The sequence below is a fragment of the Phalangium opilio genome, unplaced genomic scaffold (assembly GCF_054372755.1).
Source record: "Phalangium opilio isolate 3A_F unplaced genomic scaffold, DU_Popi_V2 ptg000085l_1, whole genome shotgun sequence".
Classification (NCBI taxonomy): Eukaryota; Metazoa; Arthropoda; class Arachnida; order Opiliones; family Phalangiidae; genus Phalangium; species Phalangium opilio.
In genome coordinates, this window is record NW_028324190.1 from 753,792 (window position 1) to 825,880 (window position 72,089).

The window sequence follows — 72,089 nt, forward strand, 5'->3', positions numbered from 1 at the left end:
CAACCCCCCATCATGCCGTGCCAAGTTTTCGCGGGGTGTATATGGTCGCCAATTTTTAAGAGATAGATAAATTTAGGAGCTTGGGGTCCTTTGAAAAATATGGTAAAATTATTCGCAGCATCAACTATTACGATCCTATAATGGGGAGCTAAGTAATTTTGAAATTTTTGAATATCCTCTAGAGTAACGAAACCTTCGGGGACGCCGGCTTTTCGGTGCAAGATTTTCGCAATATTACCCACGAGGGTGCTATTGCGTTTCAGTTTGTCAAAATTGTTCTTGTTAAAGGGCGGACCTTGCTTATTTTGTTGGTAAAAATTGCGATCGGCCATCTCTTTACCCAGAACTAAACTTCGAGCGAAACAGAGGTTATCATTATTCTCCATAAAAATAAATTGGTTATTTTGTTTAACGAAATAATCCAAATTAACCAAAGTTCTATTTTTAATGGATTTATACAATGTCCCTATATTCGCATCGAGGTTTAAAAAAATTATGTCAAACTGAAAATCTTCACCATTAAAGACAAAGTCCCGACTAGATTGCGTCACTCTATAGATGGTGCGCATAATTCGCTTACTGGTGAATTTGTCAATTTTTATAAATTTAATATTAACGGGAGTCGTCAATCCGGGGAAACTTAAAACAAATCGAACCCGATTATACCCGGGATTCTCGGTTACTAATTTACGTATAACTTCGTCGAGAATTTTTCGAAAAATTCGAAAAAAATCTCGCGTTGGGATGTCATCCAAATTTTTGAAAGCTATACGCAAATCGATTTGTTTACAATGCCATTTGCGACTCGTTTTGTCAATCTGCCGCTCAATTGTGTAGTACCGGTTTACCTGCGCGTGTTCTTCTCCCTCACTACCCTCCGAGTCGCTGCCGCTGCTGCTGCTCGAACTCATTTTTTGAATTTCTATCAGAAATAAAACAATTAGAAAAAACTTGGCTTGCAGATTCATTGTTAAATAGATACGTACTTTACTGGGAGGCTGCTGTTTAGCCTCCTCGTCCTGTTTGACGGTCTCCACCAGCTTCTTGAAGGCGTTAAGGAATTTAACGCCTTCTTTGTTGTTTTTTTTAAAACTATTTTCAGTCTTTTGTGGTTACACTCCCAGACCTTATCAGGCTGGGAATTTCTAATATCGAAAAATTTATAGACTGCCGCGTCTATAAAGTAATCCCCCTGGCGTGGGGGGACTTTAGTTTCGTAGTACTGCCCTTCCTTTCTAACGCGAAAGGAACCCTCAATACCACTGGACCCGACAATATTTTTCTGCAGGACGTCCTGCACAAAGCTTTCGTCGTCCGAGTCCAGCAGTATTTCGATGGGTTCTGGCTTCAGGAACTGGGTGATGGTTCTTTTTCCACTGCTGGTAGAAGGGGCTGGAAAATCTTCTTGCGACGACGGCGGTGAATTAAGGAGCGATTGTGATAGAGACTGCGATTCTTGATACTTGTTCATGGTGGCAAGTTAGATTGTGAAAATACAATGCCGATGCTCCAGCTTTTATACCAAAATCTCAGGGCCATTTTTTTAGAATACAGGCCCAGATATGGTTTTTTTTATAAAACCACCTTATTTTACTTTTATTAAGTGTATTAACAAGCGATTTGTTAATTTAACCTTAAATGCATTTTTTATTGACGAGTTGATACTGGAGATTATGAAGGATATTAGCGTAGATACGCATATAAAAAACACCTCTATAGTTTAATATTAATATACGTTTATTCATATTTAAATCATGTTAAAAATAATTTCACTTCCTCCCAAAATAATTACTTTTAACCTTCATCAAAAAATTTTCCTATAAGGAAATCTTATACATATTATTCAAAATATATTATTCAAATCACGCCCAGACAGGCTCAAACAAACTTTGCAGACCCATAAAAAAACCTGCCCCCCCTCGGCCTTCTGTCAAGGTAACTCCTTCTTAACCTTCGCGCATAAATTTTTAATATCACACGATCTTATTTGAATTATTTAAATCGTGACTAGACAAGTTTTGCATATAGAAAAATAAACCTAGACCTTGGAGAGATTTCTCATTCTATGAATATATACCTAATTAACTTTTTCCTTATTATCGAAAAAATAGTTTCTTAAGACTCTTGAAAGCTAGACACTATTAGATTTAACCTCCATAATTTACTATATAAGCCCCGTGTTTCAAGGTGAAAGTTATCAGTTGTTTAACTTCTGTTACTTAATCACCAATCCCAACCAAGATGTCTTTCTCTACCGCTCCTCGATTACCCGCCCTGTCGTTTGTCAAAATTCATCCGGCAGCGCTTACTCCTCGTCGTGCCACATGGGCTTATGGCGGGAAATTCAAACAGGGATCTGGCAAAATAACACAAGTCTGGGTTGATCCATTAAAAGGATCATAAAGGAGGCAAAGCATGCTGGAAGGCAGGGTATGTCAGGTAAGATAAAATAGGCTAATCTTGGTTTGGTTTGAGTTTGAGTTGGTTGGATGGCGGCCATCTTGGGGTGGCGGCCATCTTGGATCTCTGCGCAACTAGGTGGCTATCACTACTGAAGAAGCTCTTCACTGGCTGTTGAAACGCAGGCAAGTTATTAGCGATAAATAAACTGCACGCTATTTATAGGCTATATGTAATGAATTTTAAATATTCGTTTAGGTTCTGATAGGATTGTCATTCATGGCAAGTGGTAGTTATCAGGGTGTAGCTGGTCGAGATTTGCATCACAAAGTATCACAACCAACTATATCGCGGGTTATTTCACGTTTCCTCAATGCCATGTTCGAATTAACTCCTCGATACATATTTCCCACAACCGAAGAGGAGAAACAAAAGTGTTAAAATGGAATGTGGTTGGAGTAGTGGATGCCACACATATTTATATCCAAAAGCCAAGTAGGGAGGACGCCCATGTTTATCGCAATAGAAATGGACGAAACTCCGTTAACGTACAAATAGTAAGATAAACAAGTTGGGAAAACAAAAAATTACCTCTCCGAGTCAAGAGGACTACTTACAAACCTGTTTACCAAGATATGGAGTTATTTATCTTTTTTGATGAGCAATTGCAGAAGTTAAAATTTGTGAGTTATTGTAGCAGTATTCAAAGCTTTGCAAATATACATTAAAGCATACGATATTCTACATCCAATAAGTTTACACATGGAAATCAGTCAATGTGGAAAAACAGGAATTGAAGAGTATTAATTTTGGAGAGATATAACCTTTATGTGTTTGTAAAGTCCCAATTGTCTACGCCTCAACTGTATACACTCTATGGCCACCATGATGCTTTCTTCTAATATAAATACTAAACCCGATTATTTAATTGTGTATTTAACTTTCGGCTCACTCCGAACCGTTAATGTCTCCTCTTTCCTTCCAATTTGCTTGCCTTTCTTTTAAAGAAACTTCGACCGGCGCCATTCTCGGTTTTAAAAAGTAGGCTTAACTTAAAAAAGGAGCGCTTGCTTTTAATTGGTGGAAATGAAATTGCGCAGTTTGCGTTACATAAATAGTTGCGAAACGCAACTTTCTCTTCGTGAATACGAACCAAACGCAAATTTTTTTTCAGACGCAAAATTTGCGCAACTTAACGCAACTTGCGATCGCTTTCATGAATTTGGCTCTAAATCTTTTAGTAACTTTACTGTTACAGTACCTACTTCAGATTCGCCATTCTTTTGTAAGTTCATTTCGACTTGAAGTAAAATGCATCTTTCATCCCGACACTTTCCGGAACAAGTTTATCTTTAGGTTTTGTTTCACAATGATAAGAAGATATTTGTCCAACGGTGGAAATTTCTTAAAATGATCACTGAAAATAGTTTTCTCATTGATTTCATGCACTTTAGTTTCTTCCAGCGGTGTGGGTTCTAGTTTTTGTGACCCTTGAAGATGGTTTTCACTCACGACCACTTTGACGCAAGACGCTAGATTCGTATTCGCATGGCGGTTTATATCCGTTATAGCAGTGGTAACTGGCGCAACCACGAGTTCATTATCGGGGACTGTGACGGATTTACGTTATTATTGTTGTTGTTTTCTTCTAAATAACGCCACTAGGTACAAAAACCTGTGCCGCCCCCGAGTTTGATTGAAGTTCAGGACGGGCACTGGATAAGGACTCGGAAGGTGGTCTGTCTATCATGGGGCGACCAGGAGATAACATGTCAGTGCAAAGCGAATCCAAAGATTCTCTCATTAACCTATGTTTTTTAAAGGAGTTACGTAATCTGTAGGGCAAATTTATTAGGGAAAACCTTTAATTAAAGAGATCGTTGCGTACGGTTTAATTTCGACAAAATACCAAAAAAGAAGATATAATAGGGTTGTCACGAAACTTTCAAATTCCTCGAGTTTAACAGGTTTTCCCTTACTTTTAAGGTTCAATTGTCATTTTTCGAAACATAACTAAACAATTAATAAGTAATGTAAAACACTACTGCCATCTTGGATTGTAATCCTTCATCCCGACACTTTCCGGAGCAAGTTTTTCCTTAGTTTTTGTTTCATAATTGTTAATGTATATGCAGCAATCCAAGTGGTCGCGTTGGTTTACGTTACTATTTTTTTACCTATATTTTACTAAATGACAATTGAACCTTATTATTCTAGCATGATTTTCTAAATCATTTAATGAGCAATCTTAAATGTATTTTACTGGGAAATTTTTACACGATTTGGGCCATTCATAGGTTTTGAGGTCTCATACTAACTAATTTTCTGACAACGCTAGTGTGAGAAAATAGCGTTTTTTGACATTTTACACATATCTCTTTCAAACACACCTCTGTTCAACTCCAGTTTTCTTTGCCTCGGGAAAATTACAACCTTTTAATTTATCTTTAAAAAGTCCCACAAAAATTAAATGTTTTAATGGCAAGAGTTAATTTTATCTACATCTAGAGTGACTTATCTATTTGTATGTTTGGGCGATTTAAAAATCCGCGGTCTTTAATATTGTTGCTTTTGTTAGTTCAAGGAATTGTTAAAATAACACGAATATTTTAATATAGTCTCTTTGATCAAACTTGAATAACTTTGTCACTCTCCTCACTTCTTTTAAAAATGAACACAAAAGTACAATCTCTTTACTGGATCTCTATTTTACTAAATTCGTGGCTCATAGCATTTTCTCTATTATTTACCATGTATAACCATCTTAACTCCAAAATCAAATTAAATTTACAATTAGTCATTAATTTATAACGAAATACCTTAATTTAACATTATAAAGATGATACTAGCCCTTTAAACTGAACCTTATCCCTTTAAAATAAACTGGAAAGAAATTCACGGCTAATAACCGTTTTAATTTTTTTCAACTATGATAGCAAAATTTTTGAAACTTTTCAAAATAATAATAAAAATTATTTTGCACGTCTCTTTAAAATTTCATGTAATTTTAACAAGTATTTTAACAATTTAGGTTAAAAAATTTGGTTTCTCCCTCAGCACATTATGTTAAAAGCTGATCGATTTGATTTTTCGAACGAAAATCCACGATACGCTCTTTTATATAGCAAAATAATTCTTTGAACGGTCGTCTATGCTGCGAGCAGCAGACTTGGTCCGTGAGTAGCGTGATCTAGTAGGCTATGCTTAAACCTAATACAAGGTTTAGACATGGAGCAAGTCAGGAGGTTAACTGTTTGGTAACACTGCCAACGCAAAACTAAAATTCTGACACTAGCGCCCTCTAGGTATTTTACGGAAAGAAATGGCGCCTTTGTTTACAAGTTTTTACAATTGACAGATGCATCATGACACAAGCGCTTTTGACAAATGATTTTGAAGTTTAGACAGTTTAGTTTCATATACTAAGATGGCTTCGCGAGGTAGACCTAAATCAGAATGGAAATCATACGCAGGTTCTTCTTGCACATTTTTAAATTGCAAGAACGCGCTAGGTAGAAAAATACCTGGTATATCTTTCTTTTCTACCCAAAAGATAAAGAAAGGCAAGTGTGGTATTTAAGGTAGTTGCTTATATTTGCTTAATCTTTGACTGAATGGTCATGTTTCTTAGGTGTAAAATATGGATAGAAAGATCTGGCAGGGCAGATTTTATAGGCAAAGAAGAGCATGTATATAAGAAGAATTATAAAGTTTCCAATGATCATTTTAAATACGACCAATTTATGAACCCTAAAACTCGGTAAATGTCAAAGCATGCTAAAATCAAGTATTATTCAATCGAAAAACCATTGCAGAAATAAAATCAAAAGAATATATCAATAATTGGTTTTGCTTCATTATTTAGAAACAGATTAACGTGGCTCACAATGTCTCTTAGTTACAAAGAGAAATCCAAAAATAGTGGTAACATTCACGAATGTACTGCTAGTAAGATGTAATTTTTGAAAATAAATGTTTTTCAGTCACAAATACTAGTCAGGAAATGCAAGAAACTTTGCCAAGGGTTAATCCTAATCTAGTCAGTCCTATATTAGGAACTAGTCTTATTGGTGAAACTGGTAGTAAACTAAGAGTACTGGCATGGTACTTCAGACTATGCGTCCCGTGTATAATAATTTCGTTTAAGTCCAATATTAAGTCATACCCCTATGCAGTCAAGTATTAGCTCAATAAAAAGAATCCTGATCTCGTGGCAGGAAAAATTCCAACTAGTGGTAAACAAACTGAAGACAACATACTAATTTAGTGCATGTTACTAATAACTATAACTAGGTTCAGATAATAATAAAAAAACAATTACATCGGGCTTGCAAGATGTAGTTCCTATACAAACTACACCTAAAAGAGTGAAATCTAGGTCTTTAGTAACTGAAGCAAAAAACCGAATATCCGGTTCAAAGAGAAAAGCCACTTCTGAAAGTTTAGAGGAATTACAGCAAACTACTCCGAAAAGAATGAAATTAACTAGACGGTCTTTATTCACCACGCCAGAAATTAAACACGGATCCAAAAGCAAGTTGGTGCAAACAGTCAATCAAGAAACCCCAAAGAAAAACAGACTTAGGAAACTGTTGCTCAAGAAATGCTAGATTGAAAAACGAATTCCATCTAAACGCAAAATCACAAAAGAAGAACTGACCAATGAAATGAGGAAATATCTTCCTAAAGCAGGAGTGGATTTTTTTAAATGCAACTAAGGCTTTCCGCTAAAAAATCTAAAGGACGACGTTGGACTCCGCGGAAAAAGCAACTTTACCATGGCCCTAAATCGTACTACATTTTGAAGAAAAGTTTGCATTTACCAAGCCCAAGTTCGTTGCGATCGTGGCTAAAATGTATTCCCACCAGGCCAGGAATAATAAATGATTTATGCAACATCTTTGAAAAAAACTGATGTTTATGAATGCTAGTGAGCAAATTGGCAATATTAACATTCGATGAAATTTCGCTAAAAGAAGGTCTCCTATATGACGAGGGACAAGATCTGATAGAAGGATACACTGATCTGGGAGATGGGAAATGCGAAAAAGAATTTGGAAACAATTCCATGGTCTTTATGATTGCTGGTCTACAATCTCATTGGAAGCAAATTGTTGCTGATTATATTACAAGAGGCCCAATGACTAAAGACATACTACGCGATATTTTAATTGATTTAATTCAACGTCTACTGAAGATTGGGTTAAAACTGAAAGTTGTTGTTTGCGATCAGGGATCAAATAACCAAATCATTTACAAAAGACTCAACATAAACGAGCAAACTCCTTCCATATTTGGGGATGACCGAAACATTTTCTTCATGCACGACCTGTCCCATCTTATTAAAGGTCTCAGAAATAATTTGAAGAGCCATGATGCATTGATTCGCCACGCACGAGCACCATGGGCCCACATAGAGAGACCTTTCTATTTAGATTGAAAAGAAACTCTGAAGCTGGTCCCCAAGTAGACTGCAATACATTAAAAAGTTACATCTTTCACAAAAATGAAAGTGAAGTTAGCAACGCAAATTTTAAGTCACAGTGTATCGATGGGACTTCAGTTTTACATTTTAAGGGGCGACCTACCAATCGAAGCTCAAAACACTGCTAACTTCATTAAAGAATTTGACGATATTTTTGACTGCCTCAATTCTAAGTCCGAAAAAAGATGTTAAAGAATATAGATGTGCTATATCAAAAAATTCAAATCACATAAACTTCCTTAAAAAAATTAAACTGGCTTGAAACAATGAAATTTGACTGTGTTAGGCAACCTCCAAACATTCAAGGATGGAAAACTGCAATTTCATGTGTTATTCAACTTTCGGAAGATCTTCTACAAAATGTGGGTTTAGATTACGTCTTAGCAGCCAGAATGAGTCAAAATCGTTTGGAAAATACTTTCGCAAAGATACGTCGGATTGGTGGATGCTCATAGAACCCAACACCACATTCTTTCAGGCTTAGGGTTAGAAAAATTTCAGTGTCCGCCTTGTTCCAAGTTCCAGTATCAGCTAACTGCAGCGAAAACGATAATACAGATGATTTTCTAGTGGAATTCCTAAGCGCAGGTCAATTAGGAAGAACAGAAAATTCTTTTACGGAAAAATCACTTTCAATTTTTCAAACAAAATTATGAAGCAATTAGTGACGCCAAAATTCCTGAAATAGATTCCAGCAAGAATGCCAATGTCATAACTTACTTCGGCAAATAAAAGTGTTAAAACTACATGCAAATTGAGTGTTTGTATTAAAACGCTGATTAAATCTTCCAAAAGAATTACGAGAACTAGGGAATCCTTTACAGTTTTTAAACCTTACTGCCCTGAAGAAGATAGCGCTGTTGGCAAATTAATATTGATCACCGGAAGTTTCTATAACACTGTAGAAAGATTAGAATTTGCCTATAAAGAAAATTTTAAAAATATAATATGTATGAAGGGCGTTGGACAAGCTTTATACCAAAATCTTATAGCTACAACCTTTCCCGACGTTCGTCAAAGCACAAAAGAAACAATTTTTAAATTTTTTATAAGAATGCGAATACATCATTCAGTAAGACTGTTAAATGGACAATTGTTTGAAGAAAAAGAGAAGAAAAGAAAAGAGAAAGAAAAAAGGAAGGAAAAAGAGCTAAAGAAGTGCTTGAATCTAATGATGGTTTTAGGAAAGAGGCAGGAGATAGAAAATTGTCTAAACTTAGAAATGACTAATTATCATTCAAAAACTGCACTCACGAAATAAAACACGTTAAAAATATTATTAACCAATTTAATTTTTAGTATTCTAACGTAAAATCTGTAAACTCTACCTCAAATATGCTTAAGCCTTGTTCAGTGAAAAATCAATCAGGCTATCTGTTATAGAGCAGACGCAATTTTTTTCCGTAAGGTTTCAAAGGGGAGCTTCCATCAACCCTCAAAAATCGGTTACCACAGCGATGTTATACAGTCGACTTGCTCCATGGTTTATCGGCAGACGCTGCGATTCTATAGTCTGATAATAATGTAGTATGGAATGATTGTTACTTAACTAGTCGTTAACTACTAAATTACATAATAGAAGATTTGTTTCAAATAAAGTGAAGCCTTTTAAGAAGTTGGGTGAGACGTTGGTTGGAAACTTGAGGTACGTAAAACATTACATTAATCTCACTGTCGGGAGGCTTATATAACCTCAGAGGACTTGATCTTGCACCCTCGTTCGCGCTCTTGATAATCTCACCACGCTTTAGAGGATGCTATCTTTAATCTCTCAGACATAATTTTCTAAGGTTTTTGTCTTTGAATCCTCACATAATATAGTTTCAACTGTAAATAGGAAAACGTTTTTAATATGATTCGTTATGAAAATATATACGGCAAAGGAGCTGAAATAATAGAAAGAGATGTAGACATGGAAGATGTTGAGATTGAAGACCAGGATATTGAAGATGTTGAAATTGAGGACCAGGGCTCAGAAAATGTTGAAATTGAAGACCGGGATTCTAAAGATGTTGAAGTGGATGTAATTGGACATAAGGACAAAATGAACACTAACATTTTTTATCTAGTTCGTCATGAATACTTGGATCTATGTGAGGTAGAACGCATTTTGAAAACCGAGGAAATACGTGTTAAAGCCGATTCCATTGTGACTTGATTCCCTGTTAAACCAAAGGGTGGTCAAGCTTTTTTATATAACTGTAAAAGCGTCAAGGACTTTGATTTATTATATGACCAGTATGCAGAATTTTTATATTATGGGAAAAACAAAAAATGTTAGAGCAGCCATCCGTTTTGAAAATCTAATGCAAATTTAAAGCCAATGGAAAGGTTTTAAATTTCCAAATGCACATTTATCGGTTGACAATATCATCTTCGACTGACAATCCTGTAGTTTTAATACATTATCTGGGAAAGGAAACACTGTGCCAACGAAAGCCGCATGGAAATTCGAAAATTAAGACCTAGTATTTTTGTCGAAACACCAAGACTTTCAAAACCAAAGCCAAAGGTCAAATAAAAACCACTAGGGCGGAGCCAAAATCTATTAACTGTAATATTCAGATATTCGGATGATTAGACCCTTCGCGAAAAAGGTACGAAAAATGGCGTTCAACCATTCCCATTGACACTAGGCCTAGTTGTTTAAAACATTTTTTCTAAATTCTAATCCACCGTCATTTTAAGTTTTTGTTCGGAATAATGTGGATTATTATGAATTATCATACAAAGGCATAATTATAAATTATTATACAGGGTGTTTCTGGAACGTCTGGCACAAATTAATTGGGTCAAAAGGAGTCCGAAAGGTCCTATGACGTTTTGAGGTAAAGCGCTCCGTTGCGACGTTATGGGCTCTCAAAAGTAGGCCGAAAAACAAGGAGATTTTGCAGAATTATAGCACTAATATTGTGGTTTTGACCCAATTGTTTTCGATTATTGAGCATAAGGCAATGATCGAAATAAGTTAAAACCTAGTGGAAGACCGTGAACGTGTTAAACGGCCAAAAGCGTTAATCCCTTTGTTTTTATTAATGATTGTAATTAAAGGTAAGGATAGTAGCTCAGATATCGGTTACTTGTTTGTTCAGATGTACTGGTAACTGACCAGTCTTTTATTCTTTATTTCAATTAGACACATTTTTTTTACAATAATTCGAATGAACCCCTTTACTTTTACGATAAATCGAATGAACCCCTTAAATTTTACAATAATTCGAATCGAACAAATTAATTTTACAATAATTCGAATGAACCCCATTACATTTACTTTAATTCGAATGAACCCCATTACATTTACAATAATTCGAATGAACCCCATTACTTTTACAATAATTCTAATGAACCCCATTACTTTTACAATAATTCGAATGAAACCCAATTACATTGTTCTACAAAAATTGTTCAAAATGGGCACCATCAACGTTTAAGCAAACTTGCGCGCGTCGTTTGAAAGACTCACGAACACGTTCGAAGATTTCTGGCGTGTTACGGATGCTATCACATCCATCAATTATCCTTTCTCGTAAGTCTTCGACATCGCGAACTTCACTTCGGTATACCAAGTCCTTGAGATGGCCCCAAAGAAAAAATCACATGGGTTGAGATCGGGAGATCTTGCTGGCCACGCAACAGTTCCGCCTCGACCTATCCACCTCCGGGGAAACGTGGCATAAAGATATGCTCTAACTTGAAGACTGAAATGGGGCGGTGCGCCATCGTGCATGAACCACATTATTTGTCGCAGTCATAACGGTACGTCCTCTAAAAGCTCCGGTAAATTGTCTCGCAAAAAGGTCAAGTACGCCTCCCCATTTAGCCTCGGTTGCAAAAAATAAGGTCCAGTTAAATTATCTCCTACAATTCCGCACCAGACGATCAAACTAAACTGAACTTGATGTTTCATGACAGTGGTTTTGTTGCTTCCACTCGTGATAGTTATGTAAATTAAGTATCCCGTCACGCGAGAAATTGGCCTCGTCGGAAACTAGCAAGGTACGCGGAAAGTCTAAGTCATTTACCCGTGCCACAAACCACTGGCAGAAATCGACCGTCTCGGATAATCAGCTTCGTTTAAAGCTTGTACCTCTTGCAAATGGTATGGGTGGAACTGATGTCCTCGAAGGATTTTCCAGACGAGTACATGGTTAAGGCCCAATTGCCGCCCGACGTTCCTGGTACTGGTTGTTGGATCATCTTCGAAAATTGTCAAAACAGTGTCCTCTAAATCCTCGGGAACAATCGCCGCACGAGGTTCAGGTCCCGACGGTTGAAGTTTCTCGGTTTCTCTCAAGCGTCTATCGACTGCCGTAAATGTTTGTCTATTGGTAACTTGTCGTTGAGGAAAGTGCTCCTGGTACAAGCGCCGAACTTCCACCGCATTTCCCCTAGCCAGTCCATAAATAAATGCATATCTGAGTACTCTGCATTCGTGAAGTAGACCATGATTAGTTTCAGAGAAGCTTCCAAATGTGAACGTACGCCATGAAGCACGTTAAGGTACACACATTTAAGCCGTCTGTAAAAAACCTACAACTTCTAGCAAGATCTCCCGGTCTCAACCCATGCGATTTTTTTCTTTGGGGCCATCTCAAGGACTTGGTATACCGAAGTGAAGTTCGCGATGTCCAACACTTACGACAAAGGATAATTGATGGATGTGATAGCATCCGTAACACGCCAGGGATCTTCGAACGTGTTCGTGAATCTTTCAAACGACGCGCGCAAGTTTGCTTAAACGTTGATGGTGCCTATTTTAAACAATTTTTGTAGAACAATGTAATTGGGTTTCATTCGAATTATTGTAAAAGTAATGGGGTTCGATTCGAATTAATGTAAAAGTAATGGGGTTCGATTCGAATTATTGTAAATGTTATGGGGTTCAATTCGAATTATTGTAAATGTTATGGGTTCAATTCGAATTATTGTAAATGTAATGGGTTCAATTCGAATTATTGTAAATGTAATGGGTTCAATTCGAATTATTGTAAATGTAATGGGTTCAATTCGAATTATTGTAAAATTAATGGGTTCGATTCAAATTATTGTAAAATTTAAGGGGTTCATTCGATTTATTGTAAAATTTAAGGGGTTCATTCGAATTATTGTAAAAGTAATGTGTCTAATTGAAATAAAGAATGAAAGACTGGTCAGTTACCAGTACATCTGAACAAACAAGTAACCGATATCTGAGCTACTTTCCTTACCTTTAATTACAATCATTAATAAAAACAAAGGGATTAAGGCTTTTGGCCGTTTAACACGTTCACGGTGTTCCACTAGGTTTAAACTTATTTCGATCATTGCCTTATGCTTAATAATCGAAAACAATTGGGTCAAAACCACAATACTAGTGCTATAATTCTGCAACATCTCCTTGTTTTTCGGCCTACTTTTGAGAGCCCATAACGTCGCAACGGAGCGCTTTACCCCAAAACGTCATAGGACCTTTCGGACTCCTTTTGACCCAAGGAACATGCCTGTTAATTTGTGCCAGACTTTCCAGAAACACCCTGTATAAAGGTATTATTAGGCCTATGAAATAATGTATTCTTCAATAACTTGTTGAGAAGGCTCCAAAAATTTCTGCCAACCCAGTTTAGCAGGAAAGCACCTCATATCAAGCTTTTCTTTTAGATGGCCTAGAACTTTTACCTTTGCTGTGTAGTATTTTGCGAGCGCTATTAGGTGGTTGGTTATACACCCTTTCGACGAGTCTTAGAGGGAAAGGCGCGGGGGTAAAACTCTGTCTTCACTCTCGCTTTTAACGCCTGCGCTGTAGGCGTTTTGGATCTGAGAGTGCGCAAACAAGGCACTGGAGCAACCTTGTATCTCCTCACACTAAGGGTTGCCTACCCCCCTTTTCCCGTCGAAAGGGTGTATTGGTGGCGTATATCTACCGGACTGAAACAGTAGTTTGCACGTACTTATTTCCCGACCAGCTATTTAGTTTTGATTAAATGAATTGACTAGACTTATTATCTTAAAATTTTATGTTATACAAAGGACATGGCTAGTCCCAAGACAATTAGAACGGAAGGCGAAATTGGATAGCGATCTTATCTAAATTTATGGCTTCTGCCAGTCGTGGGCAAGATGGGTTGAAACGTCAAATTGAAAAGGGTAAGAGAGAGAGAGAGAGAGATAGAAAAAGCTGTAGGTACCGCTTCCATTATTCCTCGTCCCTTCTTCACACTTTATCTTTTCGGCTTAGGAAAGTTGTTTATGGGATTCTCACGTTTTAGGCCTACTTTTGGTTTGAAATTTCTAAAGGAAACAGACTTAATGATAGGGTTACAATTTTGGATGGTAAGTTCTACGCGTATTTTACAACATCAAATAATCAACATGCTGGTGATACCTTGCGAATTTATGCTGTGTTCATCTCGCATAAAATGTATATACAGGGTGTTCCCGAAGGGGTGGTAGGAACCTCTCACGCGACAATTAAAACCAATTTAAATTATAAATATAGTTTAAAATATGTTGACGATTTACTCTGAAAATCCACTACATTAGGCCAAATAGGCCAAAAATTAAGGGGGTAGCTTCCATGGTTTCGTGTTCGACCTTCAAGTTGTAATCTTCTTCCACTATTTTACGACCCCGCTCGCATGAGCTGATCGTGAGAAAAAATATACTCTTACCACGCTGGCTTGGAAGAGTTTTTGTTATGACGAAATGAAGTTTTTTAGCGTCTATTCGTAAAGTTGTTAAACTATGCGGCGGTGGGTTTTAAACGAAGGGTCATAGCCATCCTAAACGGGGGTGGGAGCCGGTCCGCGACAAAGATGGTGTGTTAATTAAATTATCAGGTTTGGCTTTAGATTAATTTCTAAGAAAACATGTGTTTTGAATATGTACATATGCTGTATTTGGTCCGCCTGACGGTATCAATAAATAACAAATATTCTCAAACTACTCAATTTGATATAGGCCTAATAGCAAATCACACCAAGTTTTCACACTTCGAGGATGGTACCATTTATTCACACGTTGGTAAAAGCAATCTTTTAAATATTTCAGGGATGATATTGAGTAAAAGTCACTTCATGAAACTTAGTATTTGCTTGTCTTTAGATGTTATTTACCTTCTCGACCCTAACTTCAAACATTATTATATTTCAATGGCCTACCTAGATGACGTTTAAAACCCAATATTAACGAAGTGACGTTCCTTATATATGTATGCAACCTTATCTATACGCATATTTCTCTGTAAGAAGTTTCGTCGTTTCCCAGTTATGCCAAATCATTTTAAAATCATAAAACAAAAACTTGCAGTTAAGACTTTTTATTTTAATCGTATTTATTTAATTATATTTAAGAAAAAAATTTAAGTTTACTAAAAATATACCATGGAACTAACTAACGCTAGGGACGGTCCGCACCGATAGAACTCGCATTAGTCTCTCTGAAAAACATTCGTTGATAAACCCTCCCGCTTTTAACTCCCCCTCCTGAAATTTGGGGATTCAAAACGGAAATGGGCTAGATTCTTAACGCCACCTATAATTTAGTTTTCGTACTTATATACGGGATCTGCTGTAGAAGTTGTCTGCTATGTTGTTTTTAAAATAATTATAAATATGGTGAGACCTAAGATTTGTGTGTATCACGGTTGTAGAAGTGACAATCGCCAAGCTCATAAACAGTACATGAAAGATGTAGATTTTATCCCTTTTCCTAAACCTAAGCGTAATTATGAAATTTGTAAGCAATGGATAGAATGGTTAGGTAGGAAAGACTACTAGGAACGTGTCAATAGAAACACATATTTATGCACAAAGCATTTTGTTGGTGGAAATGGTCCGACTGCGCAATATCCAAACCCAATTCACAATGCTAAAGTAACTGTAATATATTAAATTAAAATGAAAAGGTTATTTAGTATTTACTATATAAATCAATGTATTATTCAGGAGTATGTTTCAATCCTTAAACCAATTGGGGTTGCTCCACCTCCAGATGTCGAATTGTTGGATGATCTTAATATCGAAGCCAACGATGATGCATCCCCAGGGACACATATTCAAGCTCCACCAACTCAATTGAGGGATATTCAAGCTCCACTAACTCAATTGATGGATATTCAAGCTCAAACAACGGAAGCTGGCATTCAATCAACAGGTGACAACTCAACTGCAAAAGATGTAATCCCATCTTCTTATCAAAAGGAAGGTTACGACGACAATGTCTCGACTAGAGACTTAGAAAATATCTTCAGCATGTGTTCCTCCCCTTAGTCATTAACTTTTCTAGATAGCTGTTTGAAAGTTAGAATGGTAGATGAAGAAGTTGGATATGTTGTCATGTGCATAGTTATTGATGAATCCTTCAAAGCAAGCTTTGAAATATTAGGCAAATCCATCACAGAAAGCTCCATTTTGAGTAAATTACCTCAACAAATTGATAATCAAAATTCGTTAGAACAATGTCTCAAAAACTTAAAGGATAATTTTCAGGTTTGCAAAGGGAATCCTGATAAAGATTACGTGAAAATATATTCAAACCATCAGCTTAAGACTGGTTTTCAAGATTCGAGTTTAATGGCAGTCCATAGTCAAAAGTGTTGTTTACTAATTCCGGCTAGTAATGTAAAGCTACGCTGTTTTTACTGCATCAAACAGAGGGCTAGTTTTCGCAATATATTGTACAAAGAAAGAAAAAAAGCTGTGTCTAACATTTCTCATTTCAAAAACTTAAGTTAAAGTTTACTTTTTGAAAACCTCAGAAATAGCAAAAAAAAGGAACCTATGATTAAAACTAAAGCGAAACGTCTAGAGAAAAGACTTCAAAAAGAAATCAAGAAGGAGGGAAAAGACCTGGAGGATGATGATCATGAAGAACTGATGGATATTTTGGAAAAAAGGTTAAATCGGATATTGATAATAAGATAGATTTCCCAGCCCTGTTCTTAAAAATGCAGTTGAAAATGCTCCAAAACAAGCACGCAAACAGAATTAGGTGGCACCCAGTTATAGCTCAGTGGTGCCTCTATATGCATGGAAAGTCGGGGGCCTTGTATGATGTCTTACAAAAGTCAAAAATATTGCAGTTGCCTTCAAAATCAACACTAAAACGTCATTCTGCAAACATTGGAACGAGCTCAGGATTTCATAGAAGCCAATTTATTAAAATGCAAAATGAATTCAATAAAGTGAAGAAAACAGCTCAATCACAGATTGAGCCAGAGCATTTTGCGCTCCTATTAGACGAAATTGAAATTGAAGAAGACCTGGTGTATAGAGTGGAAACTGGGAACATTATTGGCTACACACGATTAAATAACTACAATGAAAAAATTGAACAAATTAGAAATAAAACATACCAAGAAAAGCCTATCGCCACTCACGCGCTGCAGTTCATGATCAGAGGCCTGACAACTGGATTTAAATATTCATTCGCGCACTTCGGGACAGCGTCACTCACAGCTGAAACACTAGACTCTTTAATTTTTGAAGCTTTTTCAAAAGTAGAGGCTTGTGGATTCAAAATTCTTGCTGTAGTAGGAGGCGGCGCAGCAACAAACCGCAAATGTTTTAAGATGAATACAGGAGACGGTGGATACAAGCGAGATAATCCTTACAGCTCGGATAAAACGCCACTTTATTTTATTAGCGATGTACCACATTTAATAAAGACCACCCGAAATTGTCTCGCTAATTTTACAGAAACTTGTAAATATCGCTTGCTACAAATTCATGGAAAAACAATAACGTGGAATACAATACGCGCGGTTTACAAAAGAGACATAGAAAAGTCAACCAACTTGCGAAAATTGCATAAACTGACCTCTGATCACATCAATTTGGAGAATCGGATGAAAGTCAAACTAGCTACGCAAGTACTCAGTCAATCAGTTGCAAATGCCATAAAGGTGGAGTTTCCTGGCCAACACACCGAGACTGTTCGATTTGTTGAATCATTTAAAAAGTGGTTCGACATAATGAATGTAGGACATCTCTTAAAGGGTTACCGTGTCAGCAATCCAAACGTCAATCCTTTCAGAGACGTTACTAACACAAGATTACAATGGTTAAAAGACACTTTTCTCCCCTAACGTGATGAATGGGAAGAGTATGTAGAAAGTCAAGAAGCCAGTAGGGCAATAAAGAAGAAAATGCTAGGTTCAATAGCTAAATGTGTTTTGGAAATAGTTCCACTGCTACTTGAAAAAGGAGCTCAGTTTGTTTTAACGGCACACTTGAATCAAGACCCACTGGAGCAGATGTTCAGCAAGGTTCGGCAATTGTGCAAAGCAAGACGAAGCCCTAACTTGTATCAATTCTCAAGAAGTTCCCAAACACTACAAACGCTAAAAGAAGGAAAATCAATTCTCAAATCAATGAGTGGGGCAAACACTGAAGAAAGTGAGGCGTTCCCAGATGTTACATTTTAAAAAGTATCACAATTGAGGGTTTGTACGAACCCTGCAATTATTTTATTGACTTGCACTTAAAAAATATTCACAGTAGCTTACTCTAACAATGTATTAATTAATACTGTATTAATGTTAAATCACAATGCTATGTTTTTTATAAACTTCATATTTTACGTCTGATTTGGCTTTATTTGTCAATTTAGATTTTAATTTTTCCTGAGTTCGGGCTTTTGTGTCCAATCTCTTTTTTCTCACATGAGCTTTACGCTGATTTTTCAAGGCATTGGTATGCCCATTTCCAATGGTGTTGATAAAGGTCTTGGCGATAAGGCTCAAAATTCCTTTTGCCTCCTTAACATTTACTCCTGCCTGTTCACATATGCCTGCCCATTTTGCTTGAAAAATTTCATCTTCAACTACAGCATCGTATGCTAAGTTGCCCTTATCCTCTACGAATGAGTCATTGTAAAAGCTCTATAATTTGGTTCATATGCTGAAACATTTCAAATGCTTCTTCTGTAACGTATTTGAGGTTTTTTCTGTTTTGTTTATCAACCCATTCCCTCCATTCTTTACGAACGTTTTCAATCATTCTTTCCTGCATTACTTCTCCAATTATCCTCCAAATTTTAACTTTAGCGGTTTCGAACTTCCTTTTTTTGACTAGTTTGTTAATTATCACTCCAGTAACGAAATACAAGGCTGTAACACTGCCTTTTGATGGAGAGCCAGATGCGGTAGTGCTTGTATTAGTGTCCTTGTTTAATAATCTTCCAGCTTGGTAGACAAAATCCATAAAATTAGACGTCACTGCCTCTTTTTCCCCAATCGTAAGTTCACAATTGTCCTATAAATTCAAATAGATGGTTCAGTTTTAAAATAATCATATTACATTAAATAATGTAAAAATACTAACATCTTCACTTCCCAAATAAAACTGAGGCCGCCCATTTGTATCATGTAACTTTTTGAACCTGGTGCTTATCTCGTCAGTTTTGGTTTTTGTAAATAATTCTTGAAAATGAGATTTCATGTTCATGTAAAATGTAGATTCAACCGCACTGATTTTCAATACCCAATCCAAAGCTAAATTTTTCATCGCTGTTGTAGGCAATTCATCTTGAAAGGATTTCAAATTTTTCTTCGCATTATTCCAAATTAAATGAAACTTTCAATTGTAATCATCTACTGTAATACACCAAAAAGGGGTTAGAAAAATTTCCTCCACTCTGTCTTAGCTTTAATTTCACTACAGTGTTGTCAGATTTCCAGTAAGTCAGTTATCTGAAGTACTGAATTTGTCTGTAACTACTAGGCTTTCTCTTTGATTGAAAGTGCCTCACTAATGTGCTGGCAACACTGGGGGAACGTTAAAGCTCCTTTAGTGAAAACTCTTGTAACCTTTACTTACATGTTATCAAATAGTGATCTTCTGATCTTTTTTTTTTATATAATTTGGATGTCTTCCTACTGAAAACAAATACATATAAGATTTAAGCTGACATTAATCCTTAACAAAGATACATACACTTCATTTGTGGTATCCTTATTTGTAACGTCCAATAATGCAATTGCACCTTCATCATTTTGCGCATAGATTAAATTCCCAAACCTAGCGTAGTCGTCATCTTCATCTGCTATGTTAGCATTTGACATTGAGATTGAGATTAATATTTTTAGTTAATTTAACTTAATTATAATCTTGAATGGAACTAACAGCCATGTAACAGCTGCTAGAGTTGGTTCCATACAAATTACAGAATAGAACAGAATGTATACAAAGGTAAACAAACCTGAAAAAGTGATTTCATTATCAGTTATCTCCCTTTTGTTTTTCGTGGGAGCTAAAATTCCTAGCGTTTCGCATGTGTTCGCGTTAAACATTGTTTAGTTTCATCGAGCTTTGGTTCCATGCGTCAAGAAAGGCGATGGTTATTGGTGAAACAGGTAAACTAAACTAAATAGACGGTAGACCCAAAATAAGCCTTAGTCAGTCTCAATTGGAACTTCTTTTAAGGATTTTTGCTACCCCCCCCCCTCCTTTTAAAAATTGAATCACTTTTCCGATTCGCACCAAATGCTCGATAGGGTGCGTTGTCACCGAACATTTCTCAGATATTCACGCTTGCGGACCGTCCCTAGCGTTAGTTAGTTCCATGGGTAGACCACCTTCGATCCCCTTTTGAAACTCTCTACCTCCCCTTTTTTAGTGTAGCCTGTAGGTCGAACGGGGAAAAAGTTCGGATCACGAGGTTAAATTTTGGGACACTTTTTTGTGTTTTTTTGGAATGGCACAAGTAGAGTATCTATAGACCGAGTAGCGTCGATAGGCAAAACATTACGTCAAATTCATATTTTTTAGTAAAGAAATGGGAAACACATCGTATTTCCTCTTAGGGACGATACGTGGCACTATTTGAAACGGTTTATGTTCGCATGTTTCAATTTGTTCATAGAACCAGATTTCCGTCTGAGTTGGATATACAAATAGGGCCACCTATAAACAATAAGCAGAAACACGATATGTTTCGCAAAAATTAGGACTTCGACGTCATTTTGGGCTATCGACGCTACTCGGTCTATAGATACTCTTCTTGTGCCACTACAAAAAACTCGAAAATAAAAAAGTTCCGAAATTAAGCTCTAGGCACAGGTCGGTCACTTTTGACTGCAGTTTACACGGTCGATACGTTAAATACAGTTTAATATTTAAAATGACGTAGTGTCGCAAAATTAACTTTTCTAAAAAGCTACGCAACGAGGGAAAATTGAAGGCTTCTTGTGGAAAACCTATCAAGGTAAGAAACCACTTATTTGTAATTGCATCGAATTAATAATTTCAATAGGTGATTATATAAAACATTTGGTCTTGCTGAACTTGTTAAAAAATAAGAAATCGTCATCACAGTTGCGGGCGATTTTGCACGTGACGTGAGTCTGGTGATTTATTATTAAGCCATGGTTATAGAATGCGCGCCAGGAAATTTTTTCACACTACCTTATTGCATGAAAGCGAATTTCCTCAAGCGCATTCTTTCCAGACTAGAAACGTCACTCGTGATGATTTGTTATATTTTTCAATTAGCTCCTCCTACTTTATATATTTACCTATAATGTTACCTTAAATATTTGTTCCAACGAAGATCGATACTAACATCTTGTGGAGAGAATATAAGAGTTATTGAAACATTCAATAAGTAGGAAACATTTACATTAAGATAGAAATGTCGAGGGGAAAGTCACTCGGCGTAATCGGTGTACGTGCTCTACTAAAAGGGTAGGATCAATCTTTAGGAGTCCTGCCCTGTACTGTGCTGAAGTTAGTTCATGTAAGACATAATCAGTGTAAGGACATCAGAGTGATTGGCCCTTCGCCAAATGTAGTATAATAATTCTGTCGTCTGGATTCATAGTTCTAATATTACAAGCTAAACTGCACGTAATAATATTTGGTACCAGTAGGCTGTATCTTAGAAAGATCAATTTTAAAATTAAAAAGCTGTTTTGTATAAAAATTCAGTACCATTTTAAAATTTCAGTAATCTCAGTCGCCAAACGTATGTTCAAAGTGTGGGGGGAAAGTTTCACGAACAATAGCTACTGGGCAGGAGAAAAATCACGTGACGTCAAAATAGTATGCTACTACCAACTTTATCTTGAAGTCAGACCACCATATCTCTTACTTGTGTTTTGGAGTCGTCAGCTCAGGTCATACAATTTAGACCACCAATATTCACGTCACGTCCCTGTAGCTACTCCCCTTTCAGTACCACTCTGTTCTGAGCCGAGATTGTTTTCCATATTTTTAAAGAAAGACTTCAGGCCCAAATATTTTTATGAAATAGTTTCAAATTTAAAAACCTTAATGCAATTTGTTATTTTACTACGTAGTTATCTTCAGTTGTTATTCGATGCTATTCGCGAAATGGCTTGCATTTACCAGTGCTCGATATGTGGACTTCAACGAAATACTAGTTAAGCCTGGCTAAAACATACAAGACTTTTGCATTCAAACGAACCAAATATAATTTTTACGTGTAGCTTTACTGGATGTTCAAATATGTACAAAATCTGTTTCCCTTAGAAATCACATTTACAAAAAACATATTCGTAAAGGGTTCGAGGTTGTTCCATTAGATTTTGCCCATTCAAATTGTTTAGAAAATAATAACCATTTTGATTCTGAAGAATTAATACCAATAGAGGCGGTTATTTTGGAAACAGCTGAACAGACATTTGTTAAAAAAAATGAATATGAGATAACGTTGAATCAATTACAAAAAGAAGCAGCTTTGATGATATTACAACTACGAGACAAACATTAATTGCCAATGAATGTTGTCTCTAGCATATCAAATAACTTTTCTGGATTACTGGAAAATTCAATAGAAGCGTGTGTTGAATTCAGTGCAATTAATGAAGATAATCCAAATTTGGGACATATTTATGTAAGTAAAATATCACACACTGTTCTGGGTGTGATGAAAAGTAACCACGTACTTGAAACATATTGTAGAGACAATTTAAATCTCATTGAATCAATCGAGTTTTTACTAGGGACTAACAGAGTTGGTGGAAAGGTTTTTAAAGAATCTCTTAGTTATGTACCAATAATAGATGTTTTAAGACATTTATTATCACACTACGATGTGTGGAGGGAAGGGACCCAAGAAAAAATGGCTATTAGCTCGCGATTTTTGTCAGATTTTGGCGATGGTGAAATCTGTAAAACCATCCAATATTTTCAACTGACCCAAGATGTCTAAGGCTGCATTTTTACTTAGACGAAGTAGAAATTAACAACCATTTAGGAGCAAAGAGAGGAAAGCGTAAAGGCTCATTTACATGTAAGCGAGAATTAAGCTTAAAGCTGAGAGTAGAAGTTGAAAGTCGAATCTTTTTCTCGCGCCTAAAAAAATCGCGTCTGCCAAAAGCGTTTGTTGCCGCTGCTCCACCCGCTCCTTCGTTTACATACGAGCTGGGCAGTAGCATGAGCCTAGATTGCAGAGTTGTCTTTCAGTCGGAAGTAAACAACTAAAATGGCTTCGACTGTCATTAGTTTACTTCTGCTTAAAAAGAAACTATTGCTTTTGAAAAACATTCGACATTTACATAAAAAAAACAACATAAAATTAGAATGGAACGTCGTTGGTGGGTACATCCTATATAGAGAAATAGAAACAAAGAAGGCTTTTTTCGCCTTTTGGAACGTTACTTGATATAATTTGTCAAGGCGCGTATATTTTCTCTACTTGAGCTTGAGAATAATTTTGATTTAATTGTCGAGCTTGAAAGGATGAGGCAATGTGATTACACGTATTGTTCTTTTAAAGACATTCTCAATGGTGGTGCCTAGGCCTATTTCGCGAGATAAACAAACTCAAAAATATCAAACTATATTCGTTCCTTATTATTGGCTTAAAAAATCACGTGACTCTTTGCGACAAGCAAACATGAGCTGAATAATCTACCACGGCAGATCGGAGCTTATTCGGAACACCCGCTTCATCTATGAGCAACAAGCGCGACTTGAAAAGTTCTCGCTTGTTTGTAAACAATACGCCTAGGGAACTCAAACCCCAATACGCCTCATCTCTCAGCTTTACGCTTCGACTTTTTCCATTTCTCGCGCACATGTAAACGAGCCTTAAGGTTACTCTAATTTATTTCGTTTTGGGTAACTGAAATCCCTTGTATCGTAGCAAGCTAAGCTGCATTAAATTAGCTTTGGTAGTAAGATACACATTTGTCAAAAAGTATGGCTATAGCAGAGTTTTGAAACCGCTGATAGACTATCTAGAAACTCTACAAACAACTGGTTTCGAATTCAAAGGAAGTATATTAAAAGCATGTTTACCTTCAATATCTGGTGATAACCTTTCAAGCCACAGTATTGGTGGATTTATGCAATCTTTTTCTACAGGCCGTATTTGCCGGTATTGTATGATTAATAAGGAAAAGATATCTTCTTGTTTTGAAGAAAAAAACATGATAATAAGAGATGAAGCAGTACATGAATACCGTTTAAACGCTGTGCTTGAAAACGCTGAAAATTCGCCAATTTATGGAGTGAAAGGCACTTCACCATTTTCTGTTTTACCTCTTTTAAGGTTACTGAAGCGCTACCCCCAGACATAATGCACGATTTTTACGAAGGAGTGGTCCCCAGAGCACTAAAATTAATTATCATTCATTTTATTAATTCGAAATTACTAACCTTGGACCAAGTTAATTTTAAAATTCAAAACTTTTGCTTTGGGGATTTGCATATAAAAAACAGAAGCGTTCCAATCCCAGATCACGTTTTGAAAGGAAAGGGGACGTTGACTGGGTCAGCAGCTCAAAAAAAAAATCTTTTGTATTTATTTCCTTAGATTTTTGGACCAGTAGTTCCAAGCGGTAACAAATATTGGGCCATGCTTTTGGTTTTATTAGAAATATCTGAAATCATAACAGCACCCGTGATAGATTTAGACTGGCTACCATATTTGTATGAACGAATCATTGAATTTTATGAAATTATGAGTGAAATGCCCGTGGCGAGGTTCACCTCAAAGGTGCATTATTTGATTCACTACCCAAGGTTAATTAGATTATGAGGGCACTTAATACACCTTTGGTGTATGCGATTTGAAGCAAAGCACCAATACTTCAAGTACATTGCGGGTATGTCGCGAAATTTTAAAAATATCAGTATGACTTTGGCAAAACGGCACCAATTACTTCAGTGCTGGGAGCAAAGTAGTGAAACTGGCCTGGAAAAGGGTGATTATGCTTAGCCTTCAACACTTGAGTTTCATAATCTTCCTGAGGGGATTAAAAACAAGCTAAGAGAAATCTGTACACCAGAATGTATCGACCAGATCTCAGTAGAAACCTGCTTAAACTCAGTAGCCCACATATTGGACATGTTTTTCATTTAGAATTAACTAAAGATTACACATTTCTTAAAGTCCATTACATTGTTCAAATGCATAGGAATTGGCACATATGTGGTAGAATTGTATATGCTACGAAATATTTAGAACACTACAATGCCCATATTGTACAAGAGTCAAATGACTGGCATATTATGAATCCATGCGACGAAATTGGAAACTGGCCAATGCAAATTTATATACTAAACCAACAAAATGTTCTCATTTTCAATCACAAAGTAATTTGTCAATAATTAGTACACTGAAATTAATTGGATGTCTCTTCAGTACCATGTTACTTCAAAAGAAAATAAACAAATATTTCAATGTCAAGATGACATAACTACAGATGAATTTATTAAACTTTTGGAAGCATCATTTAATTTACCTGAATCATCCATAAAAATTGTTCAGGTGTTTGAAAGAAACACTTTCCAAGATTGGGTTGATTACGATTTCACAAATGGAATTTCACCTACAGAGTCAAAATTAAACCTCGTTTTGAAAAGTCCTAAGGAACAAAATTATGTACTTCATGTGTAAGTCTGAATATTAAGTCACTCTATACCATCCTCCAGTCTTTGTACTAAACTATGTACCCTGGTGTTATGCTGGTGCGGTATTAAGCTTTATAGGCGTTTCATCTACCGACTTTAGGGTAAATGTGCGCCAAAATCTGAAAAAACTTGTACATAAACCCAGACTGGTTGAAGGTAAAAATCATTACAGAGAAAATTCAATTAAAATATTTTTATTATGTGGCAGAATGGTAAACGATTGTCTACCATTGGGTCGAATCCCATTGGATCTTATGTCTCGTTCGACCGAAACCCATTAGACCGAATACCGCAATTTGGGCGGTTTTCCAATCAAGAATTTTCCTTTCAATCCTATTTTTCTATTGATTTTCCTATTAAACTTCTTGTTATTGCAGAAAATACTAAACCAAACGTAACCTAATATAACAGTAATGTTTTGGAAAAGGCATATTTTTGGAGAAGTCAATGAAGCTAAATTTCAATATTTTGGAAAAGGCGTAACATTGTTAAATGATTTATAAATTATTACTAACCTAATTTAACCAAACCTAACCTAACATAGAAGTAATGTTTTGGAAAAGGCATATTATTTGAGAAGTCAATGAAGCTAAACATCAATATTTTGGAAAAGGCGTAACATTGTTAAATGAATTATAAAATATTACTAACCTAACCTAACCTAACCAAACCAAACCAAACCTAACCTAACATAACAGTAATGTTTTGGAAAAGGCATATTATTTGAGAAGTCAATGAAGCTAAATTTCAATATTTTGGAAAAGGCGTAACATTGTTAAATGATTTATAAAATATTACTAACCAAACCTAACCTAACCTACCCTAACCTAACCTTACCTAACCTAACCAAACCTAACCAAACCTAACCTAACCTAACCTAACCTAACCTAAACTAACCTAACCTAACCTAAAAATAAAATTGATTTTCTTATTAAACTTCTTGATACTGCAGCAAATAATGTGTTCACCAATAACATTCTTCAATAAATTTCAGAAAATAACTTCCATTTTTGAAAATTGTCTAACCCTAACCTAACCATACCTAACGTAATCTAACCTTACCATTAAGAGATCTCCCTCCCAAGCACTGACGGTGCTCGATGCTGCTTAACTTCTTCGATCATCCAAATCACTTTATCCATTGCGCTACTGGAGCCCGGCAACTCAAGGAAAACGCTATGATTTTATATGTGTAAACCCATCCCATTCAGTCGAAAGCTCTTCCATTTAAATATTCCCATTCAGTAGAAAATCGCTCTTTGGGCTATAAATTGTTTTAAATTTGGCTACAATTTTAGAAATTTGAATTCGATCCAACGGGATTCTATCCAATAGGATATTACCTGGTAAACTCATCTCAGGAAGAAGAGATAATCTCAGACGGAAGAGATAATCCATCTGGCTCAGATCCAAGCAATAGCATGCACGAATTTGGAAAATTGCCTCGAGTATATTGTCCACCTAGATTTTCTAGACCAATCATGGACTTGTTTTTGAAGAAAGACTCAAAAATATTTGACAGAAAAGTGTCAACCCAAATTGTTAAAACATTATTTGAAGATGTTAATAAGTATACATGGTACCCTACTCGAGACGACTACAGGAAAATTGGAGAAGCCCTCATTGAAAAATACCCAGCTATACAAGATAGACATCCCTCAAGTACCTATGTAAGCTCACATTAAGGCATTGTTTTTTGTTGTTTTTCTAAATTTAATTTTTGGTTTTAATTCTAAAATCTTTAATAGGAAAGCTGGATTACTGCTTTAAAGAACAAATTTAGACACGAACGCCTTAATAACCCAGATGTTCCAGAAATTAAAGCTTTAAAAGGTCGTTTTGCTCGAAAGAAACCAGCTGACGTAGTAGAAACTAACAGTGACCCCGTAGCTAAGAAGGTTCCTGCGAAACGGCCCTCCCCTATGGTGATATTGGTATAAACTACTTGTTTCTAGCAAAATAACATTTTTACATGCTTATTTTCCAGTCAATCTCTGCAATAGCTGAAGACGATGACTCAATTGAAAGCCATTTAAAAACCTTGGCTAAAGAACTTGAAAAGGCTCCAATGAGCAGAAATGAAAGCCTCGTGGAGGAGAAGATGATCAGGACTGCAACATTCCGCCAGAAATTGGTTTTGATAATAGTACGTCTGTAGTCATTGAAAAAGTTCCAATTTTGTGCGAAAAAAACCAGGTAAGGAATTCTGAAATACTTTCATCATTTCAGAAAGCCAGTTTAGTTGTGACAATGTTTAAAGTACTTTTAACCTAATCCAGTATCTATCTTCTCATTACAGCTGGTTATGGAATTTAACGGAACTCAAAACATACGACCCTCTGCTGGGAAGATTTTGGTACACCACATGAAACCAATCGCGAAAAGTATAATAATGATAGCCGAAAAACAAGCCCCAAATAAAAAAAATGCCACCACTAAAAAACTACTTGCTTTACTCAAAAAAAGTGAAGACGTTTTAAGTGTCGATGCTTTTCAGGGTATTTAAAATTCAAACCAGACATTCATAAGATTTCTTCAACTTTGAATCTTTTATAAGACATTTTCTGGGTCTTTCTGCTTCAATATGGGTTGTGTAGAAACAGTCATAATGACGTCAGGCATAATGATTTGAGCTAAGAAATCTCTTGATATTGACGCAGCTTGTGACATAAGCGCGCCGCAACAGAGTTATTAAAAACCATCACATGCGAGGAACTAGATGTTAGTATGGGTTCTATGGGTTTTTAAAGATTCCAAGTGAAAAAGATCTATGTATTCCTGTTAAAGCCATTTGAGCTAACTATTGTTTAGAATTAAATAAATAAAAATTTAAATTGCAGAAAGAGAACTAGATGCCAGCCTTCTCACACTTCCATCAATTTTCAATGAGAGAACTGACTTATTATATGATTTCAAAGTCAGTTGTAGCGTCATAACTGAGCTATTCATTTGTCAAAATTTAACTTACGAATGTGTAATTAAAAATGTTTTAAATATAGAAAACGGCGAATGAAACTCCTATGGTCATCTTCAGCGAAGAGGATATTTTCTCATCACCCTTCGAAATTCATATTGAAGGCCAATTGTTTCAAGTGAATTCTATCAAAATGGCCATTGTTTCCCTTTTTGCGGGTTATTATGTGTTCCAAATGCACTATCCAAAAGGTCTGGAAAAGACAATGGAATATTTCCAAAAAGTGATCTTCAAAATTGGAGCCGAAAAGCTATGATTACTGCTGTAAATAAATTGAAGGCCTAGGCCTATAGTTCAACAAATAAATAACCTTCATATAATTGAATTATTATTTTATTAATGTTATAAGTTTCAAGTTTACCCGCCCTCAGAAGATGGAGAAGCTTTAAACACATTAGTTTTCTTCCTTGTCAGTGCCTACATTCAATATTGGGCCCTACCATAAGACATTCAGAAATAAATGCCTAAGAATTACAATTTGAAATCAAATTTCTCTATTCAAAATTCAACGCCATAGCTGTTAATTTTTAACGCTTGTCCACCATGTATTATTGAATAGTGAACGACTCAATTTTGAACTTAGGCAATTGAAATTGAACGCTGATGAAACTGTCTGATGTTGCTCAATAATGAATGCATAAACATTCAAATTTGAAATAAAATTTCTCTATTCACAATTCAACGCCATAGCTGTTAATTTTCAACGCTTCGCCTAACGCTTGTCCACCATGTATTATTGAATGGTGAACTGCTCAATTTTGAACTTAAACAATTGAAATTGAACGCTAGATCAAACTCTCTGATGTTGCACAATAATGAATCCATAAACATACAATATTAAATGTTTAATTTTTCAATTATACTTGAACAGTTTCATGCTTAAATATGCATGATGTATTAACCTCTTACGCGTTTAATTTTGAACAGAAGTGTTCTGTTCAAATTTAAACGCAAAGCAATGATTCACATTTGCACGTTAAAGCGTACCACCACAGTGTCGGGGCTATGTACGCCTAAGCATTCAAAGATGAACCGCACATTTTTACAGTGTAGGTTTAGTGGGCCTCCTTAAAGCCTTACCCTCCACTGATTTATATAAATCTTGGTGCAAAGCTACCTCAGTTCATTCATAAAATATTCTGAAAGTTTAGTTTTGTAGAAACTAATAGTATTGAAATAATAGAAGGATAAAGAATGTTACGTTTCCTGAATTGAATAGACTAATTGTAAACAACAACGCATGCTATGGTGCTCCACTAAAGGTTTGGCTGTAGCGTACGTAGGAAACATCGCACCAAGGGGATTTTTGGGAGTTTTTACACTACGAAAACCCCAATGCTGAATGAAAATATTTCTATTTGGTTGCTTTACTCCCAATGAATTCGATAAAAAATACAACATTTTTTAAAAACATTGACTGTTTAAACCAACACCTCTCACACCACCCTCACAAAAAGAAAGATTCAAACAAATCTCTTTTTATCGGAATTAATTACACGTGTCCTTAAGTCATTCTTGTACATTTTTCGACGCCGTTGGGAACCGAAATCCTTTTTACTGGAAACAAAGGTCGGTCACCCATTTTAAGATATCTTTCTTTATACAAAATAAGATAGTTTATATCAAGTACGTTGAATGACGGTGAAATAAAACAAAGGCGTTAGTATTTATTAGTTTTCGACATCGTGTTGCAGCGCTGTGCCTTCGCAAAAGTGTTACGCTTGTAACCGTAAAATAAATAACAGTACCAGTCGTATCATATCAAGGCGCCATTTAGCGTCGTACCTTCGTCGAAGACGAAACCCAGATATTCTCAATCCCCAAACACTAGGTTTCAAAAACCCAGATATTCTCAGTCCCCAAACACTAGGTTTCATAAACCCAGATATTCTCAGTTCCCAAACACTAGGCTTTAAAAACCCAGATATTCTCAGTCCCCAAACACTAGGCTTCATAAACCCAGATATTCTCAGTTCCCAAACACTAGGCTTTAAAAACCCAGATATTCTCAGTTCCCAAACACTAGGCTTTAAAAACCCAGATATTCTCAGTCCCCAAAAACTAGGTTTCAAAAACCCAGATATTCTCAGTCCCCAAAAACTAGGTTTCAAAAACCCAGATATTCTCAGTCCCCAAACACTAGGTTTCAAAAACCCAGATATTCTCAATCCCCAAACACTAGGATTCAAAAACCCAGATATTCTCAGTCCCCACACACTAGGTTTCAAAAACCCAGATATTCTCAGTCCCTAAACACTAGGTTTCATAAACCCAGATATTCTCAGTTCCCAAACACTAGGCTTTAAAAACCCAGATATTCTCAGTCCCCAAACACTAGGTTTCAAAAACCCAGATATTCTCAATCCCCAAACACTAGGTTTCAAAAACCCAGATATTCTCAATCCCCAAACACTAGGTTTCAAAAACCCAGATATTCTCAATCCCCAAACACTAGGTTTCAAAAACCCAGATATTCTCAGTCCCCAAACACTAGGCTTCATAAACCCAGATATTCTCAGTTCCCAAACACTAGGCTTTAAAAACCCAGATATTCTCAGTTCCCAAACACTAGGCTTTAAAAACCCAGATATTCTCAGTCCCCAAAAACTAGGTTTCAAAAACCCAGATATTCTCAGTCCCCAAACACTAGGTTTCAAAAACCCAGATATTCTCAATCCCCAAACACTAGGTTTCAAAAACCCAGATATTCTCAGTCCCCAAACACTAGGTTTCATAAACCCAGATATTCTCAGTTCCCAAACACTAGGCTTTAAAAACCCAGATATTCTCAGTCCCCAAACACTAGGTTTCAAAACCCAGATATTCTCAATCCCCAAACACTAGGTTTCAAAAACCCAGATATTCTCAGTCCCCAAACACTAGGTTTCAAAAACCCAGATATTCTCAATCCCCAAACACTAGGTTTCAAAAACCCAGATATTCTCAATCCCCAAACACTAGGTTTCAAAAACCCAGATATTCTCAACAGAGACCTGCACGGTCCGAGTTTTTCAGGCCCGACCCAAGCCCGGCCCGGTTTTAGCATTTTAAATAAGCCCGAAACCCGGCCCGAGTCCGAGTTCATAGTTGGTTTTTCGGCCCGGTCCGGCCCGGCCCGTTACATGCATTAACCAAGCCCGGCCCGGGCCGACCCGACACATTGCATGAATTGAACAGGCCCGGCCCGGCCCGGCCCGTTACACGTAAATCAGTTGAAATTTTTATATTTTTTTACATAAAATCAATGGTTTGAATTCATATTTGCTTTAGCGTCGTGTATTTTTAATTTCTTTTCATAATTGTTCGTTATATTTGTCCTTAGAAGCGTATACTCATTTAAATTATCTTTCATTTGAACTTTGGATTAAATGATAATCAAGTTCGGCCCGGCCCGGTCCGGCCCGTTAATTTCCAAAACTTTAAAAGCCCGACCCGACCCGGCCCGTTAATTTCCAAAACTTTAAAAGCCCGACCCGGCCCGGCCCGATACAATTTTCAAAAGTGGAAAGCCCGGCTCGGCCCGACCCGATCGGGCCGGGCCTCGGGCCGGACCGGGCTTAAGCCCGGCCCGTGCAGGACTCTGATTACCAGTACCAACCCTATAGTAACTTCCTCAATCGGTTAGTTTTAAACTTAACTAAACTACATCATTATTTGTAAAGTTATCATAAACTATAGTATCATGATAATATTAATTAAATTAAAGTATAATATTAATTAAATTAAAGTATAATATTAATTAAATTAAAGTATAATATTAATTAAATTAAAGTATAATATTAATTAAATTAAAGTATAATATTAATTAAATTAAAGTATAATATTAATTAAATTAAAGTATAATATTAATTAAATTAAAGTATAATATTAATTAAATTAAAGTATAATATTAATTAAATTAAAGTATAATATTAATTAAATTAAAGTATAATATTAATTAAATTAAAGTATAATATTAATTAAATTAAAGTATAATATTAATTAAATTAAAGTATAATATTAATTAAATTAAAGTATAATATTAATTAAATTAAAGTAAATTCCTCAATTAACTTACTTGAAACATCATTATTTATAATTATCATTAATCTCACTCGTGAATTTATATTTATTTTAATCTTACTTAAATTACAGAATAATATATATTGAACTATTGTAACTTCCTCAATTTTAATTAAATTAAAGTATAATATTAATTAAATTAAAGTATAATATTAATTAAATTAAAGTATAATATTAATTAAATTAAAGTATAATATTAATTAAATTAAAGTATAATATTAATTAATCTACAGTGAATTCCTCAATTAACTTACTTGAAACATCATTATCTATAATTATCATTAATCTCACTCGTGAATATATATTTATTTTAATCTTAATTAAATTACAGAATAATATATATTGAACTATTGTAACTTCCTCAATCGGTTAATTTTAAACTTAATTAAACTACATCATTATTTATAAAGTTATCATTAATCTCACTTGTAAACGTGGACTGCTCGCTTAACTAAGTAGAGTAGCAGACGAGTTTTCAAGAGACGATATCATTGGTTAACTCATGGTGAACTTTGCCTGCTAATTCGTTTCTCTCTACATTCAAGACTGATAAGGTTTTAGGAAAAGAACTCTAAGCTTCAGACGTGACTTTGAGGCCGACTTAACGTCATATTAACGTGGTAGTGGGCGATTATTTAATTTCTCTCTCTTAGCGCGAAACGCCGCAAACGCGCCTAGACTCGAGATGGATTTCTATCCCAGCTTATATCTCATGAAAGCAAAGGTTTATATAAGCATTCTGTGGCTCAGTGCTAGCGTACCGGGTTTCCGAACTGTAGCGCTAACGTTGGTACGTTCGAATCCCGTCGGGGATTTGGAAATTTGCGAAATAAAATAACATGAAAGTTAGCTACCCTAGGTCCATCTGTTAGCGTTTTAGAGCATTATTTATGAATTATGAATAAATTTGAATAAATTAACGCGAAAAGGCGGGGTTAAGACGCCCAACCAGCCGTAACATAGGATATAATGGGGGAAAAAAGGGGGTAATATAGGGGGGAAAGGCACTAAAAAAAGGGGGAAAAGAGGGGGGAAAGGGGGGAAAAAGTGGGGGTGAAAGGGGTAAAAGTGGGGGTAGTAAATCTTCGGTATAAATGCATTAGTTTTTAGCCCATCAATAGATGGCGCTAAAAACTAAAAACGTCTCGCTGAAAGAAAAATTCTCTCTCCTCTCCGGGCAGTCGCGAGTGACGTAGCTGGATTCCAACAGCCTTTGGGAAGTACATTTTTGGGGGTATTACGCTGATTTCAAAAATGTCTGTCTTAGCAAAATGCGTGAAGTGGAATACTTTTCAATTGCATATTATAACGTATACATTTGCAAATTCTTAACACAGTAGACCTAAATGAATATATAACTTCTTAATTTTTGATTCTATAAATTCAGCTCTCAATAGTCCATTTATTTTTAAAAAGGTTTTAATCCATACAAAAATGAGGTAGAAATTTAGGAAATTGTGAAAGTTTATCACATACTTTAGCTTTAACATGTGTTGTAATTAGGACACTTTGTTTACAAATAAATTTATTGACTAGCCTAAAAACGCTAGTGTAATACTGTATCAACTGTAGAACCAAATTTTTCACAAATGTATCTGAGAATTATAAATATTCTGTTTCTAGTTTTCTACATAGTGAGCTTTTCCATTTTCTTCTCCCGATATACCTTTTGTCCTTATTAATGAATTATCACAGTCAAGCACGGAGCACCGCAGGCCAGGCATTTTATTTCAGCTGTAACTTAAAATGAGATGCAGTCTGAACTTAGACAGATTACAATTGAATTGATGTTCAATCTTAATTCTTAAATGGAAAGTTGGAGCTAAGCCTTGGCCGCTATAATTTATGAAATTTAGAGTTTAATAGTAATACCACTCATGTATTGCTTGAAATTAGCATAAAAGGGGTTTATTCTTACCTTATTTAAAACTTGAAAAACTTTCAAAGCTCGATATTTTTAATTTTAATTTTTAACCAACCGCCGCAGGACGCGGCAAGTCCCCGGCCAAACTTCGCACTCGTGACTGGGTTCCCGGCTTCCCGCGCTTAACTTTCCTCCTATTCGAGAGGATGCTCAAACGCGAAGTCTTGTTTCCTTTGGTTCCCCGGGATCCAACCACGTCATAAGAAGGGAAAAAACCAAAGTATTGCCCCCCGTTTTTCGAGCCAGATTTTTCGTTTTAAAAAACGGCTTTATAAGCCAACCTTATAATACGAAGTTTCTATAAGAACCTTGAACCTCATCCTTGACTTGTAAATGATACTCTTTAAGTTTAACTGTACGTTTTGTGGTTTTAAATAGCGCTGTTATATTTTTGTTACAATTTTAAAAAATGGAGCTAAGTTTTATTATTGTTATTCGTACAGTTTGGCAGGAAGAAAGGTGTTTCAAAGTGAGATATAAATAGCCCATATTCATCCACTTACTCAGCTTTTCCGGCTAAGACTAAAGTACAGAAAAACGCGAATGTGCCTAAGGTTGCCTAAGGTCGGAAATCACAGTCGGTTGAAACGGCGGTAGAGGATATTTCCTCCTAAACGTTATTTTTCACCAAGGAGACCAATGGGGAGTAAAATACAATAAATTATAATTAAAAATGATTAATATGTTAGGAATTAAAGCTTTTTTACCAATTCGATTAATTCTTCAAAAATAAATTATTTTCATTGACGGCGGTAAGAGCACTTAACTTCGCCCACAATTCATAACTTTAGTCGGCTTAGGCCCGCTGACGCTGCCCAAAATTCTGTACTTTAGAAAGCTTAGGCTATTATATTTTTAATTATCCCGGGAAAGTTGTTTTATCTAATTAAATATAAACAAATAGTATTATTAAAATCACCTCTTTAAACTTTTGAAGTTTTTTTTTCAACAATAATTTACTAAAATCACCTTTCAGCACCCGCGTACTTCGAGAAATTAGACACAGAAGGCGCTGAAGCTGCGTAGAGGGGGTTTCAAAAAATTCTGTACTTTAGTTTGATTGGCTAATTTGCGTTTTTTCCCTAATTAAGTGTGAATTATTTAAAATAAACCTTTATAATAACTAATCATGATGGGAAAGCCCTATTCAACATCTTGAATAATTATTCGTCGTCGTTTTAAACATTTCACACCCTAAGGCACCCTCAATAAGGCCATTTCTACACTGTAAACGCTTTAATTTTAATTAAAAAAATTTCCGAACACCAAAACAATCCCGAACATAATTGTAATTAAACTAATTATTAAGAATAAACTTGGATTTCCATCCTTAGGTAACCTCAAAACAACTGCTATTTGACAAAATTCTGTACTTTTAAACGCGTACATTTTAATTATCAAGATCTCCTAACAGACTAACACAACACCTATTCCAAACATAATTTTAATTAAACTAATTACTGAGCTTCACCTTTTTTCTATTTTTTGGCAATCTCAAATTTACAAAATCCAGGTAAAATAAATATTCGACTTTTTAATCGGTTTAAAAAATACAGTAAGCTAGTCTCCAAATACCATACCAATCACGATACTAATCTTCATTAAAACTAATCATTAAGTTTAATCCTATTTAATGCGTTACGATAAAGGCTCGGCAAATGTCGGGAGTGCATCCGAGAAATATATCTTCAATTTAACAGTTCTGTACTTTAGTCAGCCTTAGCCCCTTTACGGTTTTTAATTATCCGAGACTAATTCGTTTCAATGTTTGAATATAAAGAAGTAGTAATAATTTAAAAAACACCTACTTTCACACCCTAAAATTTACCACTTTATTTTCTGAAGTAATCCTAATTAAAATTATCATAAACCACCCTTAGGCACCCGCTGAGTAGGATATATTTTGTCAACCAATAATCAAACCGGATCTTTCCGGCGGGCGATTCAAAAAATCTGTACTTCAGTCAGTCCAGAAAATTCTAGTTTATTGGCGCAAATCGAGCAAATTAATTAAAACAATCGATTTAGAACGAGTAATTATCAAGGAAATAGGTTTATTCAACATCTTTTATAATTATTTAACGCCAATTTAAAATATTCGTGCCCTTAGGCACCCTAAAAAAGGCCATTATTACAATTGAAACAGTTAAATTTTAATTATAAAGGTCTCCTAACAAAATATAGATTACGAATATAATTGTAATTAAACTAATTAATGAGATAAACCTTTATTTCTACCCTTTGGTAACATCAAAACAACGAAATCCGAATATGATAAATATTCATCTTTAATTGATAGGATATAGGCTCGACAGATGTGGCACCGGGTGAAAAATCTGGGAAGAAATCCTTCTGCGTAGAGTTTGCAAGTTCTCTCCCCGCTTGTTAAAGGAGTTTTCCTCCGCGGTCTAACCCGGTTTCTCCTTTCCATCAAAACTTGCAGAGGTTAACGGTAATAGTTAGTATAGGGCGCTGTCGGTTAGCTGTGGCATAGGGGCTAGCCACCACCCCTCTATGCATTGTAAAGGCGTTAGATAAGTGGCAATAAGTCGCAAGATGACTTGGTCCAATTAGCTAGCTGAACTTATGTCGGTAGTGCATGCTCGAAATATATCTTCAACGTAACTCCGCCCACAAGTCTGTACTTTAGTCAGTTTAGGCCCCTTTACGTTTGTTAATTATCCCGGCCTAATTCGTTTCATTATTTGAATATAAACGAATGGTGTTTTATCTTTCCACTTTATATCCACAAGCAATTCTTATTAGAACAACCCCAAACCACCCTTAGGCACCCGCTGACTATCAGATATTTTTTCAACCATTAATTAAACCGGATCTTTCGAAAAATTCTGTACTTTAGTCAGTCGAGAAAATTCGAGTTCATTCCTGGAAGTCGAGCAAATTAATCAAAACAATCGATTTAGAACGAGTAATTATCATGGAAATAGGCTTATTCAACATCTTTTATAATTATTTAACGCCAATTTAAAATTTTCGTACCCTTAGGCAACCTACGAAAGGCCATTTTTACAATTGAAAGAGTTAAATTTTAATTATCACCCTACGAAAGGCCATTTTTACACTTAAAAGGGTTAAATTTTAATTATCAATGTCTCCTGACACAACATAGATTACGAATATATTTGTAATTAAACTAATTATTGAGATTAACCTTTATTTCTACCCTTTGGTAACATCAAAACAACGAAATCCAAATATGATAAATATTCATCTTTAATTGATATGATAAAGGCTCGACAGATGTCGGTAGTGCATGCTCGAAATATATCTTCAACGTAACTCCACCCAAAAGTCTGTACTTTAGTCAGCTTAGGCCCCTTTACGTTTCTTAATTATCCCGGCCTAATTCGTTTCATTATTTGAATATAAACGAGTGGTGTTTTTTTAAAAAAAAACACCCCTTTTCATCACCTGTAACTTTCCACTTTATATCCTCAAGCAATCCTTATTAAAACAACCCCAAACCACCCTTAGGCACCCACTGAATATCAGATATTTTGTCAGCCAATAATCAAACCGGTTCTTTCTGGCGTGTGATTCGAAAAATTCTGTACTTTAGTCAGTCGAGAAAATTCAAGTTTATTCCCGAACGTCGGGCAAATTAAATAAAACAATCGATTTAGAACGAGTAATTATCATGGAAAAAGGCTTATTCAACATCTTTTATAAATATTTACCACCAATTTGAAATTTTCGCTCCCTTAGGCACCCCAAGAAAGGCCATTTTTACAATTGAAACAGTTAAATTTTAATTATCAATGTCTCCTGACACAATTTAGATTACGAATATAATTGTAATTAAACTTATTAATGAGGTAAACTTTCATTTCTACCCTTTGGTAACCTCAAAACAACCGAAACCAAATATGAAAAATATTCGACTTTTTAATCGCTTTAAAAAATATAATAAGCTAGTCTTCAAATATCATATCAATCACGATACTAATCTTCATTAAAACTAGTTAATTATTTTCATCCCCTTAAATAATGGCGTTTTGAAAAAGGCTCTACAGGTGTCGGGAGCTAACTTAACTCCGCCCACAATTCTGTACTTTAGTCATCTTAGGCCAATTTATGTTTCTTAATTATCCTGGCTTAATTCATTTTATTTAACAATATAAACAAGTGGTATTGTTAAAAAAATCGCCTTTATTTCACCCCCTGTAACTTTACACTTTATTTCCTCAAGTAATCCTTATTAATTTAAAACCACTCCAAACCACCCTTAGGCACACGCTGATTATGAGATATTTGTCAACCCATTATCAACCCGGATCTTTCCGGCGGGTGATTCGAAAAATTCTGTACTTTAGGCCGTGGAGAAAATTCGAGTTTATTCCTCTACTAATTTCCTTATCAGTCATACCGATCATCTCCTTAAACCCTTCAACCACTGCCAGTGTCCTGTGTTCTAGCGCCATACAGTCGCGCCCCTTTCTTCCTACTTTTTTAAATTTAGGTCCGACACACTGTCGCCAAAATCGTGCACCTTTCTTCTCATTTCTTCAAGTCCGACTCACCTTAGCCATAGTGCAATTATCTTTACCCTTTGACCCTTTTACTTTTATGTATTACTACTGTATTGGCAACCAAGCAATTGGTTTTAACGTAGTAGTGTTATATTAAAAAAAAATAGAACTTAAGGTAGGACTAAGATGTGCGTCGTGCTATTGTTAGGTTTGGTAAAAGGGGTTATAAATAAAAGGAGGTCCCGTACTGAGAATTCCCTGGCCAAAGAACATCCAGCCGGAGGCCCCAAGAAGTCCGTCGCCGTCTTAAGCCGACGCAGAACCACTCTGATTGTAGAGATTTTATTATTTATTTTACAGATGCAGCTATTTGGTTTATATTTTTCTATTTGCAACTAGCTATATAATTTATTTTTAATTTTGACTCTACAGTTTTTGTTTTAAATAATTTTGTAGTTCATTCTTTATCAATTATTTTTATGTTCATAGATTGATTAGTTCGCTAGGATGAAGTAAAACCGCTGCTTGACACACGCCGATGCCCAAACATTATAACTAGCCATGTCAGTCTTTATTGGGAAAGAGATAAGTTCGTGGTTTAAAGTCCACTAGAATCGACAAATCTAGAGCTCTTACACAACCTTATGGGTGGTCTTTCTCATATTTTCTTAGAAATTGTATGTTGCTAATTGCTCCCTAAGAGTTTAATTGAGTTTCAGTTTCAAGTATCCATCAAAATAACGCAACTTTTGATATAGATATTAAGCTAAATTATTTATACCTATATATTTTTTATGTAAGTGGCGAGGGATGTAACCGTTACATCGTTTCACAATCCCTTTTTCGTGTTTGTCAATGCCCCTTTAGTTTTTTATACCCGTTTGAAAGTTTATTGTTTTGCTAAAAGCGAGAGTGGATGATACAGATTTCACCCGAACTCAACTTCTACTTTTGATTTTATAGTTTAAAGCCCAAGTTTTTATATTTTGTTTTCCTGACCTTTACTCATTGTATCCCCTGTGCTGCAGTAAGTTCAGAGTGTAATTTTAGGTGGTTTTGGTCTCCCCGAGAGTTCGCCTGCCAATCCAAGCAGTCGCGCTCTCTCCCCCTCCCGTACCCCTTTTTTATTGTAGTTAAACTTGTTTTGAATATTTTTATTTTTTGACTGTAATTTTTAGACAAGGCCATTACATTCGGACCTTTCGCGAAAAAGGGACGAAAAATGACCTTTAACCATTGCCACTAGGACTAGTTGTTTAAAATATGTTTCTAATTTCTGATCCACCGCCATTTTATGTTTTTGCTCTTTATAGTGTGGATTATAATGAATTATTATATAAAGGCAATATCATAAATTATTATATAAAGGCAATATCATAAATTATTATATAAAGGCATTATCATAAATTATTATATAAAGGCATTATCATAAATTATTATATAAAGGCATTATCATAAATTATTATATAAAGGCATTATCATAAATTATTATATAAAGGCATTATCATAAATTATTATATAAAGGCATTATCATAAATTATTATATAAAGGCATTATCATAAATTATTATATAAAGGCATTATCATAAATTATTATATAAAGGCATTATCATAAATTATTATATAAAGGCATTATCATAAATTATTATATAAAGGCATTATCATAAATTATTATATAAAGGCATTATCATAAATTATTATATAAAGGCATTATCATAAATTATTATATAAAGGCATTATTAGGCCTATAAAATAATTTATCCTTCAATAACTTGTTGAGATGGTTCCAAAAATTTCTGCCAACCCAATTTAGTAGGAAAGCACCTCATATCATATAGCGCCTACTTATTTCCCGACCAACTATTTAGTTTTGATTAAATAAATTGACTACACTTATTATCCTTAAATTTTATGTTATACAAAGGACATGGCTAGTGCCAAGACAATTAGAAAGGAAGGCGAAATTGGATAACGAACTTATCCAAGTTTATGGCTCCTGCCAGTCGTTTAGGCCTACTTTTGGTTTCAAATTTCTGAACGAAACAGGCTTAATGATAGGGTTACAATTTTGGATGGTAAGTTCTACGCGTATTTTACAACATCAAATAATCAACATGCTGTGATACCTTGCGAATTTATGTTGTGTTCATCTCGCATAAAGTGTATGTACAGGGTGTTCCCGAAAGGGTGTTAGGAACCTCTCACGCGACAATTAAAACAAATTCAAATTATAAATATAGTTTAAAATATGTTGACGATTTACTCTGAAAATCCACTACAGTAGGCCAAATAGACGACAAATTAAGGGGGTACCTTCCATGGTTTCGTGTTCGACCTTCAAGTTGTAATCTTTTCCACTATTTTACGACCCCGCTCGCATGAGCTGATCGTGAGAAAAAATATACCCTTACCACGCTTGCTTGGTAGAGTTTTTGTTGCGACGAAATGAAGCTTTTTAGCGTCTATTCGTAAAGTGGTAAAACTATGCGGCGGCGGGTTTTAAACGAAGGGTCAATGGGTCATAGCCATCATAAACGGTTGGGGGGGGGTGATAGCCGGTCCGCGACAAAGATGGTGTATTAATCAAACTATCAGGTTTGGCTTAAGATTAATTTCTAAGAAAACTTGCGCTTTGAATATAAACATAAGCTGTGTTTGGTCCGCTCGAGGGCATCGATAAATAGAAAATAGATATAGGCCTAGTAGCAAAATCACACTTTGAGCATGATACCATTTATTTACACCAGTAAAAAACGTTTTTAAATATCGCAGGCCTGATATCGAGTCACTAAGTCACTTTATGAAAATAAGTCAGTCATTTCCTGTCTTAAGATGTTACTTACCTTCTCGACCATAACTTAAAACGCAGTATATTTTAATAACCTACCTAGATGAAGTTTAAAACCCAGTATTAACGATGTGACGTTCAGTATACGTGTACGCAACCGTAACTATACATAAATGTTTCTATAATAAGAAGTTTCGCTTTTCCCCAGTTATGCCGAACCATTTTAAAATCAAGAAACCAAATTTTCTCTTTAAGGGTTCATTTATTAATTTTATTCAAAAACTAATATATATTTTTAAAATCCAAATACTAATATATATTTTTTAAAATCCGAAAACTAATATATATTTTTTAAAATCCAAAAACTAATATTTTTTGGTTTTTTAATCCAAAAACTAATATTTTTTTGGTTTTTTAATCCAAAATTTTTTTCTCCTTAATCCAAAAAATAATTTTTTTTTTCTTACTCCAAAAAGTAATTTTTTTTCTTAATACAAAATTTAATTTTTTTTCCTTAATACAAAAATTTTTATTTTTTCTTCTTAATATAAAAACAATTTTTTTTCTTAATATAAAAAGTAATATTTTTTTAATACAAAAGCTACTAGGCCTACTTTTTTTTATTCAAAACAAAATTTTGAAATAGTTCATTTTCTACAAAATCGGCCCATTTTTGAGCCCCTTCCTCTTCCCCCTTCCTGTGGGCCGGGTGGTTCATCCACCTCTGTCATCATGTGGGCTCCCTGTGGACAAAAATATTTTAACATTATCTCTTGACGTGTGTCCCGTTCACGTTAGGTATTACACATTGACCCTAGTTATATCTTACACCCCGTAGTCATATCTTACACCCCGTAAATAGACGCCTTTACTAATTTCACTGAAAACACCTTATGCCCGGTAAATTATGAATAAAAAGCGTCCTTAAATAATAATAATAATAATAACAATTTTATTTCTTCTTAGTTATTTTTTACATTTATTAATTGTCGGCTAAGCCGTTATCGGCTTTTATGCCTGCGTTTGCTTAGAATGCAGTACCCAATAATTTAGATGGTTACTGTCGTTGGAACAAACTAGTCTGAATATTTACATAATAAAAGATAGAACAATAATAAATAATGAAATGAAAAGTTTGTTTATTGTGCATAAAAAAAACTACTTACGTAGTTCACGAGATTACGCACATTGCGATAAGTATAGTACATAAAATCAAAGTAAATTTACAAATGGTTGGGGTCTAAACGATTAAGATTAAACAGATTGACATAGGAATATTCTATAAATTTAACGGAACTTAACGAATTTTTCCAATATGTTCACAAAATATATCAATTGTTGTGCAGTGACGATTATAATTTTGTTGCATTCTTATAATAGGATTTAAGTGTTTTATAGGTACATAAAATGTGGTAGTTTTTCTTATTGCATGTGGCACTAAGAAGTACAGCCTGCTTAATAAATCATTTACAGAAATTTCGTTGTGGATAAGTTTATGCAAAAATCTAATATCTATAATTTCCATTAAATAATGTAGACTACGGATGTTCAAGTGATCCAATAGTATTTCGTATTTGTATTCCACGTGTCTTAGGAAAAAGATATGAGCATAAAAAATGAACTTTCTCTGTATGCCTTCGATCCGTTTCTAAGATGCAGACTAAATTCACTCCAGGCCAGGAAACCATATAGAGCCTTAGAACGAACTAATGTGAGGTATAGTAACCGGAAGTGTTTTAAAGACCCTAAGGGTCGGCAGATTTTTAGAGCAACTCCTAGAGTTCGCCGACAGCGATTAACTGTGTTAGTTATGTGCTCTCGAAATAGAAGGGCACGGTCAAATGTTACACCAAGGTCTGTTACGAGTATTCGTTGGGGAATGGTTGATTGGGCAATGGAGTAGGTGGCGCGAACTTCTCTACAAACTCGTCGCGTAAAAGTCACATGGACCGATTTTGAAGGGTTTATTGGTAGATTATTATCAATGCACCAAGATGCAACGGCATTTAAATCATCCTGTAATTTTGTACAGTCTACCCTAGAGACAATATTTTTACAGATTTTGTGATCGTCGGCAAAAGCTATGAGTTTAGAGTGTTTTATCGAGTATTGCAAATCATAAATATAAATATTAAACAACAACGGCCCCAGAGAGGAGCCTTGCGGCACACCACAATGTACAGAATAAGAAACTGAAGAGACATCGCCATTGATTTTAATTATATTAACTCTATCAGAAAGATAGGAACGAAACCAACCCAGTAAGCTAGTGCTTACTCCTAAGAGTTGCATCTTTTCCAAGAGAAAGGAGTGGGAGACGCGGTCGAAGGCCTTGGCCAGATCAAGGTATACCAAGTCGACCTGACCACGGTCTTCAACAACAGGGACCACAAAATCCATAAAGGCAGATAAATTTGTGTCCACACTTCTTCCCGGCAGAAAGCCGTGTTGGCAATCATTAGGGAAGAAACGGAACCATGCCTGCAATTTAGTGTGAACGACCATGTCGAACAATTTGGCCAACGTGCATAGGAGTGAGATGGGGCGATAGTTCTTGACATCGCAGGCAGAGCCAGACTTATAAACTGGAACAACGACCGCTTTCTTCCAGGTTGTTGGAAAAATACCGATACTAATGGATAAATTGAAAATATGCTCAAGAGCGGACAGAAGAAGATCAATGCAACCCTTAATAATTAGTGCGGGGATTTTGTCAAACCCCGTGGAGGGCCTATTCGGGAGTTTCATTGTTGCCTGATAAATATCCAACTGATTTATATACATGGAAGAAAACGGGTTGTGCGGTAATTCAATACTGTCAGCTACGCAAGAATATTTAGTAGCAGTCCCGTCAACAGAAATGCGTGAAAAGTGATTTCTGAAAAGAGACGCAAGTTCTTCAGAATCAGAAATCACATTTTTATCAAGTTTTAGGGATATGCTATGAGATTTAGCCTTTATGTTTCCGTTAACGTAACTCCAGAATTTCTTAGGATGGTTTAACGCGTCCTGGCAAACGCGATCACCCTCTGCTAATTTATCACGCTTGATGTATTTTCTGACAAGCGCCCTTTGATGCTTGAAAGAAATAAGACTTGGGTACGCTTGTATTTATTGAAATAGTATTTTTTGCGCTTGATGGCGGTGCGCAATTGAGTGGAGTACCAGTTCGGGAAAGCAAAGGAGTTACCTACAACACGTATTGGAATGGCAGTGCTCATGGCACCTTGAATGTAAGCAGTCAAAGTTTCCACACAATGATTAACATCGCGGGAATCCAGTATTACAGACCAGTCCGAATCACGTAGACGGGCATAAAGAAGATTGTAATCTCCAAGCTTGAACTTATAGGTAGGTTTCGTCCCTTTCCTATGGTCGCTTAAAGAAATTGGGTACGTAACCAAAAATGGCGGATGGAACGTGTCAATAGTAACAAAAGGTTCGTCTAATTTCAAGATTTCTAACTCGTTAATGTTTGCTAAACAGAGGTCAAGTACATTACCACTGCAGTTAGGTAGTGCGTTAAATTGGCGCAGATTATAAAAATAACAAAGTTCAAAAATATGACTAGCTTTGGCCGCGGTCAAAGAGGTGCAACCTATAGTGCCATTAATTTGCCAATTAATTGCGGGTAGATTAAAATCTTTTAGGAGCAATAAATTGGTGTCCTGTTGAGGCAGTTCTTCAAGGAGGCGCAATTTGTACTGATTATAACACTCATAATTTGAGGCAGGAGGGAAATAAACAGAACCAATTAACAGATCCTCATCAGAGCCCAATTTAACTTGTATAAAAACACACTCAGCCACGCCCTCCAGATCGTGACGTCTAGTGCTAAAATAAGAATTTTTAACTGCAATAAGGGCACCACGGCCCCAAACATTTTTATAATCATGATCAAGACGATCACCCCTATAAACCGTGTAATTATCCGGAAAATAATTTTTAGTAAAATGTTCTTGGTTTAGCCAAGTTTCAGTTAGACAAATTATATCCACATCAAGTGAAATAGCATTGTTCAAAAATTCATCCGATTTAGTACGTAAACCACGTACGTTTTGGTAGGCAATACTTAAGGCCGTCATTGCAGTTCATTTGTAGAGTCCGATGTATTTTTCTCCAACTCGGAAGAGTGCTTATGTGCTTCACGTGGTACTCCATTAAAGTCAGCAATGATACTATGGACGGGCCAGTTGGCAGGGTCGCGTAATTTGTCAAATTCAGATTGGTCGTCACAAGTAACGTAAAAGGATGAGTGGTCCGCATTCGGGTGTTTTGGGCGTAACCGATTACAAACGGCCGATTTAACACCAACCTCTTCATCTAAGGCCATCTTCAACTCCGAGGAAGTCAAGTCATGGTCCAATCTGCTGATAAACAGCGCCTTTTTTACGCGAATTCTGCTAGAGGCAGCCTTAATCTTGGTATGCACCGCCGAGCCGGACTGTACCGATTTGGGCTCCGTTACCCTCCGGGGAGGTCTATTTTCATTTGAAATTGGCACGTCAAAGCATATGAAAGCAGAAGCATATGAACTACTAGCCCATGGTTGAGCCGATGGGATGCTAGAATCGTGTGCCGGTAACTGACGAAAAGACGGGCCTGGGTAAAATGACTTAGGTTGGACATTTACGCCACGGGAAGTAGTCGGCAGAGCATCTCTACAAGTAATGAGTTGGGACGTCAAGGAGGCCTTTTCAGTTTCAAGTGATTTGACCCGCTCTTCAAGTTCTTCAATCTTGGTTTGTAAGGTAACTACAATAGTTTCCGTAGATTCTAGTTTTTCGAGAATTTTGTCAAGAATGGAGTCCGGGTCACGAGTCAAGCTGTTGGTACGGAGCAGCTGGTTCAGGGCATCATGCACCTCGTTCATGGTAAGAGCCTGTGTATCGGACTCGATAATCATGCTCGAAGAGGAACCACGTCCTAAGTCGCTAGAACGGCTCGATTGCTTAGAAGCCTCTGCATTAGCCGAATGACACTTAGAGCAGGTTGTGGACGTGGTGCACTTCAGATGTGCGCGATTCTTGCAGGGATCAGAGCAGCAAGTAGATATTTTTTGCTTACCAAAAAAGAGGGCTTGACAAACCCAACAAAGGTCCTTAGCAGGAGCCATCTACTTTAAGCACAGCAAGGGTAGTCGATTTAAGCCTCGGCTTAATTAACACGGTAAAAATAAGTTTGAAAAAAAATAACTGCGCGAGTTTGAAAAAGAAAATTTGCACGAGCAATAAAAAACAAGTCTTATCAGCACGAGAACTGAATAATAATAATGTATATAGTATATAATATAGTATACAATACATTAATTATTAATTAACAATAAATAATAACAATATGTATAGTATATAATATAGTTCATAATACATAATAATATATTAAAAGATAGAACAATAATTAATGGTGTTACAGTATAATAAGCTAATTATTAAGTATCGAGGCTTTCGCTAAGGCTTTAAATTGCGCTAGACTAATAGCATTTGGAGGGTTTAGCATGTTATATAAGTTGGTACATTTACAGAAGATTGAGTTAAATTTTATGGATGTTCCATACCCAATCAATTTCTTAAATCTTCTCCAATGAGCTTTACGGGGCACAAGGCCCATGAAATTACTTTGGTCAGACAACTAGTACTTACGAATTTCTTCGTCGCCTCTTCCAGGTAATTTAAAGTTTCTTGGAACTGGGCTCCAAAAAGGTATTCTTGATCGGTCCAATTATCAATAGACTGTAGCGCAATAGTTGTTTTTTCCAAAAATCGTGGCCTAATATTTTCGATTGCATTTCTCCTTCTCAAATTTTGTAATTGAATTACTAGTTTTTTAAGTTCTTGCTCTTCTTCAGTCTTTTTTTCGAACCTTTTAGAATTATAAGTGGGTTGGGCTTAGAGATGCGAGTCGGTAATTTACCGTCCGTAAATTACCGGTAATTTACCATAAACCGCGTAAATTACCGATTTATATCTTACCGTAATTTTAAAACGGTAATTTACCGCTAAATTACGTTAATTAACGCGGTATTAAGCCTGTGAAAGTATAAATACCATAAATTACGGTAATTTTTGTTATTCCGAAATTTTATTCGGTAATTTACCCGGTAAATTACCATTTTTAAAAATTACGATAATTTCACATCTCTAGTTGGGCTTCTTTCATAATACGATATTCGTTATTAATATTTTTTCTAATAAATATCATTTCTTGGAGGTTAATTATATGATAATTAATTACATTTAAGTCGCGGAAACTATTTTAATAAATATTTTCACGACCATAAAAACCCGACCAGTTCCTTCTATGTAGCCACCGAATACCATAAACTATCTAAATATATGACATAACCCAACCTAACCAAACCAAACCTGACCTAACCAAATCTGACCTAACCAAACCAAACCTGACCTAACCAAACCTGACCAAACCAAACCAAACCTTTAATATGAAGGGTAAAATATAGAAAAACATGGAAAATATATATTTTTATTAATTTCCGCACCTTAATTTTAACAGATTAACCTTGAATAAATGTTATTTATTGAAAAAACTTTTAAATGCGCAAGCTATAGTAAAGTTTAACCTTAACGTACCTCATTTTTTAATAATTTTATGCTTCTAATGCCGATTTCTTCCGCTTTAAACAAAGCCCGCTCCGTGATTAACCCTTCCGGGCTAAGTAACACTGCGACGAGATTGTCAATTTTTAACGCGTTCATTTTCTTACTGTTGTTGTCGTGTCCAAAGCTAAACCGTTTGTGACGGCATCGCGCGAATCCCTCCAAATTTGTAGTAAACGACACAAAAAACGTTACCACTCTCTAGGGTGCCCCCAAGCGGACCTAAAAGGAAGCTGATGCCGTTCTCCAAGGACCACTATTTAAGGAGACGTAGATGTATTTTAATTCACTAATAAGGAAACTTTATTTTTTCAACCAATAATCAAACCGGACCTTTCCGTCGGGTGATTCGAAAAATTCTGTACTTTTTTTGGCCTATTGCAAGAAATTTAATTTAATAAAATTTAAATAACTAATCAGGATTAAAACGAATTATTAATTTTCTAGAATAATTATGAAACGTTTCCAAACACTATAGTAATCCCGACTCTAATGGTCATTAAACTAATTAATTAAATAGACTATAATTTCTGTTCTCACCATTGAGTCACTTGTGTTTATTAGGGGGGAATACTTGAAAGGGGTTTACAGACATAAAAAGTGAAAGTGTTCTATCGGATGAAAACCTCCCTTTGACCTCCCTTTATTAATTTTCTCTGCTCATCCACTCGCCGAAGAGCGGAAAATTATTCCAGTCAGAATCTGTTTGGCGTCTGGGACCTCCACACGTTGCTTTCGTATAGGTTGTCTTACAGCTTTTGAAAAGCCTTTTTATCGTGATTAAGCCAAACACGATTCTTAATAGGAGGTCCAAAACGCTTTTATTACAAGCGATAAAACCGTTAGCTGTTTTCAACAGTATTTTCGGTTAATTTTCTAATTGAATCAGATAGATTCGTAGAAAAATTGAGCCAAGTACAAATTTTGTACGTTTTTCTTGGCAAAATTATATAAGGAAAGCCAAGTGCCTCTAAACTGAGCCTTTCATTAAAGAGCCAGTTTTCACGGATTTGAATAAAAAATCCTGCCGAGTACAAATTTAGTACTTTTTATCGGCGAAAATAAAAGCTACGTTAAAAATGAGTTCTGAAAATTTTGATCAGAAAGAATTCCTTATGGATTTTTCAGCGTCAGTAAACGAACTTTTAGAGTCGTTGAACAATGATACTGTCGATTGTGACAACATTTCTTTGCATAAACGTAATGATCAATCTGAAAGATTTGGTGATGGTTATGACTGTTCTGAAACAAGCTTAACTGCAAAGAATTCAGTTCGAGGGGTCGAGGAATTACCTACTGAGACCGATTGCACTAAAACCACGTCCATGGGAAGAGAATGGAATCCCTCTGGAAATGAATTGCATGACAGTAATTTATTAGAAGAAAACCACATTGTGGCTCAATTCCTTGACGGAAATGAAAATCCAAATTGTCCAACAGAATCTGAGGGCGAAATTGAAAATTTCGCGCGTGATATTTTGGGAACTTCAAAAACCCTTGCATATAAAAGTGGTATTTCAAGAAGCCTCAAACCAGAAGAAGCTCGAAATATTTTAATGGATGTAAAGAATGGGGTTATAAAAAATAACGTTTTGAGATTTTGCCCAAAAAATGAAATTAAAGGGGGCGATATTTTTTTACTTTGTACCGATGACATAATGAAGAAAAGAGATCTATATAATGACGGAATGCGATGGAGAAATTCTCACACTACCAAAACGTCCCAAGACATCATCAAATTGTACTGCGATATTAGACCTGGATTTGAAAAAGCAGGTAGTAGGGAGTTTCAAAGGCATGTTTACACTCTTAAAAATCGTTCGAATGGCCTATATCCTGTATTAATTCACTACAAAGGTGATGAAACAGTATGGGTTGAAAGACCACATGGAAATTCAAAACAAAACAAAAAAGTTCCCTGGTATCATACTAATCGATCCACGTTAAATAACGTGAATTCTAAAGTTAAAGGTCAAAAGAATGACCCAAAAGAAACTTTTAGGGAAATAACAGCAGAGGTGAAAGTTGACCTAAAAAATCTTGAGAAAGAGGTCCAGCAACCGAAAGTTAGCGACATCGAACCAATGGCACTGCCGAGGAATACAAAACAGGCAGCGAACTTAATTTATTTATGATACACCAAAATAAATTCGGAGCTATTCATAAGAGCTTGTTCACGTCTAGTGCTGGAACTGGATTTTGAAACCTTGAGTAAAAATGTTCCCGTGGTTATCGATAGAGAAAAGGGTATCATCAAAGCTGTTAAAGAAAGCTGTTCCGTGGCGTCCGATAATTTATTGTTTTGTCACAACCACATGAAAAACGATGTAAAATATTGGTTGCGTAGAAATGGTGGAATTACTTAGACCTTAAAGGATATCGGCTTCATTAGGATGCCTTTTTACAACGTGAAAACGAGGAACAGTTTGAAGAACAGCACGAGAAATATCGTAGCAAATGGTCGCAGCCTTTTTTGACATACGCCGATACGTTTTTGAGAGAAGACCTGAAAAATAATGCGATTGCGGCGCAATTCAAACGTTTTCCTGCGTTTCAATCAAAAACTCCACCAAACAATTTAAGCGAATCGTTGTTGAGGAGCTATCTCCAACTGGTGAAATTTCTCAAATAACTACTCACGCAGCAGAGGACGAAGCCACTAGTGAACCAGTTGTAAACATTTGTGCTAGTCAAGATGAAGAATGGTTCGAACAATCTGAATTCATCTTTGAAATACCATCCGATGACGATTTAATTAAAAATTCCATTGCTTGTAAACAACTGAGGTTTACTAATGAAAACCTTTTCTCACTCTCTGGACAAGAAATGATTAACGAACCACCGCAATCTCTTCTGCGGTTGGGCGGTGGATGTATGAGAGAAATAGTAAACGTTTCTAAGCTTGCCAAGGAAAATAACCACCACCCCCTAGATTGAAGAATTAAAGAGCGAAAACTTTACAAACTTGGCCTTGCATTAAGTCTACAGGGAGATGAAAAAGAAACTCTACCGGAAGAATTGAAAGATCGCGATAATGGACATATGTCATTCCCCAAGTTTTGCTTTTTAGAATTTTTGGGTAGGCTAAATAATGAAGCGAGAAAGTATGCCAGTGTTGATGGATTCAAGATGTTTGGAAAGAGCATGCTTAAGGAATGTCATAAAAATATTAATGAAAAATGGCAAAATTATGGTTCCTTTTTACCCAGTGCCTTCCAGTTGAGCATGATCAGAATGATGAAACTGTGATATCTTTCTTTAAACTATGGGTGAGAAAAATTGTTAACGCTAGGATTCAGGAATATGTATCTTGTCATATGGATCGCTACTCTAAAGAAGCTCGGAAAATCGGCAAATGAGGTCATACTTTAAGAGATGGCCTCTATGCTGCAGTTTCTACTAAAAAAATTACTAATAAATGTGAAAATAAAGTCACCAAAGTTAATTGTGATAGCCCAAAGTCTTCATCGTGTGAGCGAATCTCTGATCCGGTTATAGATAAAATCATCAACTATGGATCAACTGATACAACTCCCAAAAAAGGCAAGCTCTAAAACAGACCAACCGACCGAAGAGAAAGAACCTCTCAACTATTTTTGAAAAAAGTAATACTTCTAATGAGCAAAAGTTCACCAAGACAGTTAAGAGAAGAAAGCCCAATAAGGTTGTCGTGGAAGAATCAATAGATGCTAACTGTGATAAAACTGTTCAAAACATGCCTCTCAATCTAGTCAGCGGTATATCAAACACAATCCTGCCACCCACAGTGAGAAAAAGTACAAGAAAAACATAGATATAGAAATACACTATTATAGCCTAGATACACTACCTTTGATTCAACGCTCGAGACTCAATGAAGCCAAAAATCGAATTTTGCCCCTCGGCATGTATGATTGGTAGGGTGGGGAATAAAGCGACACTAGCCACCTAACGGCGGACGGGGAAGCTAAAAATAAAAATGTTCTGTTTTTTTTTTGTTTTTTATTTTTTTCGTATACAAATTATTGAAAAAAGGCGGGAAATTCAAGTTGCAACTTTCATATTTTTAAAACTTAAAGCTTTTGGCGTTGTTAAAAAGGATAATCGGTAAGTGGAAAGTGAATTGTACTAATCAGTAAAACTGTTTAGAATGTCTTTTTGAACATTTTTAATGCAATAAAAACCTGAAATTGATTAAATATCTCATTTAATGAGTAGGCTTAGAAATGGTTAAAGTTTGTGCCGTTACTGACTGCAAAAGCCTTTCAACAACAAATAAAATATCATTTCACAGGCATGTTGGTTGCTATTTTTCTAAATATGAAATAATTTATACTCGTTGCTTTCATGTAATTAAGATTTCCACAATTAAACCAACGGTTATGTCATAAATGGCTCGCGGCTAAAAAAACCGTTGGACTTAGTGCCGGGCAAAAACCATTTTGTTTGCGGTAATCACTTTCAGGAAAGTGATTTTCGTGTACGCAAAGACAGAAAACCTTCTTTGTTTCATTTAATATTTAATGAAGCCGGTTCACAAGTATACATAACAATTGAATAACATATTAAGTTCGGAATGTCAGTACATAGTATGTAACATAATAGCGCACCTGTGGCAAATCGGGCACGAGACATTCGCAGAAACCACACATTGCCAGTGCATTGCCTAGTACAATACCCACCCAACATCGCGCAACAGAGTCTTCATCATCGATCGCAGATTTTCTGTTCTTTACCCACGAAGTAGAAGTCTGTACATCAGCCGTCCACAACGTCGAAGTACATATCTTGAAAAGTAATAATATAATTAAAATAATAATAATTAAGACCCAGCTTGGTTAATAATATATTATTTGCAATGGGAAGTCTGCGGAGATTTTTGACCACAATTAATTAATTGAGGCTGAATCAAGTGAAATGATCGATGATGTGGGAGGTAATCCTACAATTGATGACCTAGGAAACACCATGGATGTACAAGAACCTGATGGGGTTCATGATTAACAAGACTTAAAACAAATATAATCATGTAGGTGGCTGAGCTACGAGTAATAATTACGATCTCAGTGCATACAGTAGGTTTTTTCCGCGGTTTTTAAGACATATTTCAGGAGGCACAGTACCTGTGATTCGCCATCAGTTCATAAAAAAAAGAAACACGTGAGGTTTGAAAAATCAATTATCTAAAACATACCTAACAATATTAAATTCTTCGCCGTGAAATTTACTTTCCACTAAACAGAAATCTAGTCAAACATCCATGCATTTGATGGCGCTTCAATATGCACTACAAAAAGAAAAAAACTCTTCGATAAAAGCTCAAGGTCGCTCACCAAACACGACGGCGAAAGAATTTAAAACTTTCTTGCCTCAATGAAGTGAGGAAGCAAAATCTTCTTTTAGAAGAAAATGCGATGGATATTCAAGAGCGCTTTGGACCAACTGCGAAAGAAATGTTTAAACTTTTACGACATTCAGGAGTGAAAAATCCAACAAAACAAAAATACCCTCAGTTAATTCGAAGCTTTGCCTTGACGGTCCACTTTCATTCGCCCAAAGCGTATGAATATTTGAGGAAAACGCTTTGTTTGCCCCACCCAAACACTTTACGTGAATGGGTAAATAAAATTGATGGCCAACCTGGTTTCACTGCTAAAAGCTTTGCATACATCAAAAATGAGGTGCTAAAATCAAAACACCCGCTATTAATAGCGTTATCTTTGGATGAAATGTCCATCAAAAAACATACAGAATGGACAGGGAAAGAGTTCTCCGGTTACGTGAACTTGGGGTTAGGCCACAATGCCCAAGATTCTGACGAGATTGCAACATCGGCCTTAGTTTTCATGGCTGTATCAATAATTGGCCATTGGAAAGTGCCAGTCGGCGATTTCCTGCGGTTCACGGAACCCCTAGCTCTATGCTAAAAACTCTCGTAACTGAGTGTCTTTTCAATGTACACAAACTGGTGCCAAATTTTAATGCTCTTGTGTGTGATGGACTAAAAAGCAATATCACGATGGCTCAGTTACTTGGGGTTACCATCACAAAAGACGCCCTACAGAGCAGTTCCCCAAACCCAGGTACAATTGATATGGTCCTATATTCTATACTTTTCGCTTCGGACATAAACTATTCCCAACTATGTTATTTGTCCCCTTCCAGTGGATCCCAGTGAAAGAGTACACTTTCTTCTCGATGCATGCCACATGCGTAAACTGTTGAGAAATTTATGGGAGCATTATGGTGTTTTAATTGACCAACGCATGGCCGAAGTACACAAAACTAACACTTTCTAAATGGTTTTTCATTTTTGCTAATAATCTGCATAATTACTTAGCTAATTGACTGGGGGTACGTAGCCACCCTACATGCCTACCAAGCATACTAGGGTTTAACCTTGGCAAACAAGCTTTCCAAATTCCATATTAATTTCAAGAGTCAAAAAATGAAAGTGAACTTAGCAGCGCAAACCAGAAGTAGCTCCTAGCAAAGGGAATTGAGTTTCTGAGAAGGGAGGGGATCCAGTATACCAAGGCAGTGCCCCAACATCAAGATTTATATTATCCATTGATAGGTACTACTTACACTTCATTGTCCAGTCTTGTAAACTTTGAGATGCAACTTCACTTTGTCTTGTATAGATTGTTTGATGTTTTAAATTCAAGAAACCCAATGGCTAAAGGCAGCAATCCGACCTTCCAACCTAGATATTACAAAAAGGGATCTATTAAAGATGAAGGAACTGTTGTTAAATTTGACAGATATAGAAGGCAACTTAATTCTAGAAAGCCCAAGAAAAACAGCCATTTTGGGATTCACACTCGCCATTCACAGTGTGTTGGATATTGCGGAGAAATATGTTGCTCCCAATGACGCACCACTGAAGTATAATGTTAAATAAACTAAAGCTCTCATGATCAATGTCAAACTTTTTTTTATTTCTAGCTTAACACATAAGTTTTGAGCCAATTTTAGGATTACAAGTGGGGACCTAAACCGTCTTCCTACCTTATATCTGGGGACATTTGTGTATAAATTATTAGATTTTGAATTAGTGTCAAAGCCTATAAGGTTCCATCAAGTATTTCAAGATCTTTTGTAACACTCGAAAAATTTACAAGTGGGGACCTTAACTGTAATTTCAACAGACAAGTGGGGTCTATTAAACACACTTTTTCTAATTTCATGTATATTATAATTTTATAATTAAAATTTTGATTATTATAATGAAATTTAGGTAATTGGACCTATATCTAGCTCAAAACTTAAGTTTTGAGCTAATTTCAGGTTTACAAGTGGGGACCTAAACCGTCTTCCTACCATATATCTAGGGACATTTGTGTATAAATTATTAAATTTAGAATAATTGTCAAAGGCTTTATGTTTCCATCAACTATATAAAAATACTTTTTAACACTCGAAAAATTTACAAGTGGGGACCTTCGCTGTCATTTCAACAGACAAGGGGGGTCTTTTATACACACATTTTCTAATTACATGCATAATTTTCTTTTGTAATTAAAATATTGATTGTTATGATGAAATTTACTAAATAGAATCTTTATGGTTCCTTCAAGTATTTCAAGATATTTTTTAAAACTTGAAAATTTTACAAGTGGGGACCTTCGCTGTCATTTTAACGGACAAGTGGGGTCGTTAAAATACATGTTTTCAAAATTCATTTTAATTCACTTTTTTAATTAAAATATTGATAATTATGATGAAATTTACATTATAAGTAACGTTAGTCCCATTTTAATATGTGGGGAACTTGGCCATCTTTTTAATATACATCTGGGGACATTTAGTTACTTCAATCGAGTTAATTAATGTTTTAAATGCAGTTAATTTAATGACGCATAAAGAATTAGGAAAAGTAGTTTTCGTACGTCAAGTGTAATTAAGTTTTGATAAATTCACCGTTCGGTCTGTGAGATACAAGATTTTAATATTGTTATCGCTGAATAATATATATTTTTTATTTCTAAAGAAGTGACATCTATCTGTGCTTATTGTAATGAAAACCCATTTTTGAGCCCCCACATGTACGCCGAAGAGACCATATGGTCCTCATTTCGTACAACTGGGGACCCGGTTGTGTGAAAACCTCTGGCGACATCTCTCGGATATGTGTTAATTTCCAGGGTCCCCACTTGTAATGTGAAAAACCCAAGAACCTTACAAGTGGGGACTTTTTTAAAACAATTAATATGGGCTCTAATTAGTCTAATTATATCATTTATCTAATTACTTACATGTGAGGACTTTAAAATGTCCCCACATGTAAGTCGGGTCCCCACTATGTGGGAGAAAAGATTGTCAGAATCCCCACTTGTCAATCGTATGCAGACGCACCCAGACACACACACGGACACACACGATCGTTACAGAACCTCTCCGTGACATACGTCACTCGGAGAGGTAAAAACTGTCTTAGTAGTCAAAGACGGAAAAAGTAAATGATAAGTGTAGAAAATTAATTGCTTGAAGTACAGATATTCAAACTTTCATTTCTGAAGACACGATCATATAACATCAATTATTAGAAAACATTTCTAAGTATTTTTCACCAATACGAAAGTTTCTATTGCCTTCATCGAGTGAAGTCGCTCTGTTTTATTGCTCCACTAAGCCTTAACCCGCGGTTCTCTAGTTTTACTGCAGCAGATCGTATGTCAAAGGCCTAAGCCTAGGCCTAGTTGACGTTATTATATTTATATTTTACCTTTAAAATTAACGATAGATCTAATTTGATCTTAAATTTTATTTGACGAATTTTATGCTTAAATTTACGGCTACAAAGCTGTGCATTTCGATATTGACGATTACAGTTTATTAAACAGACAATAATCATGAGCGGCTAAATGTGCGCCTGTTTTTGTTATTATCAAGGTTAGTCAACTGAATAAATTGCCTCTTTTCCAAAATGTTACTAAATTTTGAATGTTTTTACCTCAAAATATTGGTGTTTTTCAAATTATTGCTAATTAGCTTGTTTATTGTCACCGTTTTCCACAATATTGTTTTTTTACGCCATTTCTACCCTAAAAAGCGCCGCTTTTTTAGCCACTCGTCAATAATCCGGTACCCTTAGTTCCGGATCCATACGCACGAGACAAAAATTCTGCCTAACTACTGGTTGCAATTTTGATCGTAGAGATGAAAAATAGAGTCGGACACCCTTGGTAACGTAGGATCACTGTTTACAGTATTTTCACTACTCTTGTGTTTAAATTAAGGCCTCAGAAGTGGAGAGATTCTTTCTGCGTGAAACCTGAAGAGATAATCTGAACAAATCAAATGCTTAGTAAAAAAGTTAAAGACCTCCATTTCTGAGGAATTGCATACTCTTCGCAAAGAAACAAAGGACGACATTGCTAATATTCTAAAATAATTTAAACTAGCCCCCACTTCAAAAGAAGTATCAAACCAACTATCTGCTCTGAGCGACAGTTACACTACCATGTACAATATCTTTCTTAGAAGAAAACCCAGAGAAAATGAAACATAACATCTTTGCAAATTTGAAAGGAAATTTGAGACTGAACAATGTGCTACTTCAGAAAGCTTTACAGTTCTTGAAAAGAAATTAGACCATCACCCGCAAGATCTGGAAAACATAGCCGATATCGTTGTAATAGATAAAACGGAAACAGCGCCATAATAGCCAGTACATAAAAAAACCTATAAATTAAAGGGGATAAAGAGGCCTGGGCACAATGCCCGAAGACAAACTTAGCAACTGCAAAATTAAGACGTATCCTAGCTCTAATGACTTTTCTATAGGGAACTGCGCAAAAAACCTTTACAATTTTCTTGCTAAAGAAGCTAGATTCTACCACTAATCAAAGCCTCCATTTCCGAACATCTTCTACTCCTGACGAAGTCCTTCAACCAAAAAACTGGCCCCAAGGTGTATCATGCGACAAGCTAGGTAGCAAAATGGCTAATCCCAAAATTTGAGAAATAAATACAAACGAAGGAGGACTGGTCCTTTCAAACGATCAAAAATGAAATATTTTATACCTAACTGTGATAAAACAGTCACTGTGGAAGATATTAAAGAACATCTGTGTGATATTGGAATAACGGTCATTTTTACTATAACACCTCCATCAAAGCATTCAAGCTGGACTCAAATTTCTATCGTTGAAAGTGAAAGTCTCCATGATAATACACTTGATCTAAAAAACTGGCCAAACCCTATACGAGTTCGTCGATATAGGGAAAGACCAAATGCAAAGAATTGACTGCGACATTCTTCGATACTGAGCCCCTTTGAAATATCTTGAAATAGTAACAGCAACCTTGATGGACGTATTAAAGGCTTATATATCACGCTTGTCAACGTAAGGAGCCTAAACGTCCACACTACTGACATTGCTAATATTCTATTTAGCAATGACATTGATGTATTAACGATTTTAAAAATATGGCTGAATCCCCTTATGCCAGACATACTTTTTGCTATTAATGGTTATACATTGATTAGAAAAAATATATCGGGCAAACGTGGTGGTGGCATCGCCATTCATTTTAAAGACCGCCTTAGAATATATGAGAGACTATCTCTTATGAACAACCGGAAACTTCTTCGCTTGAATTTTTTTTTTGGTTTTCCCTTTATGAAAAAACTCGAAACCAGTACATATTTTCTGTTGCTACTGTCCACCACACCTAGACTATAAAACTACGTTTGTGGATCTTGGACAAAGGTGGCGCCAGGGGCAGGCGACAAAGGATATAGCCTACTTTTCTTTTCACTTTGGGGGCCTATAAACGCCATTTAGGGCCTCTTAATGTAAAATATTTGGGCCCTTGCGCTGGACCACTAACCTTGAGAAGGGAAATTATTAAAACCTATTGTTTATTCAGAAAAAAGGGTGTAGAAAATTACGCTTCAACATAAATGTTGCCTTCATAAGTCTAAAGGATTGTCCATAAACTACGTCAGACTCATGGCGGAGGGGTTTCTAAATTTGTGACTGACCGTGACAACGGGATCTTCGATGCGTGACGTCACATTTAACATCAATTTTGTTACGAAGTCAGTAAGAGGCTGATTAGCTCACTTTCGTTATAAAAGAAAAAAAATACAATATTCTACCTGGGAACGACCACTACGATAATTTACCAAATTTTTTATTCCATCATCGCTTAAATAGTAGAAAATTTAAGCAATGATCTCCTACTTACGCCTACTTGTAGCCAATTTAAAACAAACTTACCAGTTCACTGCAGAAATTAGGTAGCTACACGTACGTTTAGTCGGTAATTTTAATAACAGCCTCACCACCAAGAGCAAATGTTCACGGATATAGGCATGAGCGTTATGATCCTCTTAAAGCTCGAGCAGGTTCTACAACACATCGTTCCCTACAAGACATACTACTAAGAATAATAAAATCTGCGAACCAAAAAAACAAATTACCTATCGACTTTCAATCATAAATGTTCTTAAAGATTCCTATAGAGACTCTAGGGGTCTTGTACAGTTGTTGGATGGCTCCGAGTTACTTTCAATCCTAATTGGCTAGAAACATTTTCTATTTGTGATCATAGAAACGGAAATTAATTAATAAAAGTCAATTGAAGGATCTAAATTTTATAAGAGAACAACGAAAAACGGAAGGAAGAAAAGTTCCAGAAAGAATGGTTCACTAGTAAAATTTGTTTGGTGGATAAACGGGGCTACCAGTCTTAAAGATTTCAAGGGTGCGATCACCTTTATTGTAAATAATGTATAAAAGAGAACTTCACCCTTCAAATTAAAGAGGAAAATGTTAAACGCTTAACTTGTCCAGAAGTCAAATGTTCAACGCCAGCTCTTCCACAAGAAAGTAAAACATCTGAATTCTAATTTCCTCAATAACGACAGTAAAAATTATCGTTATTATTAAAATTTAAGGTTTTGGAATTGGTTGAAAAAGAATTTTATGATCCATATGACGAAATATTGTTGGAATTAAGCCTCTCGCAATGGAGAGATCTAACTAGATGTCCTAGATGCCAGTGTTTTGTCGCTATTGAACCTGTCGTCCAAGCTGCGGTTTGTACAGCGTGCGAATACCCTTTTTGTGTCTTTCGCAAAGTGACATATCATGGTTTAGAGAAGGTAAATGCAGCTGAACCCTACATTGAAGATAATTTACTTTTTAACATATATCAGAGGAAAGAAAAAAATCAGAGGTCAATACTTAAAGGGGTCAAAGAATGTTAGAAGGAATATGGAAAAAAGTATGGGATTGAGTTATTGAAACTGATTAACGAGTGTTTGTCGGATGATTGGGTGTAGTCAAATTGTAAAACGTGTCCTCTTTGTAGTGCTACTATTGAAGTTAATTTCTTATATTATTGTCAGGCTATTTTTCCAGCAAAAATAATTGATTTTTTTCATACAGAGAAGTGATGGCTGCAACAAAATGGTGTGTTGGACGTGTAACACAGCTTTTTGTTGGCTCTGTAATAGGCGATTAAATCTTGATGACACGTATATGCTGTAACGGATTAGATGTCCGTTCCGTTGACAAGGGCGTTCAGTCAATCCTTATAAAGGAGGACCGTCGTCACAATGCTAAGTGTTAAAATCATATTACCCAGGTTCTTCTTGGTTGTGCCGCTATCGGATATCCGTGGTTGGAGCCTAACTTTACCCTTAACTTTTATTAGGAGACATATTGATAAATCAAACACTCTTTGACTTTTATTAACGTAAACTAAAATAAAAGTTAAAATCATAATTGAAGAGAGTCTGAACCACGAGGTTCAGCAAATAATAACGACTACATTTTTCCCGGGTGTAAATGAGACTGCTCCTGTTACAACATAAAATTTCTCTTTTATATCTTCCCAGAGGGATGCTAACTCTTTTCCGCAAATTGAGAAGGGTTGCAACCGGAGATATGTGGGGTCGAGGTAGTTACAAGACGGCAGTGGACTGAGCATAAACCAGCGGTTTGAAATTTGAAGCTTCCGTTAACTGTCGTCTGCCACGGTAGGCCTAAACCGTTGCAATGCATTACAATGATCCCAGTTCTCCGTGTTTTGATCATTTGTTCATCGGAACGGCTGAATTGGTGAATGATAGAGATAGCGAGGACGAGTTTGAATTTGTGTTACTTTGAATAAAATTTAAAACCCAAAATTGTCTAACCATTGAATATTTTTGTAGAAAAAAGAGTATCAATTTCAGTTTGAACGTGAACTCACTAAGGCTAACATACGCGTAATACATATATTCCACCCATCTTTTATGTCATACATATATTCCACCCATCTTTTATAAGGCAAAATTCTTAGCATTATATTTTTCATTTTTCGACTTGAAAACGTCTAGTTTGATGCATTATGTATATGTTACGCTCTTCATTCTCCGTATCATTTCTGTTTATAATTTCTTATTATAATTCTCAATTAAATTAGGATTAAGATTCTGTTTTCAATTTCTATTTACAATTATCTAATTAAATTATATCTAAATAAAATACAACTTGGGTTCGTACTGGTAGTTGTGAAAACTTTTTACAAATCTTTGAATAACTTTCGTGTCGCTAACGTTAGACACCTGCAACTTTCAGGATATGGAATATGATTCTTTAGACACAATTTTTTCAGCCTTTTAACAGTTTTAAATTTTGCACAATATCCTTTTTCAAAAATCCCTAAGAGCACCCCAAATGTGAACAATCGCTGGTAAATGTAAATAGCCCAGGACTTTTAGGGTTTGACCTAGAACATTTGAACATAAAGATGAAAATTGGTACATGTGTTATTTTCGACTCAACAAAAAATATACTAAAAGTCCCCTGCTGTAGAGCGCGAGCTTTCGCCGCCATCTTGGAAAATGGCCGCCGGGAATGCCAGCTACAATGTATTCCACGTTCTTCTTCAAAAAATATGAAAATTAATACACATTATTATTGGAACCACTTGAACATCATGGCAAAATTTTATAGCTCTGTGTTCAATAGTTTGGCCGCCATATTGGAAAATGGCCGCCGTTAATGCTAGGTACAGTATATTTCACCATGTTGTTGGAAAATTATGAAAATTGATAGGTATTACAATCAGAGTTTTGTGAACCTCATAGTAAAATATTGAAGCCATTAATCGGATAGTTTGGCCGCCATTTTGGAAAATGGCCGCCATCAATGTCATTTAGTTACAGTATATGGTTCAAAAATTATGAAAATTGGTAATAATTATGTTGAAGACCGTCTAAGCATCATACTTGACTATTGAAGACGTGCTACAGATAGTTTGGGCGCCATCTTCGAAAATGACTGCTGGAAATGCTAAATATATTTCAAATATATAAATCTTTTTGAAATTCCTTTTTTGAATAGATGATTTTCATTAACGTAATGAACAAAAAAAAATGGATATCTCGAAGTCGAAATTATCGACGCCATCTTTAAAAATGGCCACATGAAAATCATAGCCCTAAATTCTGAAAGAAAGAAAAGTTATTCTAAGCTGTTATTCTCAACATGTTGATTAGAGAATATGATTTAATATGGGGTTTATACATTCTACTGTTGTTTAAGATTAGAATTTAGACAGATCTCTAGCATTTCATACATATTCATCGTCATCCTGAAGATTTTTCATAATAATTGCATGTCACAACCCTTGATTAGGCGCTACACATAGCTGGGGGCCTTATCAGCGCCCCTCCCCATCATATTCCAAATTGAACCTGCGGAACCGCCGTCATGGCACACGAGATCGGCCAGTGGGACCGACAAACGCCACTTGAGCAAGTGACAGAAGCTGGACACCGTCAGCGGCGAGCCCAGTCAGAGGGTGGTGGGTGACAGGGAAGGATTAAAGCAGCAGAAGGCTCGAGGGGACGGGGGAGTTCTCTCCAAGCACAAAAGTGCCATACGGCTCAAAACAAATAGTGTATCCACGACCCCTAGAGGCTTGCCAATAGCGGGGGCGAGCCAAGGCAGCACCTGGGTGGGGCCGAAACGGCCCAGCAAAACCTTCACGGAATGGGGCAAGGAACGGTCTGAACCAAGGGTGAACCCAAGGAACTCCCGAACCGTCACACCAAACTCGGGCCCCCTCCGCCACGACAAGCCCTTTGAATTAAAAAGGTTAAGAGAACACTTCTTTCATTTACGTGCTGTAATTGGGTGTGGTTATGATAAGGCGTGGTTTAAAGTAATGACAGATAATCAACATATTACAAATTTGTTGCGTTTTTTAATGACCATATTGCATCTAGGGAAGCCATAGCTGCTGCCGAAGAGAGATTTCTTTTCGCTTTTTTTAGGGTGATAACTGACACGTCACGCTTCATTTATGTAGATATTACACGTATAATGGAACCGTTGCCACATATACTGTCAAGTCCTCATTTGATCTCGCTAAGCTTCATCCAACGACCGACACCGCAAAACTACATTCTTTCCGAGCGTATCTTCAAGTCCAACAACAGCTAGGAAACGATTTAATCCCGAACAGTGGGGATTGTTTCGCGATCACGAAAGTCGAAGACCCATTCACACCATTCTCCTTCCGGCATCAGATGAACTTAATCCACTCATTATTTGTACCTACAGTCTGCAGAACATCTTGTATAAAGAACTGTGAATGTAGACGATCTGGATTAGCTTGCTGGGCAATGTGTGGTCATTGTCAAGGTATAAGCCGTAATAAAGAATCTTCAGGAGGACGAGAAATATGAACGAAATGTAAAAAATGTGTCTTAAAACTAATCCTTAACGACACTAGAATGTATATACCACATATAAAACGGTTTTTCATAACCAAAATCCGAGTAATATGGCTTTCCTTTTCTTTTTTCCAGATTTTAGGATAGTAATATCTCAGCGACCATTTCTGAAGATGGGTCGATTTATTTTTATGGCGTTTTATACGTTCATGAAAATCATCTACTCATTAAAAAATATAGAAAAAAATTATATATCGGTAATATATTTGGCACTTCGAGCAGTCATTTTCGAAGATGGCGCCCAAACTATCAGTAGCACGTCTTCAATATTCAAGTATGATATTTAGACGGTCTTCAACATAATAATTACCAATTTTCATAATTTTTGAACCATATACTGTATCTAAACGGCATTGATGGCGGCCATTTTCCAACATGGCGGCCAAACTATATGACTAATGGCTTCAATATTTTACTATGAGGTTCACACAGCTCTGATTATAATGCCTATCAGTTTTCATAATTTTCCAACAACATGGTGAAATATACTGTACCTAGCATTCACGGCGGCCATTTTCCAATATGGCGACCAAACTATTGAACACAGAGTTGTAAAATTTTGCCATGATGTTCATGTGGTTCCAATCATAATGTGTACCAATTTTCATAATTTTTGACGAAGAAGGTGGAATACATTGTAGCTGTAATTCCCGGGGGCCATTTTCCAAGATGGCGGCGAAAGCTCGCGCTCTACAGCAGGGGACTTTTAGTATATTTTTTGTTGGGTCAAAAAAAACACATGTACCAATTTTCATCTTTATGTTCAAATGTTCTAGGTCAAGCCCTTTTTTGGCCTATCTGTCCTGGCCTAAAACTCCCTGATCCTAAATAGTAAACAAGAACACAAATGTTGATCAAATTGGAGGAATGAAATAGGCCCTTGGAAAATAGGTACCAATAATTAGGGCCTAGATTCAAGCACCTAGATTAAAGTTTACGCCAATTTGATAAGTGATAATATTATAATACTGTTTAAAAAGTTGTAAAACCCAGAATATTATCTCTCCGAGTCAAGAGGTCTACTACTACAAACTTATTTACCTAGTTATGGAATTATTTCTCTTTTTTTGAAGTAAAAATTTACGAATTATTGAAGCAGTATTCCAAGCATTGCGAATATACAGTAAGGCAGACGACATTTTACATCAAATAAGGATAAATCTTGGACACATGTAAATCAGAAAATGGGGAAAAGAACAGGAAATGAAGTGTATAAATTTTGGAGAGATATAACCTTTATGTGTTTAAAGGCCCAATTGTCTACGCTTCAGCTGTTTACCCAATATACTCAATTACTCATAGCTACATTCACAACTGGTTTGCAGCGTAAACACTATCGTCTTGTCTCACCTCAACAATGTTCTTAGTTTGCCAACATGCGTGTTAAGGTTAAATAACACCATAGCTGATTTGTGGCTAGACGCACTGAAAGTCTTGCGCACCATAAAAAGAATGAAAACTCCGTAGCTAATACCCGTTTACCATTAGCCATTTCACTGGTCTAATTGCCACCATGATCTTTTCTTCTATTATAATATCTACACCTGATTATTTAAACCCGTATTTACCTTTCGGCTCACTCTGAACCGTTAATGTCTCTTCAATACAGACACGAAAATCAACACCCATAGTTTACTACACCTTGGGCCTCAATTATTTACTCTTTAGTTCACTAGGCCTATTACGGATAATAATTGATTAACCGTCAGAGTGTAAGCCTTAGCGTTCTTCTTGATGTCACTAAAGCAAGGATTATTCTATATTCAGATGTAGTATAGCTTAAGTAATATATAAACAGCCATTTCAAATTATAATATTAAAAAATGTCCTTGGAATATCAAAATGAAACAGACCTTTCAAGTTACAAAACTACTAAAGGCATCGTAATTACTAAAAATACTTCCACATATTCACTTTATATTATGGAAAAAGGGAATATTAAGGTTCTGTATGATTTTTTAACACATCAACACAAGTCTAACTGCTAACGCAACGCACTAGTGTAACAATGGACAGACACACAAAGACAATAACATAGACTGCTTTTTAACTCTTTCCGTATTAATTTTGAGTTGAGAAACAAGATTATCTTAAATATTAAAATAAATATAATTAATATTAAATATTTTCTTCGTTAGTTGTTCGCCTTATTGAGCAATACATCGTTTTGATAAAGAGCAATTAAACATTCTTGAGAGACTTGACTAATATTGGCGTTTGAAATGACGCATACGCCGGTTGCTTCGCCTTACTCAAACAGGTAGTATATAAGGGTGTCGAACTACAGTTAAAAGCAAGAACAACCGCAATTGCGAAAACCTTTGGTGGACAACACACCCTAGGGAGGCTAGACGTTTCTCGTAACCCTAGCTGATCGCCGCGAATGTCTTAAACCAAACGATGACGATAGAGTTAGAAGCCAACGAGACAGATTGGTGTCTATGTGGAATAGACGGAAGACCAGTAGATGGTGGTGTTTAGAAGCCAGTATGTACAGACTGGTGTCCGTGTGGGATGGACAAGGACCAGAAGATGGTGGTGATTAGAAGCCAGTATGTACAGACTGGTGTCCGTGTGGGATGGACGAAGACCAAAAGATGGTGGTGATTAGAAGCCAGTAAGAACAGACTCGTGTCCGTGTGGGATGGACAAAGACCAGAAGATGGTGGTGTGAGAACTCAAGTAGAGGAGCCATTTCCGTGACTGTGAAAGCAGTTCGGAAATGGCGAACACGTTTGCTCCGATTTGGAAACTGCGAACGCGGTCACGTGGGTGTAACAACAGACACACACGATCGTTACAGAACCTCTCCGTGACATACGTCACTCGGAGACATAAAAACAACACCTGAGTCAAAATGCTCTTTAATTTGTTGTGAAGTCACAATTTATTCAGTCCCTAGCATAACAGCTGACTCAGTTTCGACTTTCCTGCCCAAAACGTAGTGGTAGCTACGGCCCTCTAACGACTAAATTGACAACATTATTAAAGGCGCGAAATTTGAGTCTTATTTTGAGTTAATAATGTCTTTTAAAGTTAATATTTTCCGAACGAAGGTTGTTTACACCACAGTTACGTTCTATTTTTTTTGTTAAATGGCTTAAAAAGGATTCTAATTAACCTTGAAACGTCGTGTTCACATTTGCCATTTTTACTTTGTTTATTCCAACTCCATTTATAAATCGAAACCAGACATTTTAATATCAAATTTATTGCTAAAACCGTGATCTATCTGATGGTTAAAAGTTTCTTATCGTGGGATTATTGTAGCTTTTGCTAAACCTTATTCCCCGATGGTATTGTTTTAAGAAACCCCAAAAAATGGCATAAACTTAAGATGATTTGTCCAAGTTGGTGTGTATATTGGTCCTTATTTTTCATCGACGTGTTCCTACAATTTTAAGATCTTTTTATCGTAATCCTCGATATTAAATTTACACATTTAGCCCTTATAAAAGGCATTCTAGCCGCCCAAAAATTTGTTACAAAATTTTAAATAAAAAGTGTTCACATATAGAATCGTTCACATTTACCCTAGAGTTCTAATTAGATAATAAAGATTTCAAAAAATGATAAAATATAGAAATCTCGATAATTAAAAATTTATTAAGTTATAATACTTCTTATTAACTTATTATTATTATTATTGATGAGGCGGGGCTCACGCCCTAGCACCGATGCCAAAGGCATATTGTGCAACCTCATAATCAGGCCTTGAATAGGCCCGTAGCCGCAGCGTAGCGAAGAATTCGCTCCACCGTAAAAGAGGAGACCCGCGAGGGCTCCACAGTGTGTAAATCAAAATGTTCTAGTCTAAGCGAGGCGAAGAAGTCGCACTCGCAAAGTACGTGAGCGGATGTTTCTTCCTTCTCCTGGCACGACCTGCAGAGGGGGTTATTAACTTAGACATGAGCGGTCATTATTCCAGCGGGACATTTATAGTTTATGTTATTTATACTAGATACGGTAAAAGGGTGCACAAAGCAGTAATATTAGAAGCAGCCTGGGAAATAGGAAATTTTTTTAAACTAGTCCTTGGGACCAGTGACCCCCCAGTGTCCGACATAATAAACTAGTCTCCGGACTGGTCCCTGCCATTGTTCGCCTATATATTGGCAATGAATAAACTGGTCGCGAGGACCAGTAACCCCCATTTCCTAAATTTAAAAACTAGTCCAAGCAATGAATAAACTGGTTTTGGAGCAGAGGAATTGTGCTATTTCCCAGACCGATTAGAAGAATGGTGTGTTGGTCTTATTTCCCAAGAATTAGAGTTAATGGTACTCTAAGACGCAATATTAACGACCGGATATAATAAAATAATCTTACTTAGTTTTTCCAAACCTTAAGCTGACCTTAAGCATTATAAACTTATATTTATTTTGTATATGTAAAATATCTTTAGTTGGTTAAACAACTTTGAGTAAAACACCCTCAAGTATTTTCACGAAGAGACATGCTACTTATTTAAAAATGGTTAGGCATAATTATTGGAAGTAAACACTTATAAATTATTTCTTTATAATCATTGACTTTTCTGAATTTCGAAAATAACAATATAGAAGAAATGATATACCGAAATGTCACTAAAACTATTCTAAACCAAATAATTGAAGTAAATGTTTACGAAGAAAACTTCGTGCAACAGGCACTTACGATAATCAATTTCCGAAATCGAATCAAACACCTGTACACACATACAAGTGTTTTTAAACATAGACGCTGAGTGCATGATACAACTCCGCTTAAAACTGATCCAATAATATTTGACTACAAATGGTTTTTTCTAGAAACTTTCAAACACTACGAAGTATTTAAAGAAATTGTATTAATGGATATAGATCTTTAACACAATCAATTAAGTAAAATCAACAAAAACTATGTTCAGAATTTATTTGTATATCAATAAGTATTTCATAAGTATGTTTAATGAGAATGACTTCCATAACTTATCACATTTAACATACAACGTAAAAATTCATATTGGAATGGCCAACAACATCAGGCATTCAAGAACGTACAAAATAAATGATTAACATATAGAACAAAAACGTTCGAAAACTTACCAAAGTTAAACAAAACGAAATACTCAAAGCGTACGAAAGCAAGGCTTATCTTACTAAAACGCTCTAGATGAAAAGATGAATTTCTTATAGGACCATCATGAACCTTTCTTACATAAGTAACTGGTAAGGGTTTACTGAGAAAGTATGATTTATCTTATTAAATTAGACGTTAGGTGACTCATGAAAAATACAGAAGCGTTTACACCATCAGAAATCTAGAGATAAAGAGAATGTACGATAGCAAGACTAAACTTACTTCATAAGGGTTTACCTGAGTCTTGAACCTTAAAAACGTTACATCAAAGTCTACCTACTACGGAAGCAAAACTTATATAACTTATCAAATATTTAGATATTAAATTGAACGTATTATCATTAAAATCATGTGTGTTTGAATTATTATCAAAATATTCTACCTCCCTTCAAATTCTGCCTCCCTTGAAAAATGTTAGAGGCTTAATTGATGTTTCAAAACCGGGTAGAGTGTTCAAAACCTTTTCAATACAGAAGTTAAAAATAGGTTTTTGGTTTTATCGATTCACATGCACAAGCGACCTAAATACCCGCAAGGAAAAAAGTCCCAGGGATAATCTGTCATTATTGAAATAGTAGAAGATCACACAGTCTCCAGACAAAATCCTCAAATAATTATTCCCCATAATAGTGAAAATACTATTTCCTCCAAATCACTTCAGTGATATAGAAGTGTAATAGAAAAGGCGTTGGACATTGAAACGAAGAATGTATAGTTCGAATTCACGAAGGTATGTGCATTTAATTTGACTTCATTTCATTCATATTAAGTGAAAAATAAGTTTAATGTTTTGAGCAATCTGCTAAATGTTTTTCAAATATTTAAAGATTTAAGTTCTTAAGCTCATAGTATAATTTTATTGCGCAATATTAAATCATTTAATTAGTTTGAATTATTTCTAAGCTAACCTTTACGTTAAAAAACCAAACTTTTAGCTAAGGAAACATTTGCGTAACGTTTAGCCAAGGCTACAATTACCTTACCTTCTACTATGCTAACATTTACCTAACCTTTCGCTATACGAGGCTAGCCTTCACCTAAGCCAAGTTAAACTTACATGAGGCTAGCCTTCACATAAGCTAAGTTAAACTTTCATGAGGCTAGGTAACCCTCACCCAAGCAAAGCTAACCTTCATCTAAGCTAAGGCAACATATTTAGCTAATTAGCTAACCTTTATCTTAGCTAAGCTTACCTTACCAGAGCTAAGCTAAAGCTTACCCAAGCTAAGTAAACCTTCATCTAAGGTAACAGTTAGATGAGCTTAACCTCATCTAACCACCAGAGAAATTATAAAAATAATTTTGAGCCACCCCGCTACGAAAGTTAAAGTCGGCGGAACGAAATTTTGGATGAAACTTAGGTATGATTACGCTAAAAAAATTTTAATTTGAACTAATTTTTTTCTAAGTTAAGAGGTTTTAATGCTCGCAAAATAGGCCAGGACAGATAGGCCAAAAAAGGGCTTGACCTAGAACATTTGAACATAAAGATGAAAATTGGTACATGTGTTGTTTTTGACCCAACAAAAAATATACTAAAAGTCCCCTGCTGTAGAGCGCGAGCTTTCTCCGCCATCTTGGAAAATGGCCGCCGTAAATTACAGCTACAATGTATTTCACGTTCTTCTTCAAAAATTATGAAAATTAGTACACATTATGATTGGAACCACATGAATATCATGTCAAAATTTTACAGCTCTGTGTAACAGTTTGGTCGCCATATTGGAAAATGGCCGCCGTGAATGCTAGGTATAGTATGTTTCACCATTTTGTTGGAAAATTATGAAAATTGATAGGTATTATAATCAGAGCTGTGTCAATCTCATAGTAAAATATTGAAGCCATTAGTCAGATAGTTTGGCCGCCATGTTGGAAAATGGCCGCCATCAATGCCATTTAGATTCAGTATATGGTTCAAAAATTATGAAAATTGGTAATTATGATGTTGAAGACTGTCTATACATCATACTTGAATATTGAAGACGTGCTACTGATGCTTTAAACGTCAGTTGTGAAATACGCCTTTGCCCATGCTTTGGTTGCGGTCGGCTTTATTATTAAGCCTCAACAGAGATAGATTTAATTTTAGAGGTAGGAGTAGAGAACGGTTAGCGTTTAATTCAGTCCGACTCATAGCCCAGTATAGAGACCCTCCCTCCAAAACGTAATAAAAAGTCAAAAATTTCAGATTGGCTCACTTAAACTACGTTTTGTAGACGTTGCTGACGGTAACGGTGAAAAATACCTAATACCATTTTTCTTCTGTCGCTATGACCCGCCTCTTCTTTCATACCCCTCCGTCCCGTGAAAGGGGGTCCGGGACTTTGACGCGCGCCCAGATTACTCTGTTCCCTAATTCTGCTTCTAAAATAAAAACACTTCAATGGTCTGACATTTGCGCTAAACGCGGGAGGCTATAGGCAACCCCAGGCTCCGTTTAGCGAAGCTCAATCGCTTTTCGAACATCCCTAGCATAGAAGCCATCTCCTCTGAAGTTGTTTCTTATATGGAATAGTCGAATATGCCTATTTCAAGGGATCTCGTGAAGCGCATATGCCATCATGAATGAGATTTTCACTAGGCTGCAATAAGTCGGGCTGAAGACCTAGACGTAATTAACGTTACGCCGTGCCTTGCTGTTAACAAAATTCTGGTGGCACGCTCCATGTCT

The 72,089-nt window shown here is 35.9% G+C and overlaps 1 protein-coding gene and 1 long non-coding RNA gene across 2 annotated transcripts; both read right to left on the bottom strand.

The window, feature by feature from the left end:
- Positions 1-18,729: 18,729 nt before the first annotated feature.
- Positions 18,730-19,431, bottom strand: LOC149650609 (uncharacterized). The gene is made up of 2 exons (XM_089849115.1): positions 19,186-19,431; positions 18,730-19,116 (listed from the first exon to the last, which is right to left on the bottom strand). The coding sequence occupies exons 1-2, from the start codon at positions 19,366-19,368 to the stop codon at positions 18,730-18,732; spliced, it is 570 nt and encodes a 189-aa protein (XP_089705241.1). The 5' UTR covers positions 19,369-19,431.
- Positions 19,432-53,882: 34,451 nt separating this feature from the next.
- LOC149650610 (uncharacterized) lies at positions 53,883-55,016 on the bottom strand. The gene is made up of 3 exons (XR_016371524.1): positions 54,323-55,016; positions 54,081-54,257; positions 53,883-54,015 (listed from the first exon to the last, which is right to left on the bottom strand). It is a non-coding gene; the product is annotated as an uncharacterized LOC149650610 (long non-coding RNA).
- Positions 55,017-72,089: the final 17,073 nt, after the last annotated feature.

Excerpts from the sequence above, each read along its gene's own strand:
- LOC149650609 (XM_089849115.1), bottom strand. The coding sequence starts at position 19,368 with ATGAAAAATTTAGCTTTGGATTGGGTATTGAAAATCAGTGCGGTTGAA. Across the intron at positions 19,117-19,185 it reads TTTATTTGGGAAGTGAAGAT|GACAATTGTGAACTTACGAT; the intron begins GTTAGTATTTTT and ends TTGAATTTATAG.